Genomic DNA, 72089 nt, shown 5'->3' with positions numbered 1-72089 from the left:
TCTGATGATACCGGCATTGTTTTCCTCTGTTAAGCTCATTTATTAATGAGGGTGAACAAGTAAAGGAAAAAGGACAAAGAGGAAGAAGAGGAGGGATTGTTCAATAAACTTATTGCGATTTACTACATGGCCTCACATTTTACTAAGCACTTTATGTGCATTAGTATATTTAATCCTATTCAGTTGTCTGTTCTTTACCAGTAAAACAGTTCGTGATTGTAAAAAAATCAAGCATATTAACTAGAGATCGTCAGGCCCTGGGATTTTCAGGCTCAATTCTGCTAGTAGTAGTGAACTGGGGAAGGAACCCTAGTATGAAAGAAGTGTCAGAGGTTTTCCCATCAAGCGCCTTAAAGATTGAGAACATGTCAGACAAACTTCAAGCATTCACAGAGAGTCAATTCAGCAAGGTGAGCATCCTGCAGAGGGCTTTCTTGCTTTGTTCATGAATGAAAGAGGTGACCTCTGTAATGCGTAAGGAGTTTGGAAATATCTCATTTTGTAAGAAAAAGATTCATGACTTCTATATGATAGACTGCTACTACATAAAGCAGGAGCCTAGTCATTCATAGTGATAGATTCTACTGTGAAGGAATCAGAATTTCACTGCAATTTTTGACATGTGCAGCTTTGCCTGCATTGCACACAATTCTGCCAGAAGCTTGCCTCTTCCTGGGCACAGGTGGTTGAAATATTTTCAAGAGTATTAGTACTAGAGAACAGAATTTCCAAGATCAGCATTTTTCTAAAGTATGCCAGAAAGAAAAACATCAATATAGTATACTAACACATATATATGGAATTTAGAAAGATGGTAATGATAACCCTGTATGCAAGACAGCAAAAGAGACACAGATGTATAGAATGGACTTTGGGACTCTGGGGGAGAGGGAGAGAGTGGGATGATGTGGGAGAATGACATTGAACATGTATACTATCATGTGAGAAACGAATCACCAGTCTATGTTTGATACAGGATACAGGATGCTTGGGGCTGGTGCACAGGGATGATCCAAAGAGATGATATGGGGTGGGAGGTGGGAGGGGGGTTCAGGATTGGGAACTCATGTACACCCGTGGCGGATTCATGTCAATGTATGGCAAAACCAATACAGTATTGTAAAGTAAAGTAAAGTAAAAATTTAAAAAAAATTGAAAAAAAAAATACAGTATCCCAGAACATCTGCTATTGAAGTTCCACTTGTCTTCTTTCTCTGTTCTCCTCAAACCAATGGATGAGAGTAGGAAGGAAGAAAAGAGAATGTTAAAATTAAACTTGTGTTATGTTTCTACTTTTTAGATTTCTAATAGTTTTCTCATAGGCTGGTTCCAAAATCCATATCTAGAGAGATTTATATTCATATGTCTTCCCCAAATCTTAATTTGATAATCTGAAGAAAAAAAAGCAAATACTAATAAAACGCATAAGAAGTCATTATCATTTGGGTATTCAGATTATTGTTCCAGTCTTGCAGACGATATAGGAGGCTCGCATTACCTGGTCAGGACTCCCATCCCTGACATCCAGCGATGAAGATAGGCGTGATTCTGAATTTTATAACCTGTTCCACTGCCTGAGCAGGAATTCATGTAAAGTTGACATGTACATCAAGATCCTAGTGTGCCAAACCGCAAAATGTGCCAAATTCACATCCATCCCATCCAGCTCTGAGATGGTCATAATGATCTATAGCAAGCTATTTTGAAATTTACAGCTTTTTAATGCATGCTCTGTAATGGGTCTTTTCTTAAAAAAATAAACACAGACGCTTTAGAGATGTCAAAATCTGAGAGGGCATTTTGTTAACATTTCTTATCTTAATTTAAGAGAAAATCAAAAGAAAATCCACTCTTACATTGAGAGAATGAAGCGCCTATTAAAATTAATCACAAATAGCAGAACCTGGCATTACAAAGAAGACCACTAAGAGATTATGTAAGAATCACAGCCAATTATTCTGGGTCAAGTTATTAGAATCAAAGATTTAGACAATTGTTCATGGTTCTGGTCATGCCACCAAGAAGACTGAATTCTCAGCATTCTTTATGAAAGCCAGCCACGAACTGTCAGCCAACTATCACAGTGTAAAACCAGACAAGATAAGTGCTTTGCACTTTTGTGTAAATAGTATGAGGTTTATTAAACTGTCTAAAAATTGTTAGGATGCTGTCTTAGTCCTTCTGGGTTGCTATAACAATATATCACAGACTTAAAAACAAAGAAAATGAATTTCCACAGCGTGGTCATGCAGGGTCCTTTTTGGTCATACACTTCTTCCTGTATCCTCGCACAGGGGATGGCTCGGGAGCTCTGTGTGTCTCTTATATATAAAAGTGCTCATATCTCATTGAGGAGGCGCCATACTTGTAACTCCATCACCTCACAAAGACCCCACCTATGGATACCATAACCATGGGAATCAGGGTTTCATCATATGAAATTTCTGGGGGACACAAAGGTTGAGACCATAGCAGATACAAAGGTGAACTGGCTCATCCTCCTCCAGGGGCTGTTGTCACCCACACTGCATCCTCATTTCCTGCATCACCTTGCAGCCATTCCACACATTCCATCAGCCTGGGTTTCCCAAGTCCAGGTCAGTCAAGTGTCAGCTCCTTCTCATATTCAGCCTATTCAATGTTTCCCTCTCCCCTGCTGAGGCCCAGGGGACCTACCAGGAAGTGCAGATGTGTCCATTTCTGCAAGGTTCCTTCTCTCTCCCTCTCTGGATCTTCATTCCTTGGGCCATGTTGGAACAGGGTAGATGGTAACAAGAGGGAAAGTTCTGACATCACTGACTTACATGGTGCTGTTGTAGCCTTCTCTTGGTCCAGATGGACTGATCTGAAATTCCCCGTGACTGACAAGTGTTCCCTTGAGGGGTATCCTGGAGATTTACCAGGACATTCACAAGTTGGGGATCCCCAAGTTCATAGTTTCCTTTTTAATCAAGGGAAATGTTCTCGAACCCATAGCTCCCCACCTGCAGTAGGCACCAGAGCCTCTCTGTTTCCCTTACTCTGCAAGCACCATCTGGAGAAAATTAAGCAGCCCACTGTGAGCTGTCTACTAGCTGACCCACAGGATACCCATGTATCATAAACACTCTAAACAATTGAATGGCAGAAATACCAGTGTGCATCTGTCCCTGCCTGAGGCCTCTGGATGATTGTCCAATTGGTCATGTAGACACTGAGTAGATCAGAAAGCTGAATTCAAAAACACATTTATCTGAAAAGTGAGATACCATTCTCTCTTCCTTTTAGAGTAACTATCCTTTTCATTAATTATTTGGCCTTACAAACATGCCCTAGTAGGTCCCTGAATTATAAAATTCTCCTAATAGTCTGAGACTGGAGCAATGTGACTGGATTAGGGATGCTCAGCTTGTTAAACAGCCTCCAAACAATCTGGGATGAGGGCCAATCTCGTGACTGGTTCTGCTAAGAAGTCAGTGATATTGCTGGGCTGGTTTTGCAGCACCTTTAGGGCTTTAGCAGTAATTCCTGGTAAAGAAAATGGGAAATCAAAAGGTATATGGGAAAGGGGGATGCATAAGAGAGAAGCAGAGAAAGACAGAAGGAAGGAAAACCAGCAAAAAGAAAGTGAGCCTAGGGCATGGGTAGTGAAGGATGAAATGCTGTTAGAACACTTTATTTTTAAGGACCCAAATATATAGGCTTTTTTTTTAATATCCTAAGAGCAAATGTTTCATATTACCTTTCCATGAAAAAAACCTTGCAAGCACTTTCTAAGTCAATTACTGCCCTAAATATCTAATTCTGTTACTTGCTTAACTTTCTTTCCTTCAATGTCTCTATATTTCCAGCAGAGAGGATGGCATTTATTAGAGGGATAATTTGGCAATTAGGGGGACAATACAATTGGAGGAAATATACACACAGCAATAGACCACACACATCTTCATGTATTTGTCTCATAAAATTTATTTCAAGCATAAATTTATGTGTTTAGATCAACAACAATAGTGGTGACATTCAGAGGTCTCTCCTTGCTTGACTGTGACATAAAAAGTGAATACTGTAGATTTCAGACAATATTGAACAGAGCCATGGATATACTATAGAGTCAGTCAGGAATAGCCAAAGCGGGGATACTTGGACAGCATTTAACAATCGCTCCCTTGACATCCACAAAGTGTTGATTTTCCCCTCTTTTACACACTTGCATGTAATATTACATTTGAAGAAATGGCCCTATTATATCAAGAATAGTAGTAGTGGTTACTGAAAAGAAACAAACAAATGAAGAACCTTTGAAGTTCAGTGACCTTATAGATTAATAAATCACATGTCATGGATACAATGAGGACTTAAACTGAGGTTTAATAAAATCTCTGTTTTCCAGAAGCAGGCCCGCAGTTTGTGGAGAAGGAAAGGGTGATATAAACACACAAAGTGCTATATTGCATGGTAGTGTGAAGAAGAAATGATGCCACCACGGGGCTACAGTGGATTGAAGTACAGCTAGGAGCCGTCTGAGTGTGTCATAGGAGTGATGCTGATGGGATAGCTTTCTGATGGAGTTTTGAAAAGTTGATGGGACCTTGATGTGCAAAAATAGGAAAACAGTATATCTGTCAATTCATTTAGGATCATCCTATGAAGTAAGGATTTCTGACATCCCAGATCAAGGCAACTGAGATATTAACACATATAGCATTATAAGGTATCATTGGAAAATCATGTCTGACAAAAACACGAGATATGTTCATTTTTTTACCATTCATGTTCATCTCTCATGATTATGCTCCCATGATATACTGTATATATTATTGTAGGGTTAGAATGGAGAAATACTTGTATGGATTCTTATGCATTAGGGAGAATCATATATTGCAAAATGGACGGTTTCTCTTTATTCTTCAACCCAACAGGAATCCAAGAACATTCAGTCCAAGACAGCAGTATGTCCAGAATTAGAAAAGAGAAACTTTAATGTGGATTGAGGAGTTGTGGCTGTTGGATTTGGTAGAGAAAAAGAAAGAGACCAGAAAGAGCTGGGAATATTATGGCAATAAAAATCAAAATGGGTTCATGTTGATGTATGGCAAAACCAATAAAATATTGAAAAGTAATTAACCTCCAATTAAAATAAATTTAATTTTAAAAAATCAAAGAGGGCCCTGCCAAGTAAACTGATGCAAAGCATGTGAGAGATACAGGAAATGAAATAGACCTTGACCACATGCAAGGAATGAGTCAGACATAACAGTCAAAAAAGGTATCCAACAATATGGGACTAGTTCAGTCAATAAATGACTGAAAAGTGAGAGAGAAGGAGGGGAGATAAATTACAATTCTATCCAAAATCACCTGAGTTCTATTATCCTGTATTTCATCAACTTAGTACCAGAAATCACCAAAAAATGTTAAGGTTCTGCAACAAATGATAGAAATATGTACCTTAAGGTGCCTCTGCTAGACCCTATGGAATACCAGAACCAAAGCACGACTGCCCAGTGATACAAGCAGTAAGTCACTAGTCACTCTCAACACTTAAATAAGACATACATTGTGAAGCATAGAGGATGAATGGAAATCAAATGGAAACAACCCATACCTTTACAGAGCCAGCCTAGACAAAACCTAAAACGCAAACAAACTAGAGGTAATGGTCTCCTTAATCATTTGCCCACTTTCTCCAAGAGGTTCTCATTCCTTTTGCCTGAATCCTCCCTTGTTTGCTAACCCTTCATTGCCCTACTCTCAGCAGACTGTCACCTAATCACTAATCAAATAAATAATTAAACAGTGTTCACTCCTGAGACATATTTGTATTGATGAATTCTTCAAACTGAAAAGCTTTCTAATCCCCTGAAAGTAAAATGCTAATACTGGAAGGACTCCGTCCCAGCCTCTTTCCAAAATGCCCAGTGGGCAGCAATTGCGAGTCTAGCTACTTAGATGTCTTCTGCCATAATTATAACATCTTTTGATAGTGAAGACAGGAGATGGATGAAGCACTGAAAGATGTCGAGAAAGAAATGGATGGACAAGTGGAAAATATACCATAAGCCTTAAACACTGATCTATGCCTGCATACCATACTATGTGTGATGGGAGCCAGGTGGGCCTAATGAGGGATGGATTTTTCAAGAAAGTTCTCTATGAGTTGGCACTGAGAAGTTTGATTCAATTCAACTGTTTCAACATGATTCTTTGATTCTAAGACTCAGAGCCACTTGTCTCATTTAACTGCACTAAGTCAGAAAGGGAATATACTTATGGCCTATTTGAACACTGCCAAGAGATCGTAAAAGTTTTCATCACAAGGAGAAAATTGTAACTATTTCTAACGAGGGATGGTCACTAGAATTATTGTGGTGATCATTTCACATATATATATCAAGTAATTATGTTGTACACCTGAAAACAAAATAACAGTATATCTCAATATTATCTACGTATAATGATACATGAAACTGAAATAGCATATTTGTCAATGCGACTTATATAATAACTTATATAATGATCATATAATCATTATGTTATGGACATAACACATATGCATACCTTAATTAACTTCAGTCTCTCAGTCATATCCAATTGTTTGAGACCACACTGACTGCAGCACATCAGGCTCCCCTGTCCTCCACCATCTCCTGGAGCTTCCTCAAACTCGTGTCCATCGACTCGGTGAAGCCATCCAACCATCTCATCCTCTGCCATCACCTTCTCTTCCTGCCATCAATATTTCCCAGCACCAGGGTCTTTTCCAGTGAGTCAATTCTTCACACAATTGGTCAAAATATTGGAGCTTCAACATCTGTATCAGTACTTCAACGAATATTCAGGGCTGATTTCCTTTAGTATGGACTGGTTTGATCTCTTTGCAGTCCAAGGGACTCTCAAGAGTCTTCTCCAACACTGCAGTTCAAAAGCATCAGTTCCCTGGTACTCAGTTTCCTTATAGTCCAGCTCTCACATCCATACTGACTACTGGGAAAACAATAGCTTTGACTAGATGGAATTTTATTTATATATATAAACATATATGTACACACACCTATGTAAGGAAAAGTTTTTGAAAAGCAATATAATTATATTTTGGATAAAGAAAACAAATAAACTAGTATAATTTTCAAATATGCATTTTGGCTATCATGTTTGGTCTAAAACCTTATCTTTAAATGTAGTTTATTTTTATGCTGATAATAGATACAGAAACATGTCTTAACCTTGTAATATTAACTGCAGAACAGCTTATTTACAACAGCTAATCAAAGTCACAAAATTTTGAAACCTATAGGCTTGTCCAGTACTCTGCTGTTGGTCATTTAACTAACTGATCATTGACTTAATTCCTCCTTGACTCAGAAACTCTTTATAGGTGCTTTATTTACATCAATAAACAAAGCAGGCAGACTCTTATCCTCAGGGAACTGATATTCTAGCTGGGAGAAGACAGATAATCTGCAATGAGCATGAATCCAAGTACATTATGTGGTATGTTAACAGGTGATCTGTACTAGGGGAAAAGAACTAGTAAAGCCGAGGATGGGGTTTAGGGAATAAAGGTGAAGAAATGCAGGTGATTTAAAGAAAAACAACTTAGACCACACTGAGGGGAGCAAACATGCTCTCTTGCATTCAAGATTCAAGTTTTCCCCTGTCCAGTCAGGTCTCTTGGTCTTCTTCCCAACTTCAAAAATGTTTCCGTCTCTGAGGCTCTATGCAAACTTATGCAAACATGGACGTTCTGAACATTCTGCCTCTCTTCAGTTGAATTGGTTTCTTAAAAAATTTTTGGTAAACTCCCCCAAATTAAGTAACATTTTATACAGCAAATTTTGATAATTTTCTGACTCCTGAAGAAGTAATCTCCTAAGTATTTTCCATTTTTCAACACACTGTCAGTGACCTAATTATGTAAAAGTATCATATATGCATTGCTATTCTAATATATTATGATATTTAAAAAATATACACAAAATATAAACTAAATGACACTGAGATAAATATAAATGGAAATGGTGATAGAAATAGTAGTATTTTCTTCACCAGGGCATGAGGACACTCATTTTTATGGCCACTGGACTGATGGATTCAGAATGTACACACATAATTATAACAGTTATTTAACTATCATGATAAAGTAATTTCTTTTACATATAGTTTCAATCAAAGTTCTCAGAATATCACAAGTGGCCAAGAATACAATTATATGTGAATAACTCTCTTCATATACATATGTAAAATTTTGCGAGCTCAATTAAGTAATCATCTTTAGTTCTCTTGTTATTCCATCAATTCATCTACTGGGAAATAATCCAGACTCTACAAGAGGTATCTTTTATTCAGGGTTTAAATCTCAAGTCATAATAAAAGCGAAGCAATGGCCTAGAAGAATGAATAAATTGTCATATGGATATCATCATATATATGCATTTGTAAAGAAAATTAATGAAAAAATATAGATTTACAGTTTGCTGAAACAGAAAGTGTACTCACTCAGAGCTGAATATACATATCACCTAGAAAAAATACTTTCTCCGCTTCTGATGACTTCTAAAGAAAGGGACTCCACGACTTTCATCACCAGCTTGCTGTGGACTCTTTTCCACTTTCCTCCTCAACTTCCCTCCATGAAATTTCTTCCCTAGGTTATAAAACACACCTTGGGCTTCTGGTTCTGACAAGATGACATTAATCTCTTGTGCCCAGTCCTCTGTTTGTTCTGAAAAAAAGAAGAGACCACTAAAGGAGACCTTGTATATTTAGCAAGAAGAAGGTGAACTAGTTTAGGGCCTTAAGAATGGAAGAGCAACACAGCAGCACCTAAGAGAAGACAAGCCAGGCCCAGCGTTCCTGACCTCCAGCCTAGCATCAGAAGGCAGCCTGAGTAGGGCTGTCCCTCCCAAGGAGCAAATGTGAACGAACACCAGGTGGTGGTTTAGTTGCCAGGCTGTGCCTGACTCTTTAGGACCCTATTGACTATAGCCCACAAGGTTCCTCTATCCATGGAATTCTCCAGGCAAGAATACAGATTCCCATGCCCTCCCCCAGGGGATCTTCCCAACCCAGGGGTTGAATCCAGGTCTTCATGAGGCACGTGGATTCTTTACTGTCTGAGCCACCTGGAAAGCCCAAAAACTGAATAATGGCATGAATACCTAGAAAATGAAAGGATAAAAGCATATGTTAATATTAGATAAAATAGAGTTGAGAGCAAAGAAAATTTCCAACGACAAAGGAATACAAGGACATTACATAAAGAATAAAGAGTTGAATCCCTGGGTCAGGAAGATCCCCTGGAGGAGGGCATAGCAACCCATCTTAACATTCTTCCCTGGAGACTCCCCATGGACAGAGGAGCCTGGCAGACTATATAGTCCATGGGTCACAAAGAGTTGGACATGACTGAAATCACTTAGCACACATGTAAGGCAGTAAAACTTAAAAGTCCTCACCAAAAAGATCTTGAAAGGTAAATATGTGAGGTGATATTAATAAATATGTTAATTAAATCAATCAGGGAATCCATTCATAATGTATACTTATTTAAATTGTAAGGTATTCTTTAAATATCTTGCCATTTTATCTGGAAAATATAGTTTTAAAGTAACTAGCCTCCAATTAAAATAAATAATTTTAAATTTAATTTTTAAAAAAAAAACCTGAAAAAATAGCAAGAATTTCAATGCTTTTTATATAATTTATTTCAGACATTACACTTGGTATGTAAAGGGTTTTTTTTTTTTTTAATTCCAGTTAATAACCAGTGGGATTCATTCATCAGATTTTCAGAAAAGTCAGACACCTTGGAAATTATCTAGGCAATCCTCCCATATTAAGGATATATAAGTAAATCCAACAATGATTATGTCACTTATCTAAACTTATAAAACTTGATGCAAAAGTAGCAATAGAAACCAGGTTTTCTAGGTTTAGGTGAATCTTTACCGAATTACCCGGCAAAAGGAAATATCTCCTATGCTCTGCATAACTTGATTCTTATCACTTTCACAGAACTGATCATATTCCACCGTGTATTCATTGTCCAGTTAGCATAAGTTTTACCAAGTAAATTGAATTCCTTGAAGGTTCAATCCTGGCATGTCTGTTCTCACTCTATATTCTCACATATGGCTAAAGCTCTATAAATGCTTTCTTCTCCCTGGAACACCCTTTCTCTCTTACATGATTACCTCCTTGACATCTTTCAGATCTCTGTAAAAACAATCACCTCCAAACACCGTTTCCTGACTCTGACACAGCTCAGGTCTCCTTGTTATGTGGACATATGGCATTCTGTGCTTGTCCCTCTCAACAGGTATCCCAATTATGGCGCAACATTTAACTTTGAAATTCAACTCATTTCTGATTTTCTATTAAAATTTAAGTCCTAATTCACAATGTCCACATGTGTACTCTTCACTGCTGTCCATTCTTTGCATCCAGCAGGCCTTGCTTAGGTGTTTGTTCAATGAAACACTTTTATTCGTGCAGAATAAAATTTCAATGAATTTTTGAGCTGCTCTCACAGCATACAGTGAACTAAAACCTGTTTGGTCTTTTATTCCACCTACACTAGCCCTCACAGTTTCACGTCCTAAGATAATGTGATAATCGATCACTGACAAAAAGGCTGAATAGGACAGAATCTTAACTGCTATTCCAGATAAAAGTTCCTTTGTGTTTTTTTTTTTCCTTTCAGAAAGAACTTGCATTCTAGATTGCTTTCAGGTGAATCGAAACTGGACTGACATGTTAACTGGAAAAAACAAACAAACACTGTTGCAGTAAACAAAAGTAGACAAATCACACATCTGTATACGTCAAGAATCATTTTATCAGGAGCTGTTGGCTCAGACAGTAGAGTCCCCCCGCAGTACAGGAGACCTGGATTCCATCCCTAGTCAGGAAGATCCCTGGAAGAGGGCATGTCAAACCACTCTAGTATTCTTGCCTAGAGAATCCCCATGGGCTGAGGAGCCTGGTGGGTCGTCAGACCATGTAGTTGTAAAGTGTTGGACTCGACTGAGCAACTACACATAGAAAAATTCCTCAAGGTGACATACTGACATTTAGAAACAGTTTCTCTCACTAGTGTGCCTAACTACAACTTCTGCTTTTCAATGAAAGACCAAAGATAGAAGTAGTATTCCATAATAATCAAGTAATTATTTCTATCAAGGAATTTTTCTTAAAGCTAAGCTAGAGAAATACACAGTGAGATAGAGCAGAAAATGCGAAGTAGAAGAGATCCAAACAAGGAGGTTTCATGACCGATAATTTCCTTTTCAGGAAAAAGAATAAAACCTCAGTTTGGGATCATGTTTTATACAGAAATTTGCATACTCTTTGGAAATGTAAAAATTTTCTACTCTAATTTCCTTGTTTAGTTGAGAAAACCAAGGCCTAGAGAATTGAAGATAAGTTTTCTAAGTCAAAGAGCAATTATGTTAGGATCTGATGAGAACCCAGTGACAGGCCTTAGGGTCCAGTTGCTTCACCTTTAGGCTGACAGGCTGGAGACTGGGGTAGCAGTAATGGTGCCGTCTTCAGGCTGAATTGCTTTTACTTTGGGAAACCTCTATCTTTGCTCTTAACACCCTAAACTGATTGCATAAAATCCATAATCTATTGGTTTAAATGTTAATTACATCTAGGAAAATATGTTCCCAGGTGAGCATGTCAAAGAACTACAATTTGGAGGAAATGTACAATTCTATGGAGTATGTTACCACGTGCCACTAGAATTGAATATGCTACCTGTTTCACATTCATGACCTAGGAAGGGAAAACAAGATTGACAATTTTTTTTTTTTTTTTTTTTTTTAGCACTTAACCATATCCAGTGTTTTAGTGCATGCAGACTGCTATTACAAAATGCCAAAAGCTGGGTGGTTTATAAACCATGTTTTTTTGTTTGTTTGTTTGTTTTTTTATCACAGTTCTGGAGGCTAGAAGTCCAAGATCAGGGTACCAGCATGGTTGAGTGAGTGAGAGCCTCTTCCTGGATATATCCCTAAATAAAAGGGATGAGCAAGTATTTCAGGCCTCTTTCACAAGAGCCATAATCCCATTTATGTGGCCTCTGCCTTCATGTGGGTTCTGAACTCATGACCTAATTATTTACAAATGGTCCCACCATCTAAAATCGTCACTTTGGGGATTAGGTTTTCAACATACGAATTTTGGGAGAACACAGTATGAGACCATGGCACCCAATGAGGAGACTGTCTTGGCTAAGGTAACTCAAAGCTTCATCCATACTAAATGCTCTGTGGTGTTGATACGAAGCCAAGGACTAAGGAATTATAGATTACTCCTGGTATATACCCAGGGAATTGCAGGGTTTTGATAGGTACAGATAAAAAACTGCCCAGATTAAAAATTTTTTTATTGGGGGGAAAATTGTCTATTCTGTAAAAAATAGCATGCATTTTGTATACTGTATTTGAATGTATAAAACTCAGTTATCTATCCATACACCAAAACACATTATAGAAATACAAATAATCCCATTTATAATTGCATCAAAAAATAAAATACTTAGAAATACATTTAAGCAAGGTGTTGAAAGATCTATGTATGAAAACATTCAAGACACTCATGAAAGAAATGTTTAAAACACACAAAAGGAACATATTTCATATTTATTGACTGGAAGAATTAATATTGTTAATACATCCATTCTATCCACAGCTATCTACGTATTCACTGCAATCTCTTTCAAAATCCAAAGGCATTTTTCACAAAACAAACAAAAAAATTCTACAACTTGTATAAAACTGTTGTTGTTGTTCAGTTGCCAGGTCATGTCTGACTCTTACTGACTGCATAGACTGCAACACGCCAGACTTTTCTGTCCCTTACCGTCTCCTAGAATTTGCTGAAGTTCATGCTCTTTGAATTGGTGATGCCATCCGATCATCTCATCCTCTGTCACCCTCTTTTTCTTCTGCCTCAATCTTTCCCAGCATCAGGGTCTTTTTCAATGAGTCAGCTGTTCACATTAGGTGGCCAAAGTATTGGAGCTTGAGCTTGAGCTTCAGCATTAGTCCTTCTGAAGAGTATATGAGGTTGATTTCCTTTAAGGTTGACTGGTTTTGAACTTCTTGGTGCCCACGGACTCTCAAGAGTCTTCTAAAGCACCACAGTTCAAAAACATCAATTCTTCAGCACTCTGCCTTCTTTATTTTCTGTCCAGCTCTTACATGTGCACATGACTATTGGAAAAAGCCTAGCCTTGACTATACAGACCTCTGTGACAAAGTGATGTTTTTGCTTTTAACACACTGTCTAGGTTTGTCATAGCTTTCCTGCCAAGAACCAATCGCCTTCTAATTTCATGGCTGCAGTCACCATCCACAGTGATTTTAGAGCCCAAGAAGAGGAAGTCTGTCACTGCTTCCACCTTTTCCCCTTCTATTTGCATGTAAGTGATGGCACCAGATGCCATGATTTTAGCTTTCTTGACATTCAGTTTTAAGCCGGCTTTTTCACTCTCCTCTTTCACCTCCATCAGAGGCTCTTTAGTTCTTCTTCGCTTTCTGCCATTAGAACGGTATCATTCACATATCTGAGGTTGTTGATATTTCTCCCAGTAATCTTGATTCCAGCCTTTAGGACTCATCCAGTTCAACATTTTGCATGACATGCTCTGCATATAAGTTAAATCAGCAGGGTGACAATATTCAGCCTTGATGGACTCCTTCACCAATTTTGAACCAGTTTATTGTTCCTTGTCTGCTTCTAACTGTTGCATTTTGAACTGCATGCAGGTTTCTCCGAAGATAGCTAAGGTTCGTCTGGTATTCCCATTTCCTTAAGAATTTTCCACTTTGTTATGATCCACACAGTTTGGTGAAATCAATGAAGCAGATGATTTTCTGGAATTCCTTTGCTATATCTATGTTTTAGCAAATGTTGCCAATTTGATCTCAGGTTCCTCTGCCTTTTCTAAACCCAGCTTGAACATCTGGAAGTTCAAGGTTCACATAATTCTGAAGCCTAGCCTGGAAGATTTTGATCATAACCTTACTAGCATTGGAGATGACTGCATCTGTTCAGTGGCTTTAACATTCTTTAACACTGTCCTTCTTAGGAATTGGGATGAAGATTGACATTTTCCAGTCCTCTGGTCACTGCTGGCTTTTCCAAATTTTCTGACATATTGAGTGGAGCACTTTAATAGCATCATCTTTCAGGATTTTAAATAGCTTTGATGGAATTCTATCACCTCCACTAGCTTTGTTGACAGCAGTGCTTTTTCAGACTCACTGGAGTTCACATTCAGAATTTCTGGCTCTGAGTGAGAAACTATACCATTGTGATTATCTGGGTCATTAAGATATGTTTTTGTATAGTTTTCTTTGTATTTTTTCCATCTCTTCTTGGTCTATTCTGCTGTATTAAATCACAAAACACCAAAGATAAAAGTGATCTTGAGAAAGAAGAATAAAGTTTCGACTAGGGTTGCTGATTTCAAATTGTATTAGAAAGCTATAGTAATCAAAACAGAATGATTTGCTTCTGGCACAAAAACAGACACATAGATCAACAGAGCAGAATAGCAAGCCAGAAAGACACACACACCCATATATTGTCGATTAGCTTATGAAAAAGGAGCCAAGACTGTCCAGAGGAGAAAGGACAAGCTTGTCAAAAATGGCACTGGGAAAACTGGAGAGTCCTATGAAAAAATGAAACTGTACCCCTGTCTTTGCCATGACGAAAAATCAGCTAAAAAGAGATTAAAAAGTTGAACATAAGACTTTAAGCTATTAAACACTTAGAAGAAGACATTGAGGTAATCTTCTTGCCATCGGTCTTTGCAATTGTTTTTTGGGTTTCACACCAAAAACAAAGGCAACAATTGCAAAAACAAACTAGTGGGACCACATCAAACTCCAAACAAAGGAACATCAGCAAAATCAAATGGCAACTTACAGATTGACAGAAGATATTTCCAAATCATATATTTGATAAGGGCTTAACATCCAAAAATACATGAGACATACAACTCAAGGGGTAAAAAACCCAAATAATCCAAAAATTTAATGGAGCATAATAAAAGTAAGAGTTTCAATAAATCTGAAGATTAGAATGTAGATGAGAGACCCAGCAAGGGTTTTCTTCTAGAACAACAAATGCCTGTGCATTCCTGGCATTACCTTCTTAATCTCCGCTCACTTGTTTAATAATTACAGTTCAATGTGTACATTCTTCAATCAATAGCAATCACCCCACAGTGAGCTGTAATGTGTACTAAGAACAGCCCCACTGTGGAAAAAAACCTAATATTTGCATCCTTACTAATGAGGCATATCAAAAGGAAAGTAATTTCCAGAGTTTACCACTCCATTGTTTTCTATATTTCATTTCAAAATTGAGCCAGCTAGGAAGGAAAATGAGTTGAGACCTCAATAATATATAGATAGAAAACCAGTTTTAAGTGGGAGCATTAATGGATTATAATTTGGGGTAATTTCTTATTATTGCTGTAACTCTATTCCTTTTGATTCTCTACTGCATCAGGTTAATAATTTATCATAACTATTAATACCAAAGGGACACCTACTGGTAAATTTACAGTGAGTAGAGAAAGAAAGAATATATTAGGCAAGAAGTCAAAGTATGGGAAGCCAACATTGGCAGTAAAGTAAAGGTCAGTATGGCCTTGAGAGGAAGGAAGGTTCTGAGAGTTTCTTGAAACACCAAGAAAGAGTCGGATGTGAGGAATTAGCTTAATTTGTAAATCAGAAACTCTACCAGAAGAAATTTAAGTTCATAAAATAGTATGATGGTAAAACTCAAAATTTAGACAGAGAATAGGGTAGGGTCGGGTATATAGACATTCAAAATTCTCCATTGCTTAGTGCATTGCTCAGGCACTCAAGGACCACCCTCACTGAAGTCTTTCTCTATTGCTCACCCTACAGGTACCAGCATGGAGAAAGAGATAGCTCTACTCCACAGGCAGCTGAACTCTCTTTTATGGCCTCCTGGCTTCCCTTAAGAAGCATCCCATGCAGCAGGTTTCCTAAACCCATCCCATCAGGCTGACTCCCCACAGTCAACAGGAGTCCTCTCCCTGGGATCATTCCACAATCCCCATGGTTCCAGCTCCCAGCTTCCGTGGACACCAGTGGACTTACAATCCTGTCTGAGGTATGAAAGGCTGCAGCATGGCTTGTCTATGTGGTTCTCACTCTGTTCAGACTGTCACAGAGTAGTGAGTTCACTCCCCAACTGCTCAAATGCCTCCATCATCCCAGTGAACAGCCATGGACGTGGGAATCTCTCCCCTGCACTTCAGGTCCCTCTTCCACTGATGCAGGCTGGTCCCCTTGCTCTCCTCCTTCTTCCCCTCCACCTTGTCCCTTCTTTCCTTTGTCCTACCAAGTTCTGTATGGATCCAGATAATCCTTCTCAGTAGTCAGGAAGTCCCTCCAGTATTCACCTGGTCTTCGGTGAGAACTGCGGCATCTTTAGATGTTCTTGATGCATCCGCGGAGAGAGGTGTACCCCACTTCCACCTACCCCTTTGGCATTTTGTGTACCCCCATTTGTGCATGTATTTTTGGAACGAGTTTCCCTATCTATTAAGTAACATTGCCATCACCACACATGTTTAACTTTTGCTTTTTGAAGAGAACACAGGTAAGTTCCACTGTCTTCAGCTGAGTCAGTCATCCAGTTGTGGCCGACTAATTGAGACCCCATGGACTGCAGCATGCCAGGCTTCCCTGTACATCCCAGAACTCCCAGAGCTTAGTCAAACTCAAGTCCATCGAGTCGGTGATGCCGCTTGATGATGTCCACTCTCAGAATATTTCAAAAATACAACGCAATCTTACTAGTTAAGGTAACCATTCTCTACATCAGATCCTCAGTCCAGTTCAGTTGCTCATTCATTTCCAACTCTTTGTGACCCCGTGGACTGCAGCAACACAGGCTTCCCTATCCATAAACAACTCCCAGAGCCTGCTCAAACTCATGATTAGGTCTCATGATTAGATCATGAAGCTAAAATTTAGATCTTCATACCTTATTAATTTTTTATATATGAAAGTGTGTAACCTTTAAAAATCTCTTTCTATTTCCCCCTACCCTCCAGTCTTTGGCAATCATTTTTCTACTCTGAGTTCCATCTGTTTTTTTTTTTTTTTTGAGATTGCTTATAATTGAGATCATATGATATTTGTCTTTCTATGACTTAGTCCACTTAGTGTAATGCCCTCCAGTTACATCCATGTAGCCACAAATGGGAGGGTTTCTTTTTCTAACGGCTCAGTGATGTTTATCTCTATATGTCGCATCACATTGTTTTCATCCATTCCCCTGTTGAAGGATTCTTGTTTCTATACCAAGGCTACTGTGAATAATGCTGCAATGAACATGGGAATACAGATCTCTCTTTGAGACAATGATTTCATTTCCTTTGACTATATATCCAAAAGTGACATAACAGTTCTCTTAAATTTCTTGAGGGACCTCCACACTATGATTCCATGGGAGTTGCACCTGTATACATTCCTACCAATAGTGCATAAGCACTCCTTTTTCTCCTCATCCTCAATAACATTTGTCATTTCTTACATTTTGGTACTAGCCATTCAAAGAGGTATGAGGTGATATCTGTTGTGCTTTTGATCTGCATTTCCTTTGATTATTAATGATGCTAAGAATCTTGTCATATACTTCTTGATCTTATTTGTGGGAAAATGTCTTATTTGTGGGAAAATCTCTATTCTTTAAAGATGTAGCATACATTATGTTTATCATATTCCAATATACGAATCTCAGTTACCGACCTAGATATCAACAATGAACTATCAGAAAGTGGAATAAAGAAAACAATCCCATTTGCTATTGCATCAGAAAATGATAAAACACTTAGAAATCAACGTAAGCAAGGTGTTGAAAGATTTTATGCAAAACCTTTAAGACATTGATAAAAGAAATTTAAAGAGTTAAAGATACGTGAAGTTAGGTTGTCAATTCAACGTGATTCTTGAGGTAGAATTTGTATTTCTAAAAACTTCCCTCTTAGAACTGCTTTTGTTCCTTCCTCTAGGTTTTAGATCATCACGTTTTCACTGTTCCTTGTTTCTAGAAATGTTTTGATTTCCCTTATTTCTTCAGTAACGTATTCATGATTTAGAAATGTGTTGCTTAATCTCCATGTGTTTGTGTTCTTTACAGATTTTTCCCCCATATAATTGGTATCTACTCTCATACTGTTGTGGTCAGAGAAAATACTTGATATGATTTTAATTTCCTTAAATTTACTGAGGTTTGATTTGTGACCCAAGATGAGGAAAATGTTCCATGTGCACTTGAGAAGACAGTATATTCTTCTGCATTAGGATGGAATGTATGAGATATCAATTAGGTCTGTTTGCTCTAATATTTCCCTTTAGGCTTATGTTTTCTTATTAATTTTCTGTTTTGATAATCTGCCCACTGGTATAGCTACAGTGAAAATGTGCCCTACTGTCAATTTCCCCTTTTATGTCAGTTAGTGTTTACATTATGTGTTGAGGTGCTCTATTGTGGGTAAATAATATTTAAAATTGCTATGTCTTTTCTTGGACTGGTCCCTTAATCATTTGTTAGTGTCCTTCTTTATCTCTTATAATAGTTTTCTTTTTAAGGTCTATTTTTTCTGATATGAGAATTGCCAATCGGGCTTTCTTTTGATTTCTATTTGCATGGAATATCTTTTTCATCCTCTCACTTTCAGTCTGTATGTGTCTCAAGGACTGAAGTGGGTCTCTTATAGAAAACATATATGTGGGTCTTATTTTTGTATCCATTCAGCCAGTCTGAGTCTTTTGGTAAGAATGGGAGAAGATAACAGCAAATAAAACAACTGATAAAGGATTGCTTTCCAAAATATAAGCAACTCAAACAACTCAGTCATCAAAAGCAAAGGCAAGAGCTGCAAGAATAAACTAGTGGGACTGCATCAAACTCAATACCTTGTGCATAGTAGAAGAAGCCATCATTAAAATGAAAAGACAACCTGTGGAATGAAAAAAAAGTATTTGCAAATCACATGTTTGGTAAGGGCTTCATATCCAGTATACATAAGAGATTCATGAAACTCAGCAGGAAAAAAAAATCAAACAACCAAAATTATTAAATGAGCAAAGGAGAGTAAGTGTTTTGAAAAATCTGAAGAGTGGACTATAGATGACAGACACTGTAATGTTTTCCTTCCAGAACAAAAGCCTGTGTCTTCTTGACATTGCTTTCTTTGTTTTCAATCACCTTTTTGGTGATTGCAGTTCATAGATGCATCCTTCATTCACTAGCAATCACCCTACACCGAGCTATATGCGCTAAGAATAGCCACACTAATTATAAAAAAAATAATAATTGCATACTTAATCTTGAGACATCTAAAATCCAAGGTGATTTTCAGAATGTTCACTTAATCATTTTCAAGATTCTATTTCAAAATTGGAACTTCTAGTAAGGAAAAACGAGTAGGGGACCTCAACAATACATGGATAGAAAGTCATTTAAAACTGGGAGCATTACTGGTTTATAATTTGGGGGAATGTATTATTCCTAATACTATTATAATTTTATTCCCTTTAATTCTCTGCTATACTAGGTTGATATTGATTTAAAATAGTAATACCAACATAGAGGCACATGGTACTCAAGTTACAGTAGATTGAGAAAGACAAAGCTTATGTGTCAGGAAGTGAAATCACAGAAAATTAGCAATGGTATCAAAACAAGGGGAAGTACTGCCTAGAAAGAAAGCAGAGTTCTCTAATTTTTTGGAGACAACACAAACAAGCCAGATGTGAGCCAACCAGCTTAAACTGTGTATCAGAAACTGCATCAGAAGGAAAATGAAGTTCATAAAAATATGCTGATGCTAAACGCCCAAATCCAGACAGTAACAGAATAGGATAGGGTTTATGTAGATGCTGAAAACTACTCAGAGAGGTAGACATGGAAGCAAGTACACTAATGAGACTCAGAAAGATCAAAGCACAAAAGGGTCAGAAAAATAAATCGTAAAGGGACTTGAAGTCTGATCAAAAAAATAAGAGAATCATATAAGAAAACCAAAATATTAAAATTTGTGCACATGATAGAACCAGAGAATGGTCAGCAGAGAAAATTTCGGCCTTAGTGACCAGCGAACAGAAGCCTCCAGCATCAGGAACAAACATCCTGGGCAGGACTCACGACTGTGCGCTTCTGGGAACAGGCTCAGTTTCAAAGTATGGGCACTATACCACCTAAAAGCGAATGCTGATAAGGATTATAGCTTGCTGTGGCACTGAATCACAGACAGTAGTGTTTGTTAGTTTACTTTTCTCATTCAACTATAAAGTTAATGAATCACTAATCAATGATAATTGACACCATCAGTTTTTGTCAGACCCTCTTTAGTCATACAATGGATATCTGAACCTGTTATATGATCCCCAATAACAGTTTTAATAATTGAATTTATTGATGTTTAATTGAAGGGGAATTGCTTTACAATGCTGCACTGTAAATTCATCAACATGAATCAGCCATAGGTATATCTATGTCCCCTTGCTCTTGCACCTCCTTCCCACCATCCTTCCAGTACCACCCCTTGAAGTTGTTAGAGAAAAATATGGAAGACTTCACAAATTTGTGCATCATCCTTGGGCAGGGGCCACGCTAATCTTCTTAGTATTATTCCCATTTTTTAATATATGTGCTACCACAGCAAACACACGAATAACATTTTAAGAAAAAAAAATTCGTATAGTTAGTCATCTACCAATAAATGATCAATTACATTAGGAATTAAGGTGTTCTGCTATATTTTCCACCTCTAATAAAATCGAATTTTGTAAGGTCCATGTTCCATGAATGAATTAAGAATATATTTATGCATAACACATCTATACATGCACAGAAATATATGCATACAAATACGTCTATGTTATACAAGCTATTATTCTACTTTACTGTCACAATAAGCTATTTAGTTGATGAGAGAAATAGTCCCAAATATCTCCAATTATATGTCTTCCTCTTGAGAACCTCTTCTTTTATTTTCCTTTTTTTTTCAATTTTATTTTAGTTTTTTGCAATCTTTTCTCTCCACACTTTGAACTTATTATGTTGTATTGGGGAACAGCTAATTAACAATATTGTAATAGTTCAGGTGAATGGTGAAGGGACTCAGCTAAACATATCTATGTATCCATTGTCCCATAAATTCCCCTCCCATCCAGGCTGCCACATAATTGAACAGAGTTCCATATGCTATACAATACGTCCATGTTGTTATCCACTTTAAATGTAGCAGTGTGACATGACCATTCCAAACTCCCTAACTATCCCTTCCCCCCAGCAACCATAAGTTCATTTCTTCAGTCTGTGAGTCTCCTTCTGCTTTGCAAGTAAGTTCATTTGTATCGATCGTTTCTTTTTAGATACCACCTGTAAGGAATATTGTATGATATTTCTCCTTCTCTGTCTGACTTAATCTACTCAGCATCACTCTCTAGGTCCATCTATGGACCTAGCATATACAGCAATCTATGTTGCTGCAAATGGCATTATTTCATTCTTTTCAATGACAGTAATATTCTGCTGTGTATATGTACCACATCTTCTTTTTTTGTTGTTTATATGATCTATTTATTAATACTTACCACTTAATAGAGTCATCATTTCCTTCCTGCGCCTTTTTTTTTTTTTTTGGCTGTATCAATTTATTTTTTAAAATTTTTAAATATAAATTTATGTATTTTAATTGGAGGCTAATTCTTTTACAATATTGTATTGGTTTTGCCATGTATCAACATGAATCTGCCACGGGTGTACATGTGTTCCCTATCTTGAACACTCCTCTCACCTCCCTCCCCGTACCATCCCTCTGGGTCATCCCAGTGCACCAGCCCCGAGCATCTTACATTGAACCTGGACTGGCAATTCGTTTCACATATGATATTGTACATGTTTCAGTGGCATTCTTCCAAATCATCCCACCTTCTCCCTCTCCCACAGAGTCCAAAAGTCCATTCTATACATCTGTGTCTCTGTTGCTGTCTCGCATACAGGGTTATTGTTACCATCTTTCTAAAGTTCATATATATACGTTAGTATACTGTGTTGGAGTTTTTCTTTCTGGCTTACTTCACTCTGTATAATAGGCTCCAGTTTCATTCACCTTATTAGAACTGATTCCCATGTACTCTTTTTAATGGCTGAGTAATACTGTATTGTGTATATGTACCACAGCTTTCTTATCCATTTGTTTGCTGATGGACATCTAGATTGCTTCCATGTCCTGCCTATTATAAACAGTGCTGTGATGAACATTGGGGTACACGTGTCTCTTTCAGTTCTGGTTTGCTCAGTGTGTATGCCCAGCAGTGGGATTGCTGGGTCGTATGGCAGTTCTATTTCCAGTTTTTAAGGAATCTCTACACTGTTCTCCATAGTGACTGTACTAGTTTCCATTCTCACCAGCAGTGTAAGAGGGTTCCCTTTTCTCCAGCATTGCTCTCCAGCATTTACTGCTTGTAGACTTTTGGATAGCAGCCATTCTGACTGGAGTGAAAAGGTACTTAATTGTGGTTTTGATTTGCATTTCTCTGATAATGAGTAATGTTGAGCATCTTTTCATGTGTTTGTTAGCCATTTGTATGTCTTCTTTGGAGAAATGTCAGTTTAGTTCTTTGGCCCATTTTTTGATTGGGTCATTCATTTTTCTGGAATTGAGCTTCAGGAGATGCTTGTATATTTTTGAGATTAATTCTTTGTCAATTTCTTCATTTGCTATTATTTTCTCCCATTCTGAAGGCTGTCTATTCACTTTGCTTATAGTTTCCTTTGTTGTGCAGAAGCTTTTAATTTTGATTAGGTCCCATCAGTTTATTTTTGCTTTTATTTCCAATATTCTGGGAGGTGGGTCATAGAGGATCCTGCTGTGATGTATGTCGGAGAGTGTTTTGCCTATGTTCTCCTCTAGGAGTTTTATAGTTTCTGGTCTTATGTTTAGATCTTTAATCCATTTTGAGTTTATTTCTGTGTATGGTGTTAGAAATCATATTTTAATCACCTAATTTTAAATAACAATTTTATTCTTAAATGCCATTACCTGTTAAACTAACTAAGAGCAGAGAAAACCAAGTAAATGCTGATATCTTATCCTTAATTAAATTACCACTCTTCTGGTAAATAGGAAGAAGAACATGTTCAGACCTCCTTCAGGAGGATAAAATTTCTATTTTATCAGTTCTTTTGTCCAAATACAATTCTTGTTCTCTTCAGTCTTAAATTCTGCTTGCTTACAAAGGATAGACAGGAAAAGTAATATTAAAATCATGCTTGCAAGAGACAATGATTTTATGCTTCTATTGGCCAAAGTAGGGCCAGGAATAATTTCTGAAATATTATAATACATCATGGAAGCCTGAAGGTCTAGTTCTACTATCAAAGAGGAGATGTTTGGAGATGGTTCAAAAACTAAGCTCCATGGGTTGTCAGGATGTACTCTACCGGACAGGTAAATTTGGTCCCTAAAATGTCAAAGTCAGGAAAAGGCAGGCCTTGTTTGCAGAGCAATAACTTTGTGTTAGTGCTGACCAGGTAATATTCTTGTATTACCATTTGGAGATTTATTTTTCATTTTCTAAAAGAAACAAATGTAATGAGAGGATTAAAGATGCACAAAAGTAGAAGAGCTGTCATGGTGCCTAGAAGAAAGGCTAGCCAGGAAAACCAGGCCCCCACACCGATAGTCAAAGAATGTAACAGTGAGTGTTTTATAGATAGAGCAGAAAAAGTGGATAAAACCAATGTTCTAGGGTCGCTTTGTTTTGCAGTCAAAGACAAAATATTTTTCTCTTTAAGCAGAGTCATCACAGCTCCTGCTGTGGTCCTGGTTACACATATGCAGACCAAGGGCCAACTGGCATGTGTGATGTGACATCAGGAAGTGAACAGATGAGTGTATTGGTGCCCAGTCACCAGCATCTGCTAATAATGGGACCTGGGGAAAATTACTTGCCCTCTCCAAGTCATTGCATCTTCATTAACATAACTTGATGATCATAGTGAAGATTAAGGCTATCTCACAGGGTTACTGTGAAGCACAAATTTTAAAATGTTTTAAAGCTTTTGGGAAAGTATCAAAGACATGCATGCGGCTACGAAGGTGAGTTAGCAGATCCAAGGTACAGTACCATTTTCTCTTAGTATTCGTTTTGAACGCAATAGTAGCAGTCAGTCAGTCATGTATTTACTCTTACCCCAGCGTGATGGTAAACCACACAGGTCAACTGGATTTTTCTTGTTATTTCAGTGTCTAAAATTCAGGCATTAATCAATTTAGAGTGAAAAAATTACAAACTCCTTGAGGGCCTCCCTGTCAGAGTCTTCTGCAGAATCCCAAACTGTCTTAAACTGTCTTAAAAAAAAAAAAAAAGGCCTAAACACTCTGGCTCAGAATTAAGTTCCAGTGTTTGCAGAGCACAGTAGTTCTGGGAGCAATTCAAAAATGCAGGGAGTAACTTACTTCTCCACATTCTGTGCAAATATCATCATTCATCTAAATTTACATAGAAGGCGCTCTTTCTTGCCCACCCAAGCTACTATAGCACTAACTCCTCCTCAGAGCAACAGGGAAAGAAATGCTCCCCTCCACAGGATGGATTTGATAACCTCAAGTGACTAGATCATCTCAGAATGGCTCATGTTTTTATTTAAACGGGTCCTGCCTGCTCCTGTTGCTGGTCATGTCAAATCTGCTCCTGTGCCAAGGCGACTCATGCCCGTCCTGCTTTCCTGACATGTTTGACATCCCCCTGGAATCCCTTACAGACCTGTTTCTCAATGCCACCATGCTGTCCCGTGACATTTCTGGTCTTTCCTGGATAATGTTCACTGAGTTTGTAAGTACTATGGTGGTTGTGGTTTAGTTGCTAAATCATGTCTTGCTGTTGCAACCCCATGGACTGTAGCCTGCCAGGCTCCCAGATGGAACCTTCGCATAAGTGACTGAGCTATACTGCGCTTGCAACAAGAAGGCTTCATCAGCCAAACTTCAAATAACACAGTCTCTAGGTCAAAGAAGCCGTCAGCTCATAAGATGTGGAAATCAAAGAAAGGGTCAGTTTTGTGAAATCTCAAAGATTCCTAAGAAGTGCAATAACTTTTTCAATTTCCTTTCATTCATGTTCTTTGTAAATTTCCAAAATAAATGAGTTTGTATTTGTCAGCTAAGAATGCCATGAAAGAATACAATAAACAGAGTGGAATAAACAACAGAAATTTATTTCCTCACAGTTCTGGGGGCTAGAAGTCTCAGATCAGGGTGCCAGCAAGGTTAGGTTCTGGTAAGAATTCTTTCTTCCCAGGCTGGCTTCTCCATGCGTCCTCACACAGGGAGGGGCTGGGGAAGAGAGATAGAATAAAAGACACAGAGACACAGAGAAAATCCTCTGATGTTTCGCTTCACGAAGACAATAAACCTATTGGATGAGTGTTCCACCCTAAAAGCTCATTTAACCTTAATGGGCTTCACTGGTGGCTCAGATGGTAAAGAATCTGCCTGCAGTGTGAGAGACCTGGGTTCTATCCCTGAGTCTGGAAGATTCCCTGCAGAAGGGAATGGCAAGCCACTCCAGTATTCTTGGCTGAGAAATCCCATTGACAGATTAGTCTGGTGGGCTATAGTCCATGGGGTCCCAAAATTCAGAACCCTTTTCAAAACAAGGTACTTTGGCAGTTAGGGCTCAAATACATGAATTTGAAGAAAACACATTCAGTCCATAATATTGCCTGACATAAAGAACTAAAGTGAAAGAGGAGAGGTAAAAATTTGCTTAAAGCTCAACATTTAGAAAACTAAGATCATGGCATTTGGTCCCATCACTTCATAGGAAATAGATGGGGAACAGTGGAAGCAGTGTCAGACTTTATTTTTGGGGCCTCCAAAATCACTGCAGATGGTGATTGCAGCCATGAAATTAAAAGACGTTTACTCCTTGGAAGGATAGTTATGACCAACCTAGATAGCATATTGAAAAGCCAGAGACATTACTTTACCAACAAAGGTCCATCTAGTAGTCATGACTGGATATGAGAGTTGGACTGTGAAGAAAGCTGAGTGCCGAAGAATTGATGCTTTTGAACTGTGGTGTTGGAGAAGACTCTTGAGAGTCCCTTGGATTGCAAGGAGATCCAAGGAGTCCATTCTAAATTAGATCAACCCTGGGATTTCTTTGGAAGGACTGATGCTAAAGCTGAAACTCCAATACTTTGGCCACCTCATGTGAAGGGTTGACTCATTGGAAAAGATTCTGATGCTGGGAGGGATTGGCGGCAGTAGTAGATAGGGATGACAGAGGATGAGATGGCTGGTTGGCATCACCGACTTGATGGATGTGAGTGTGAGTGAACTCCGGGAGTTGGTGATGGACAGGGAGTCCTGGGGTGCTGCGATTCATGGGGCTGTAAAGAGTCAGACACAAGTGAGCGATGAACTGAACTGAGCTGAACTGAGGAAACGGAAGCATGTTGATTTCCTGGTCCTTCAGTGTCTCTCTGGGCTTTCTTCTCCAGGCTCAGAATAAAAAGTCAATAAATGAGAACTGCTCTGCAGTGAACTGAGAGAATGGAACATGTCAAACAAAGCTGAATCCTGGTCACAAAAATGAATACTGGTGGTTTTTTTTAATGCTACGTTATTGTTTTAAGATTTGCAGTGAATAGCTTTAGAGATACAGTAGAATGGGAGTTTACAATTGGAAACAATTATTCTCTTTCTGATGAAGGTATTTGGAAGTTGTATGTTAATTCTTTTATGTCAATCAATGAGCACACAGTAGAGCAGACAGCTAATAAAATGCAGTGATAAATGTTTCTATTAAATTGATGTATTTTTTTAACTCACTAGTTTTTGTTTCATCTTCCATTTTTGACTACCCATTTTTTTCTAAATCTTCCATGTAATCTCTTTAAATGTTCATAACTTTCACTAAAGATTAGTTTTTCTCTATTAACATGTTATCTAGATTTTTCTACTCTTATTATTCTCAGTCCATTGCTTAGTATTTCCTATAACTCTATGCAAGTTTTTCTGCCATACCATTTTGTCTCCATAAATAACATTGCATTCTGCACTTGGGATGAACACTAAGCTTTTTTGTGTATGGATTCAAAGATAAGTGAAAGTCATAACTCTATAACTCCTTATAAGGGAATATATTGGCTCAAATTCACAGTAAACAAGAGATTAAATGGTTAAATATGGGTGCATGCATGCATTCTAAGTCACTTCAGTTGTGTCCAACTCTTTGCAATCCTTCTGACTGTAGCCCAACAGGCTCCTCTGTCCAGTGGATTGACCAGGCAAGAATTCTGGAGTATGCTGCTGTACCCTCTTGCCAGTGATGCTCCTCACTTAGGGATCAAACCTGAGTCTTCTTATATTTCCTGCATTGGCAGGAATGCTCTTTACCACTACCATCACCTGGGAAGCATCAAATATTGGTACATATGTACTATATTTGGTTCAAACACAAAAAAATAAAATATATATGCATATATAAAATAATATAACAGAGAACGGAAAAGTTTAAACTTAGAAAAGTTAGATGTTAAGTCAATTTTATAGAGACAATGTATAGAAAAAAATAGGAAGGGAATACTTTCAAATATTGTGATACCCCCCCAATAAAAAATTATACATCTATCAACATGTACTGAATGCCCAACAACTGTAACTGTCTGATCACTTTCAAGATGAATAGTATGCTCAGGGTAAACTGTACCATATCAATGCCTCCAACAACTGCCACACCAATTCCCTCCATACCCCTGAAGATAAAGAACACATCCAATGCGTGCACATGAGTCTTTTACCTGGGTTTTTTTTTTTTTTTTTTACCAGATCATATGAGACAGTATGTAGGTTACCAGGCTTCAGATTATTAGAGGTAATGGTAAGTGTACATGCAGGAAAAGATGGAGGTCTATAAGCAATTGCAGAGAAATTATATTATGCAGTTGCTGAAGCATTGGTGAAATCAAGGGATGACTAAAGATCTTTGAAGCAACATAAATAACAGATCTATAAATTGTCCATGCAGACAAGTTTAGTTCAACCAACACGTTAGACACAGGATTGCAGCTATTATACTGTATGAAAATAGGAAATGAATGGGGACGTCCATCTGTGAAATAAAAGATGCAAAATTCATGAATATGTAAGAAACACACCCCAGTTTTTGTTATTCCCTTTTACTAGTGACTCCTACGTGGAAGTCCTCTACTGCACCACTTGAGCCATTTTGTCTGCCTGATTCTGGTTCTAGAGGAGCTAAAAAGCCTCTTGATGAAAGTGAAAGAGGAGAGTGAAAAAGTTGGCTTAAAGCTCAACATTCAGAAAACTAAGATCATGGCATCTGGTCCCATCATTTCATGATGGGGAAACAGTAGAAACAGTGTCAGACTTTATTTTTGGGGGCTCCAAAATCACTGCAGATGGTGACTGCAGCCATGAAATTAAAAGACACTTACTCTTTGGAAGGAAAGATATGACCAATCTGATAGCATATTCAAAAGCAGAGACATTACTTTGCCAACCAAGGTCCAGGTAGTCAAGGCTATGGTTTTTCCAGTGGTCATGTATGCATGTGAGATTTGGACTGCGAAGAAAGCTGAGCACAGAAGAATTGATGCTTTTGAACTGCAAGGAGATCCAACCGGTCCATTCTAAAGGAGATCAGTCCTGGGTGTTCATTGGAAGGACTGATGCTAAAGCTGAAATTCCAATATTTTGGGCACCTCATGTGAAGAGTTGACTCATTGGAAAAGCCTCTGATGGTGAGAGGTATTGGGGGCAGGAGGAGAAGGGGACAACATAGGATAAAATGGCTGGATGGCATCACTGACTTGATGGATAGTTTGAGTAAACTGTGAGAATTGGTGATAATTAGGGAGGCCTGGCATGCTGCGATTCATGGGGTCATAAAGAGTCTGACATGACTGAGCAAATGAACTGAACTGAACTGAAGAGATCGTAAAAGTTCTCATTGCAAGAAGAGAATTGTAAATATTTTTAGTGAAGATGTTCACCAGACTTAATGTGGTGATCATTTTGCAATATTTTTCAGATAATTACTTTGTACACCTGAAACCAAAATAACATTATATGTTAATATTATCTATGTATAATGATACTTGAAACTGAAATAGCATATTTGTCAATGTGACTTATGTATGATGTCATATAATGATTATGTTATATACATGACATATATGCATACCTTCAGGTAAGTTCAGTCACTCAGTCATATCCACTCTTTGAGACCTCATGGACTACAGCACATCAGGCTCCCATGTCCTCCACCATCTCCTGAGCTTGCTCAAACTCATGCCCAATGAGTCAGTAATGCCATCCACCATCTCATCCTCTGCCATCTCCTTCTCCTCCTGCCTTCAATCTTTCGCAGCATCAGGGTCTTTTCCAATGTGTCAATTCTTTGCATCAGGTGGCCAAAGTATCGGAGCTTCAGCTTCAGTATCGGTCCTTTCAATGAATATTCAGGGCTGATTTCCTTTAATACTGACCAGTTACTTAGTATTGGGCTTCTGTTTCAGACAAGATGGCCTTGATCTCTTTGTGTCCACTACTTTGTTTGTTCTGGAAATAAGAAGAGACCATTAAAAGAGACCTTGTATATTTGACAAGAAGAAGGTGAACTAGATGAGGGCCTGAAGAATGGAATAGCAACACAGCAGCACCTAAGAGAAGACAAGCCAGGCCCAGCATTCCTGACCTCCAACCTAGCATCAGAAGGCAGCCTGAGTAGGGCCGTTCCTCCCAAGGAATAAATGTGAAGGAACACCAGGTGGTGCTTTAGTTGCAAAGCTGTGCCTGACTCTTTAGGATCCTATGGACTGTAGCCCACCAGGTTCCTCTGTCCATTGAATTCTCCAGGCAAGAATACAGATTCCCATGTCCTCCTCCAGAGGATCTTCCCAACTCAGGGATTGATCCGGGTCTTTACAAGGCAAGTGGATTCCTTACTGTCTGAGGCATCAGGAAAGCCCAAGAAACTCAATAATCACATGGATATTTGGAAAATAAAAGGATAAAAACAGATGTTAATATTAGATAAAGTAGACTTTAGAGCAAAGAAAATATCTAGGAACAAAGGAATACAAGGACTTTACATAAGTGAAAAAGAGTCAATTCAGCAGGAATCCATAATAATCCTAAATATGTATACACCAAACAACATAACCTCAAAATACTTGAAGCAAAAATAGATACATCATCTGAATACTCCTATAAACTTTAATGAGATTGAAATTGTGACATAAAACTTCGAAAAAGAAATCATCAATTCAGGATAGTTTGACCAGAGAATTCTAATAAATATTTAAAAAATTAAGATCATTTTGATATACTTTTTTTTAGAAAATGAAAGAGGGAGAAACCATTCCCAACTAATGAGATGGGGCCAATATTGATCTATATCAAAATCAGACAAAGGCAGTACAAAAGAAATTTCAGACTAACGTCTCTCACAAATTTGGAATTAAAAGTTTTCACTCTCACACATACAAATCAACCAAATGAATTCAAAAATGCATAAAAATATCTCTTGATAGTTTCTGGTCCCTTCCTAAGTCTGGTCACATTACCTATCTCTTCAAAGGGTTTAAGTGAATCAAGGATACAGTCAGTTCAGTTCAGTTCAGTTCAATTCAGTCATTCAGTCGTGTCCGACTCTTTGCGACCCCATGAATTGCAGCATGCCAGGCCTCCCTGTTTATCACCACCTCCCGGAGTTCACTCAGACTCACTTCCATCAAGTCCGTGATGTCATCCAGCCATCTCATCCTCAGTTGTCCCCTTCTCCTCCTGTCCCCAATCCCTCCCACCATCAGATTTTTTTCCAATGAGTCAACTCTTCTCATGAGGTGGCCAAAGTACTGGAGTTTCAGCATTAGCATCATTCCTTCCAAAGAAATTCCAGGGTTGGTCTTCTTCAGAATGGACTGGTTGGGTCTCCTTGCAGTCCAAGCGACTCTCAACAGTCTTCTCCAACACCACAGTTCAAAAGCATCAATTCTTCGGCGCTCAGCCTTCTTCACAGTCCAACTCTCACATCCATACATGACCACAGGAAAAACCATAGCCTTGACTAGATGGATGTTTGTTGGCAAAGTAATGTCCCTGCTTTTGAATATACTATCTAGGTTGGTCATAACTTTTTTTCCAAAGAGTAAGTGTCTTTTAATTTCATGGCTGCAGTCACCATCTGAAGTGATTCTGGAGCCCAAAAATATAAAGTCTGACACTGTTTCCACTGTTTCCCCATCTATTTCCCATGAAGTGATGGGACTGGATGCCATGATCTTCGTTTTCTGAATGTTGAACATTAAGCCAACTTTTTCACTCTCCTCTTTCACTTTCATCAAGAGGCCATTTAGTTCCTCTTCACTTTCTGCCATAAGGGTGGTGTCATCTGCATATCTGAGGTGATTGATATTTCTCCCGGCAATCTTGATTCCAGCTTGTGTTTCTTCCAGTCCAGCATTTCTCATGATGTACTATGCATAGAAGTTAAATAAGCAGGGTGACAATATACAGCCTTGACCTACTCCTTTTCCTATTTGGAACCAGTCTGTTGTTCCATGTGCAGTTCTAACTGTTGCTTCTGACCTGCATACAGATTTCTCAAGAGGCAGGTCAGGTCCGCTGGTATTCCCATCTCTTTCAGAATTTTCCACAGTTTATTGTGATCCACACAGTCAAAGGCTTTGGCATAGTCAATAAAGCAGAAATAGATGTTTGTCTAGAACTCTCTTGCTTTTTCCATGATCCAGTGGATGTTGGCGATTTGGTCTCTGGTTCCTCTGCCTTTTCTAAAACCAGCTTGAACGTCAGGGAGTTCACGGTTCACGTATTGCTGAAGCCTGGCTTGGAGAATTTTGAGCATTACTTTACTAGCCTGTGCAATGAGGCCAACTGTGCGGTAGTTCGAGCATTCTTTGGCATTGCCTTCCTTTGGAATTGGAATGAAAACTGACCCCAGTAATAATATTTTGATACCAGAAATGCAGTGACAAATACTCAAGTCTAGGTCAAATCAGAAACTGACTTCTCCCATTAAAGTTAATCCTACCCAGGCAACCTAAATGTCTAGCAAAATTAACCACAACTAGAATCATAAGAGAAAGAAAACATAGCTCCTATATAGAAATGGTGGGTGTGTTTGATATTCTTTATATGCCCCTCAGGAACCATGTTGATCATTTTCTATTATGTTATGAACCTTTGGAGGCTGAGAAGACCAGGCTTTATCCCTCTAGCTCTCCTTGAAACTGACTTCTGCTTGAGTTTGGCAAGGGGTGGACAAAAGAGATTGGTGAGTCAGTGGAGAAAGAGATCAGTGGATTGATTCTTTCCTCTGACTCCTTTCTTGCTGGGAAGTGGCCAGGTTTCTCCACTGAAGCCCAGAGCTCTGGTCAGAGGCCCTCGCTTTTAGCTGCCGCTTGTACAAGGTTCTTTAGAGGCTGCAATATCCATTCTCTTTCTTTGCCCTGTTGGCCTATAAGTGTTCGTGCATCCATGTTCTTGCCTGTCTTAAAGAGTTTCTCTTTTCCTTTTAAGCTATCCTTAGCTCTGATATGGCTTCCAAATCTTTAAAGTTCATTGTATGTTAGTCGCTCAGGCATGTCTGACATTTTGTGATCCCCAGGGACTGTAGCTTACAAGGCTTCACTGTCGAAAGGATTCTTTAGACAAGATTGCTAGAGTGGGTAACCATTCCCTTCTGCATGGATCTTCCCTACCCCAGGGGTGCAACCCAGGTCTCCCACATTGCAGGCAGATTCTCTACCATCTGAGCCACCAGGGAAGCCTGTTTCCTTTATTTTCCTTACCTGTGTAAATCATCTTAATTTCTGACAATGATAGGGATGGCTATGGAGCTGCTAGATAAAGATGGTCCCTCAAAGATCTAATGCTAAACTGCTTACAACCGGAGGGAGGCATCTTTTCTCCTGACTCCAAAATCATAAATATAAGAACATGTCAGAGGTCATAAATAAAATAAATGCTGAGAAATCAATGATTTAAGAATGAATTTAGTTAGAGTCCACATACTTTAAGCTGTAAGGTGATGAATAAGTTCTGAGGATCTAATGTGTAACATGATGACTATGGTTTGTAATCTGTTATTGACATTTGTGGGGATTCCCAGGTGGTGTTAGTGGTAAAGACCCCTTCTACTAGTGCAGGATGCATAACAGACATGTGTTGAATCCTTGGGTCAGGAAGATCCCCTGGAGGAAGGCATGGCAACCCACTCTAGTATTCTTTCCTGGAGAATCCCCATGGACAGAGGAGCCTGGCAGGCTATATAGTCCATGGGGTCTCAAAGAGTTGGACATGATTGAAGTCAGTTAGCATACATGTAAGAGAGTTAAACTTAAAAGTTCTCACCAAAAAGATCTTGAATGGTAAATATGTGTGGTGATATTAATAGATATGTTAATTAAACCAATGAAGAAATCCATTAATCATGTATACCTATTTATATTATAATGTATACTTTAAATATCTTCCCATTTTACCTGGAAATCATAGATGAAAAAACTGAAAAAAGAAAAAAAACTAGAATTTCAATACTTTTTATATCATATTATAGATATTTCAGCCATTACTCTTGGTATGTAAAAGGATTTTTTTAATTCAAGATAATAACCAATGGGATTCCCTTGATATTCAGAAAAGGAGGAAACCTTGGAAATTATCTAGAAAATCCTCTCATATTAAGGATATATAAGGAAATCCAAGAATGATTAAGTCACTTATCAAAACTTATAAAACTTGATGCAAAAGTAGCAATAGAAACCAGGTTTCCTAGGTTTAAGTGAATCTTTACCAAATTACCTGGCAAATGGAAATATCTCCTATGCTCTACAAAACTTGATTCTTATCTCTTTCACAACTGATCATGAAAGTGAAAGTGAAAGTGAAGTCACTCAGTCATGTCCAACTCTTTGCGACCCCATGGACTGTAGCTTACCAAGCTCCTCTGTCCATGGGATTTTCCAGGCAATAGTACTGGAGTGGATTGCCATTTCCTTCTCAGAGGATCTTCCCAACCCAGGGATCGAACCCGGCTCTCCCACATTGTAGACAGACGCTTTACTGTCTGAGCCAGGAGGGATCATATACCACCTTGTATTGATTGTCCAGTTAGCCTAAGATTTACCAAGTAAATTGAATTCCTTGAAGGTTCAATCCTGGCGTGTCTGTTCTTCTCACTCTATATTCTCATGTATGGCTAACTCTTTATAAATGCCATTCTTTCTCCCTGGAGGACCCTTCATCTTTTACCTCATGACTTCTCTGACATTTTCAGACCTCAGAAAGAAACCACTTCCCCAAAGCAACCATTCCTGACTCTGACACAGCTCAGGGCTCCTTGTCATGTGGACATATGGCATTCTGTGATTTTCCCTCTTGACACATGCCCCAATTGTGGTGCAACATTTAACTTTGATATTTACCTCTTTCTGTTTTTCTATTAAAATTTAAGTCCTAATTCACAAAGTCCACATGTGTGCTCTTCACTGCTGTCCATTATTTGTATCCAACAGGCCTTCGTTATGTTTGTTCAATGAAACACTTTCATTCGTGCAGAGTAAAATTCCAATGAATTATTGATGCTGCTCTAACAGCATACAGTGAGCTAAAACCATGGAGGACTTCTCTCCCTACTCAAACCCTCATACCTGATTATTTGGACATAATTACAGAACTAGAACTGTGGGGCCTTCCCTTGTGGCTCAGCTGGTGAAATATCTGCCTGCAATGTGGGAGGCCTGGGTTTGATCCCTGGGTTGGGAAGAGTCCCTGGAGAAGGGAAGGGCTGCCCACTCCAGTTTTCTGGCCTGGAAAATTCCATGGACTGTATAGTCCATGGGGTCACAGAGATTTGGACATGTCAGCAACTTTTACTTTCACAAAACTGTGGATGCATTTGTTTTAATCATCACCTTATTAGATAGAAACCACTAGATTTGCAGTCTGTTATTCCATATACACTAGCCCTGGCCGTTCATGTCCTAAGATAATGTGATAATCCAGTTATGGACTAAAAGGCTGAATAGGTCAGAACTAGAGATAGTGCTCTGAACCTGCCACTTGAGTCTACTATTTACCATAGGATTCTCAACTTCACTAGAGGAGTTCAGTTTCTTAACTGTGCTCTCTGATGATGACAGATAAAAATACTTTAAGGTGAGCCTACAAATCAAATATTGTTACATTGTACTCAAGCACCTAATTTCTCTTGGAAGGTACAAAAGAAATTTACCTCCTTGATGCATTGTTACCTACTTTTCCCAGATGAAGGTACCATCTTCTTCCTATGGCTTCCTAATTTCATTCTCACAATTTTTATCTCACTGACCACATTCTGACCTATATTATAGTTAATTATCTGAACAACACCAATTCCCACTCCTTTAATTTAGTTCCATTGGGTCCACACGGTTACGCCAACTGCCCTGAAGTTACTATTTATTAAGTATCAAACATGGCTGAAACGGGCCAGCCATTTGTTCTTTCTGAAGTAAATATTATAATAAAAGCAAATATCCAGCCTCTGGTATTTTGGATAAACTGACAACTGAGCAAAATCTTAACTGCTATTCCAGATAAAAGTTCCTTTTGTGTGGATATTTTCTTTTAGAGAGAACTTGCATTCTAGATAGCATTCAGGTAAATGGAAACTGGACTGATATGTTAGCTGGAAAAAACCCACTGTTGCAGGAAAAAAAACGTAGACAAATTGCGAATCTTCTGTATACTTCAAGACCTATTTTATTAGGAGCTGGCAGCTCAGACTGTAAGGAGAGTCCCCCTGCATACAAGAGACCTGGGTTCCATCCCTGGTCAGGAAGATCCCTGGAAGAGGGCATGTCAAACCACTCCAGTATTCTTGCTGAGAGAATCCCCATGGACAGAGGAGCCTGGCGGGCTGCAGTCCAAGGGGTCCATCAGTCCAAGGGGGACATAAAGTGTTTGACATGACTGAGTAACTATGCATAGCAAACTTCCTACAGTGACATCCTGACATTTAGAAACAGTTTCTCTCACTAGTGTGCTTAACTACAACTCCTGCTTTTCAGTGGAAGATCAAAGATAAAGGTAATATTCCATAACAGTCAAGTAATTATTTCTATCAAGGTATTTTCTGAAATCTAAGCTAGAGAAATACGCTGTGGGATAGAGCAGATAATGAGAAGTGTAAGAGATCCAAACAGGGAAGCTGCACAACCAAGCGATAATTTATTTTTTGGGAAAAAGAATAAAACCTCAGTTTGGAATCATGTTTCATACAGAGATTTGCATACTCTTTGGAAATGTAAAGGATTGTCTACTCTAATTTTCCTTTTCTAGTTGAGAAAACCAAGCCCTAGACAATTGAAGTTAAGTTTTCCAAGTCAAAGAGCATTTAAGTTAGGTTTCTGATGAGAGTGCAGTGACGGGCTTTAGGGTCCAGTTGATACATCTTTAGGCTGACGGGCTGGTGATTGGGGTACCAGTAATGATGCTGAATTGCTTTTATTTTGGGAAACCTCTTTCTTTGCTCTTAACACCCTCAACTGATCACATAAAATCCACAGTCTATTGGTTTAAATGTTAATTACATCTAAGAAAATACGTACCCAGATGAGCATGTCAAAGCATGTACAATTTGAAAGAAATGTACAGTTCTATGGAATATCTCACCATGTGCCTCAGAAATTGAATATCTATGCTACCTGTCCCACATTTATGACATTGGAAGGGAAAACAAGATTGAGAGTTTGTTTCTTTCCCCCATTTAATCACAGTCAGTGTTTTAGTGCATGCAGGCTGCTGTTACAGAATGCCAGAGGCTGGGTGGTTTATAAACCATATTATTAATAAAGTTCTGGAGGCTAGAAGTCCAAGATCAGGGTGCCAGCATGGTTGCATGAGTGAGGGCCTCTTTCAGGACATATCGCTAAATAGAAGGGATGAGCAAGTATTTCAGGCCTCTTTCACAAGAGCCCTAATCCCATTCATGTGGGCTCTGCCTCTTGACCTAATCATTTTCCAATGGTCCCACTTCCTAAAATCAATACTGTGGGGATTAGGTTTTCAACATATGACTTTTGGGAGACCACAAGCATTTAGACCATGGCACCCAATGAGGAGACTGACTTGTCTAAGCTAACCCAATTCCTCATCCATACTGAATGCTCTGTGATGCTGATAGGAAGCCAAGGACTAAGGAAGCTGAATCAGGACGAGCAGCCCCAGGTGGAGGGTCTCAGATGGCAAACTCCTTGATGGATTTCAACAATATAAGAGTGTTTCCAAGGTCTTCCTTGGTTATCAGTCATTGAGCAATCCCCCCACCCCTCTTATACATGTTCCTATTTCAAATATGAATTTATTACTGAGATCTTAGACAAAGTACCTGTTGACCAACATGGAAACATCATGCCTATGCATATGAAGAAAAGGGCCTTTGACAGATACAAATTTCAGTGTGGAAAGTCCTTAAGACTTTATTCACTTCAGATAGCAGTTACAAGTTTGGTGATCTCCCAAGGCCATTTTGGGGTTCCATAATCAGCTAGGACTCCAAGAGCTCTCTGAAAGCTGTTATACATGTGGTTATGGTTTATTCCAGATCTTTGATTTATTTTTAATTCATTTTTTATTTTTAGTTCAGTATAATTTATTTGCAATGCTATAAATGGCAGTTTTTGTTGAACAGTGAATAAGTTATACATATACGTATATATACTCTTATTTAGATTCTTTTCTCATGGAGCACATACGGGTTCCAAATAGGAAAAGGAGTACGTCAAGGCTGTATATTGTCACTCTGCTTATTTAACTCATATGCAGAGTACATCATGAGAAACACTGGGCTGGATGAAGCACAAGCTGGAATCAGGATAGCTGGGAGAAATATCAATAACCACATATATGCAGATGACACTACCCATATGGCAGAAAGTAAAGAAGAATTAAAGAGCCTCTTGATGAAAGTGAAAGAGGAGAGGGAAAAGTTGGCTTAAAGCTCAACATTCAAAAAACTAAGATCATGGCATCCAGTCCCATCACTTCATGGCAAATAGATGGTGAAACTGGAAACAGTGTTTGACTTTACTTTGGGGGGCTCCAAAATCACTGCAGATGGTGATTGCAGCCATGAAATTAAAAGACACTTACTCCTTGGAAGGAAAGTTATGACCAACAGAGACAGCATATGAAAAAGCAGAGACATTACTTTGTCAACAAAGGTGTGTCTAGCCAAGGCTAAGGTTTTTTCAGTAGTCAGGTGTGGATGTGAGAGTTAGACTATAAGGAAAGCTGAGCACTGAAAAATTGATGCTTTTGAACTATGGTGTTGGAGAAGACTCTTGAGAGTCCCTTGGACTGCTAGAGTATCCAACCAGTCCATTCTAAAGGAGATCAGCCCTAGGTGTTCTTTGGAAGAACTGATGCTAAAGCTGAAACTCCAATACTTTGCCCACCTCATGTGAAGAGTTGACCCATTGGAAAAGACTCTGATACTGGGAGGGATTAGGGTCAGGAGGAGAAGGGTACAACAGAGGATGAGATGGCTGGATGGCATCACTGACTTGATGGACGTTAGTCTGAGTGAACTCTGGGAGTTGGTGATGGACATGGAGGCCTGGCATGTGGCAATTCATGGGCCACAAAGAGTCAGACACAACTGAGTGGCTGAACCTAACTGAACTGATGGGACTAGATGACATGATCTTAGCTTTTTTGATATTGAGTTTTATGCCTGCTTTTTCATTCTCCTCTTCCACCCTCATTGGAGGCTCTTCAGTTCCTCTATCTTTCTACCATTAGAGTTGTATCACTCACATATCTGAGGTTGCTGATATTTCTCCCAGAAATCTTGATTGCACCTTTAATGACTCCTCCCATCCTGCAATTCACATGGCATGCTCTGCATATATGTTAAATCAGCAGGGTGACAATATTTAGCCTTGAAGGACTCCTTCGCTAATTTTGAACCAGTTTATTGTTCCTTCTCTGCTTCTAACTGTTGCTTTTGGAACTGCATACAGGGTCTCATAAGATGTGTAAGGCTGGTATGCCCATCTCCTTAAGAATTTTCCACTTTGTTGTGATCCACACATTTTGCTGAGGTCAATGAAGCAGATGTTTTTTCTGGAATTGCCTTGCTTTCTCTGTGTTCCAGCAAATGTTGCCAATTTGATCTCTGGTTCATCTACTTTTTCTAAACTCAGGTTGAACATCTGGAAGTTCTAGGTTTACATAAGGCTGTAGCCTAGACTGGAGGATTTTGAGCATAACCTTACTAGCACTGGAGATGATTGCAACTGTTCAGTGGCTTGAACATTCTTTAGTACTGCCTTTCTTGGGAATTGGGAGAAGGTTGACCTCTTCCTGTCCTCTGGCCACTGCTGGCTTTTCCAAATTTTCTGACACTTTGAGTGGAGCCCTATTAGCATCATCTTTTAAGGTTTTAAATAGCTTTGCTGGATTCCTTCACCTCCAATAGCTTTCTGGCAGCAGTGCTTCTTAAGACCCACTTGACTTCACATTCTAGATGTCTGGCTCAGAGTGAAAAAACTACACCATTGTGATTATCTGGGTCATTAAGATTTTTTTTTTTTGGTATAGTTCTTCTGTGTACTTTTCCTGTCTCTATTGATCTGTTCTGCTTTATTAAATCTCAAAATACCAAAGAGTCAAAGTGATCTTGAGAAAGAATAACAAAGTTTGAGACCAATGTTGCTGACTTCAAATATATTAGAAAGCTATAGTAATCAAAACAGAATGATTTGCTTCTGGCTCAAAAATAGATACATAGATCAACAGAGCAGAACAACAAAGCCAGAAAGAAATGCACACCATATATTGTTGGTTAGCTTATGAAAAAGGAGTCAAGAATATCCAGTGGGGAAAGGACAAACTTTTCAAAATGGCACTGGGAAAATTGGAGAGTTCTATGAAAAAATGAAACTAAATGAAACTGTACCTGTACAGTTTCAAAATTGATACAAAAATATCAATTAAAAAGGGATTAAAAAGTTGAACATAAAGACTAGAGTGATTAAACCCCTAGAAGAAGACATTGAGGTAATCTTCTTGCCATCAGTCTTTGCAACAAGGTTTTGGGTTTCACACCAAAAGCAAAGGCAACAACTGCCAAAACAACAAGTGGAACCACATCAAACTCCAAAGAAAGGAACACCAACAAAATCAAATGGCAATTTATAGATTGACAGAAGATATTTCCAAATCATATATTTGATAAAGGCTCAATATCCAAAAATACATGAGACATACAACTTAAGATCAAAACCCCCCAAATAATCCAAATTTTTAATGGAGTGTAAGAAAAGTAAGAGTCTCAATATATGTGAATATTAGACTGTAGATGAGAGACACAGCAAGGTTTTCCTTCTAGAACAGTAAAAGCTTGTGCCTTCCTGGCATTACTTTCTTCATCTTCACTCACTTATTTGACAATTACAGTTCAACGTGTACATTCTTCAGTCAATAGCAATCACCCCACAGTGAGCTATAGTATGTACTAAGAACAGCTCCACCGGGGCAGAAAATATCCTAAAATTTGCATCCTTACTAATGAAGCATATTAGGGAAGGTAACTTCCGGAGCTTACTACTCCATTGTTTTCTATATTTCATTTCAAAATAGAGCCACCTAGGAAGGAAAATGAGTTAAGAGACCTCAATAATATATAGATAGAAAATCAGTTTTAAATGGGAGAATTAATGGATTATAATTTGGGGGTAATTTGTTACTACTTTTGTAACTGTAGTCCTTTTGGATTTCTATTGCTTGCATTAATAATTTGTTATAAATATTAATATCAACACAAGGACCCATACTACTAAAGTTATAGTGAATAGAGAGATATAGAATATATTACAGAAGAGGTGAAAGTATGGGGAGTCAGCAATGGTAGTAAAGCAAAGGGCAGTATTGCCTTGAGAGGAAGGAAGGTTCTCAAAGTTTCTTGAAACACCAAGATTGAGCCAGATGTGAAAATTAGCTTAATTTGTAATCCAGAAACTCTACCAGAAGAAATTTAAGTTCATAAAAACATTACGATGCTAAAACCCAAAATGTAGACAGAGAATAGGGTAGGGTCGGGTATATAGACATTCAAAATTCTCCGTTGCTTAGTGCATCAGGCTCTCAAAGACCACCCTCACTGAAGTCTTTCCCTATTGCTCAACTTGCAGGTACCAGCATGGAGAAAGAGATAGCACTACTTCACAGGCAGTAGAACCCTACTTTTATGGCCTCATGGCTTTCCTTAAGAAGCATCCCATGCAGCAGATTTCCTCCATCCCATCCCATCAGGCTGACTCCCCACAGTCAACAGGAGTCCTCACCCTGGGATCATTCCACAATCCCCATGGCTCCAGCTCCCAGCTTCCGGGGACACCAGTGGACTTACAACTCTGTCCGAGGTATGAAAGGCTGCAGCATAGCTTGCCTATGTGGTTCTCAATCTGTTCAGACTGTCACAGATTAGTTAGTTCAATCCTCAACTGCTTCAAATGCGTCCCTCATCCCAGTGGACGGCCATGGACGTGGGGATCTCTCCCCTGTGCTTCAGCTCCCTCACCCCCTGGTGCAGGCTGGTCCCACTTGCTCTCCTGCTTCTTTCCCCTTCCTCCTTGTCCCTTCTTTCCTTCGTCCTACCGAGTTCTGTATGGATCCGGATATTCCTTCTCAGTACTTAGGGACTCCTTCTAGTGCTCACCTGGTCTTCTGTGGGAACTGCTGCATCTCTAGACATTCTTGACACACCGTGGAGACAGGTGAACCCCACTTCCACCTATCGCTCCGCCATCTTGTCCACTCCCATTTGTGCATGTATTAGGAATGAGTTTCCCTTTCTATTAAGTAAGATTGCCATCACCACACATGTTTAACTTTTGCTTTTTGAGGAGAACACAGGTAAGTTCCACTCTCTTCAGTTCAATCAGTCATTCAGTCGTGTCCCACTCTGTGTGACCCCAGGATTTCAGCACACCAGGCTTCCCTGTACATCCCCGACTCCCAGAGCTTGTTCAATCTCATGATTAGATCATGAAGCTCAAACTTAAATCCTCACCTTATTAATATTTTATACATATAAATATGTAATCCTTAAAAATCTATCCCTATTTGTCCTACCCTCCAGTCTTTGGCAATCATTTTTCTACTCTGAGTTCCATATTTTGTTTTTCTTTTTTTGAAACTCCTTATAGTTGACATCATATAGCATTTGTCTTTCTCTGACTAAGTTTACTTACTGTAATGCCCTCCAGTTTCATCCATGTTGCCACAAATGGAAGGATTTCTTTCTTTTTCTAATGGCTAAATAATATTTACCTATATATGTCATGTCACATTGTTTTAATTCATTCACCTGTTGAAAGATTGTTGTTTCTATACCAAGGCTACTGTGAATAATGCTGCAATGAACATGGGAATACAGGTCTCTCTTTGAGACAATGATTTCATTTCCTTTGATTATATATCCAGAAGTGGGATAATGGATCACATAAACGTTCTCTTTTAAATTTCTTGAATAACCTCCACAGTGTGTTTCCATGGGAGTTGCACTGGTATACATCCCTACCAACAGTGCATAAGCACTCATTTTTCTCCTCATCCTTAATAACATTTGTCATTTCTTATCTTTTGGTACTAGCCATTCAAACAGGTATGAGGTGATACCTGTTGTGCTTTTGATCTGCATATCATTTGATTACTAGTGATGCTGAGCATCTTGTCATATACCTGTTGATCATCTATGTGTCTTTTTTGTGGGAAAATGTCTATTCTTTAAAGATGTGGTGTGCATTATGTTTACTATATTCCAATATTTGAAACTCAGGTGTCTACCTACATATCAACAACAAGCTATCAGAAAGTGGAATAAAGAAAACAATCCCATTTACTATTGCATAAAAAAAGATAAAACACTTAGAAATAAACGAGCAAGGTGTTGAAAAATTTTATGCAAAACCTTTAGGGAGGGGGGTTCAGGATGGGGAACACGTGTATACTTGTGGTGGATTCATGTTGATGTATGGCAAAACCAGTACAAGATTGTAAAGTAATTAACCTCCAATTAAAATAAATAAATTTATATTAAAAAAAGACATTGATAAGAGAAATTTAAAAAGAGTTAAAGATAGATATATAAAGTTAGGTTGTCTATTCAATGTGTTTCCTGAGGTAGCATTTGTATTTCTATAAACTTCTCCCTTAGAACTGTTTTTGTTGCATCCTATAGGTTTTTGATCACCATGCTTTCATTGTTCTTTGTTTCTAGGAATGTTTTGATTTCGCTTATTTCTTTAGCAAATTGTTCATTATTTAAAAATGTGTTGTTTAATCACCATGTGTTTGTGTTCTTTATAGTTTTTTTTTTTTTTTCCTATAATTGATATCTAGTACCATAGTACTCTTGCCTGGAAAATCCCATGGATGTAGGAGGCTGGTAGGCTGCCGCCTATGGGGTTGCACAGTGTTGGACACGACTGAGCTACTTCAATTTCACTTTACACTTTCACGCATTGGAGAAGGAACCCACTCATGCACTGGAGTGGCAACCCACTCCAGTGGTCTTGCCTGGAGAATCCCAGGGACAGAGGAGCCTGGTGAGCTGCCGCCTATGGGGTCACATGGAGTCGGAGATGACTGAAGTGACTTAGCAGCAGTAGCAGTAGCAGTTTCATAGTGTTGTGGTCAGAGAAAATTCTTGGTATAATTACGATTTCCTTAAATTTACTGAGGTTTGATTTGTGACCCAAGATGAGGAGAATGTTCCATGTGCACTTGAGAAGAAAGTGTATTCTTCTGCATTTGGATGGAATGTGTTGAAGATATTGTTAGGTCTGTTTGCTCTAATATTTACTTTAAAGCTTATGTTTCCTTATTATTTTTCAGTTTTGTTGATCCATCCATTGGTATAGGTGTGGTGTTAACATGCCCTACTATTATTGTGTTACGGTCAATTTCTCCTTTTTTTGTCAGTTGGTGTTTACCTTATGTATTGAGATGTTCTTATGTAGGGTACATAAATTGTTAAAATTGTTATGTCTTTTTCTGGAACTTATCCCTTGATCATTTGGTACTGTCCTTCTTAATCTCTTATAATAGTTTTGATTCTAAGGTCTGTTTTTTCTGATAAGAGAGTTGCATATCTGGCTTTCTTTTGATTTCCATTTGCATGGAATATCTTTTTCTCTCCTCTCACTTTCAGTCTGTATGTGTCTCTAGAACTGAAGTGGGTCTCTTGCAGTCAGCATATCTATGGGTCTTCTTTTGTATCCATTCAGCCAGTCCGTGTCTTTTGGTAAGAATGGAAGAAGATAATAGCTAATAAAGCAATTGATAAAGGATTGCTTTCCAAAATACAAGCATCTCAAACGACTCAGTCATCAAAAGCAAAAGCAAGAACTGCAAAAATAAACTAGTGGGACCACATCAAACTCAAAACCTTCTGCATAGTAAAAGAAGCCATCCATAAAATGAAATGAAAATCTATGGAATGAAAAAAAAATTGCAAATCACATATTTGGTAAGGGCTTCATACCCAAGTATATATAAGAGACTCATGCAACTCAGTATTGAAAGAAATCAAACAACCCAAATTATTAAATGAGCAGAGGAAGAGCAAGTGATTTGAAAAATCTGAAGAGTAGACTGTAGATGAGAGACACTGTAAGTTTTTCCTTCCAGAACAGAAGCCTGTGTTTTCCTGGCATTGCATTCTTTATCTCCAATCACCTGTTTGGTGATGCAGTTCAGAGTATACATCCTTCATTCAATAGCTATCACCCTACACTGAGCTATATGTGCTCAGAATAGCCTTATTAACTATAACAAACTAATAATTACATACTTAACCTTGAGGCATCTAAAATCCAAGGTGATTTTCAGAATTTTCCACTCCATTGTTTTCTACATCCTATTTCAAAATGGAAACACCTAGAAAGGAAAAATGAGTAGGGGTCTTCAAGAATGCATGCATAGAAAGTCATTTAAAACTGGGAGCATTACTGGATTATAATTTGGGGGAATGTATTACTACTAATACTACTGTAATTTTATTTCCTTTAATTCTCTGCTATACTAGTGGATATTTATTTAAAATAGTAATACCAACCTAGAGCACATAGTACTCAAATTACAGTAGATTGAGAAAGACAAATTTTATGAGGCAGGAAGTGAAATCATAAAAAATTAGCAATGGTATCAAAACAAGGGGCAGCATTGCCTAGAAAGAAATCAGAGTTCTCTAATTGTTTGGAGACGACACGAACAAGCAAGAGGTGAGCCAACCAGCTTAAACTGTGTACCAGAAACCACACCAGAAGGAAAATGATGTTCATAAAAATATGCTGATGCTAAATGCCAAAATCTAGACAGTAAGAGAATAGGGTAGGGTTTATGTAGATGCTGAAAATTACTTAGAGAGGTAGACATGGAAGCAAATACACTAATGAGCATCAGAAACATCAAAGCACAAAAGGGTTTGAAAAATAAATCGTAAGGGGACTTGGTAGTCTGGTCAAAAGAATAAGACAATCAAATTAGAAAACCAAAATATAAAGACTTGTGCACATGACAGAACCAGAGAATGGTCAGCAGAGAAAATTTCGGCGTTAGTGACCAGCGAGCAGAAGCCTCCAGCATCAGGAACAAACACCCTGGGCAGGACTCATGACTGTGCGCTTCTGGGAACAGGCTCAGTTTCAAAGTTTGGGCACTATACCACCTAAAAGCGAACACAGACAAGGATTATAGCTTGCTATGGCACTGAATCAAGACAGTAGTGTTTGTTAGTTTACTTTTCTCATTCAACTATAAAGTTAATGAATCACTAACCAATGATAATTTACACCATCAGTTTCTTAGAACTCTTTAGTCATACAATGGATATGTGAACCTGTTATATGATCTCCAATAACAGTTTTTATAATTGAATTTATTGATGTTTAATTGAAGGGGACTTGCTTTACAATACTGTACTGCTTTCAGCCAAACATCAGCATGAATCAGCCATAGGTATACCTATGTCCCCTGCTCTTGAACCTCCTTGCCACCTTCCTTCCCATCCCAACCCTCGAAGCTGTTACAGAAAAATATGGAAGGCTTCACAAATTTGTGTGTCATCCTTGGGCAGGGGCCATGCTAATCTTCTCAGTATTATTCCAAATTTTAAATATATGTGCTACTAAAGGAAACACATGAATAAGTATTGGGGGAATGTCACGGAAACATGTATAATATCATATAAGTAAAGAGTCACCATTCCAGGTTCGATACAGGATCCTTAGGCTGGTGCACTGGGATAACCTGGAGGGATGGTACAGGGAGGGAGAAGGGAGGGGGGTTCAGGATGGGGAATATGTGTACACGGTGGTGGATTCATGCTGATGTGTTGCAGAAGCAATACAATATTGTAAAGTAATTAGCCTCCAATTAAAATAAATAAATTTAAATTAAAAAATAAATATTTGAGATAAAACATTTTAAAAAAAAAGAGTTTAACAGGAAAAAAAATATAGTTAGTCATCTACCAATAAATGATCAATTACATAAGGAATTAGGGTTCAGTTCAGTTCCGTTCAGTCACTCATTTTGTCCAACTCTTTGCAACCCCATGAATCACAGCACGCCAGGCCTCCCTGTCCATCACCAACTCCCGGAGTTCACTCAGATTCACTTTCATCGAGTCCGTGATGCCATCTAGCCATCCCATCCTTTGTCGTACCCTTCTCCTCCCGCCCCCAATGCCTCTCAGCATCAAAGATTTTTCCAATGAGTCAACTCTTCACATGAGGTGGCCAAAGTACTGGAGTTTCAGCTTTAGCATCATTCCTTCCAAAGAAATCCCAGGGCTGATCTCCTTCAGAATGGACTGGTTGGATCTCCTTGCAGTCCAAGGGACTCTCAAGAGTCTTCTCCAACACCACAGTTCAAAAGCATCAATTCTTCGGCGCTAAGCTTTCTTCTCAGTCCAACTCTCACATCCATACATGACCACAGGAAAAATCATAGCCTAGACTAGACAGACCTTAGTCAGCAAAGTAATATCTCTGCTTTTGAATATACTATCTAGGTTGGTCATAACTTTTCTTCCAAGGAGTAAGCATCTTCTGCTATATATATCGCCTCTTATAAAATAGAATTTGTAAGGTCCAAAGTTTCATGAAGGAATTAAGCATATATTTATGCATAGCACATGTATACATGCACAGAAATATAGGCACACAAATACATTTATGTTATATAAGCTATTATCCTCTTGCCTATCACAATAAGCTCTTTAGTTGATGAGAGAGATAGTCCCAAGCTTCTCCAACTGATATGTCTCCTTTCTGAGAACCACTTCTTTTATTTTCATCAACTAATTTTAAATAACCATTTTATTCTTACACACCATGCCCCTTTAAAATAACTAAAAGCAGAGAAAACCTAGTAAATGCTGATATCTTATTCTTAATTAAATTGTCACTCTTCTGGTAAATTGGAAAAGAATGATGTTCAGATCTCATGCAGGAGGATAAAATCTCTATTTTATCAGTTCTCTTGTCCAAACTCAATTCTTGCTCACTTCAGTCTTAAATTCTGCTTACTTACGAAGGGCACACAGGAAAAGTAATATTAAAATCATGCTTGCAAGAGTCTATGATTTTATGCTTCTTTTGGCCAAAGGTAGGGCCAGGAATAATTTCTGAAATATTGCAATACATCACGGAAGCATGAAGGTCTGGTTCTACTGTCAAAGAGGAGATGCTTGGAGACGGTTCAAAACCTAAGCTCCATGGGTGTCAGGATGTACTCCCGACCAGACAGGTAAATTTTGTCCCTATAAAGTCAAAGTCAGGAAGAGACAGGCCTTGTTTGCAGAGCCAATGACGTTGTCTTGGGTGTTGACCAGGTAATATTCTTGTATTACCATTTGGAGATTTATTTGCAATTTTCTCAAAGAAACAAACGTAACGAGAGTATTAAAGATGCATAAAAGTAGAAAAGCTGTCAAGGTGCCTAGAAGAAAGGCTAGCCAGGAGAACCAGGCCCCCACACTGATAATTGTTAGAGACTGTAACAGGGAGTGTTTTATAGACAGAGCAGAACAAGTGGATAAAACCAATGTTCTAGGGTCGCTTTGTTTTGCAGTCAAAGATAAAATATTTTTCTCTTTAAGCAGAGTCATCACAGCTCCTGCTGTGGTCCTGGTTACACATATGCAGATCGAGGGCCCACAGGCATGTGTGATGTGACATCAGGAAGTGAACAGATGAGTGTATTGGTGCCCAGTCACCTGTATCTGCTAATAATGGGAACTGGGGAAAATCACTTGCCCTCTCCAAGTCATCACATCTTCATTAACATAACTTGATGATCATAGTGAAGATTAAGGCTATCTCAGAAGGTTCCTGTGAAACACAAATTTTAAGATGTTTGAAAGCTTTTGGGAAAGTATTAAAGACATGCATGAGGTTACAAAGGTGAGTTAGAAGATCCAAGGTACAGTATCCTTTTTCTCTTAGTATTCTCTCTGTACTCAATAGTAGTGATCTCTTAACCAGTGTGATGGTATACCACACAGATAAATTGTACTTTTCTTGTCATTTCAGTGTCTAAAATTCAATTAGTCGATGTAGAGTAAAAAAATTACAAACTCCTAGAGGGCCTTGCTGCTCAGAGTCTGCAGAGTCCCAACATTAAACTGTCTTAAAAGAATGGCCTAAACACTCTGGCTCAGAATTAAGTTCCAAATGTTTGCAGAGCACAGAAGTACTTCTGGGAGCAATTCAAAAACACAGGGAGTAACCTGCTTCTCCAACTATCTATCTGTGCAAATATCATCATCCATCTAAATTTACACAGAAGTCACTCCTTCTTCCCCACCCCAGCTTCTACAGCAGCAACTCCTGCTCACAGCAACAGGGAAAGAGAAGGCTTTCTTCCACAGGATGGATTTTACAACCTCAGGTGACTAGGTCATCTCAGAATGGCTCACGTTTTATTTAAACAGGGTCCTGCCTGCTCCTGCTGCTGGTCATGTCAAATCTGCTCCTGTGCCAAGGCAACCCATGCCTGTCCTGCAGTCCTGACGAGTTTGACACCTTCCTGCAAAACCTTACAGACTTGTTTATCAATGCCACCTGGCTGTCTCACGATTTCCATAACCGTTCCACAATAATGTTCAAGGAGTTTGTAAGTACTATGTTGGTGGTGGTTTAGTTGCTAAATCGTGTCCGACTCTTGCGACCCCATGGACTGTAGCACACCAGGTTCCCAGAAGGAAACTTCCCCTAAGTGATGGGGCTATACTATCCTTTAAACAAGAAGGCTGCAGAAGCACACTCTCTCGGTCAAAGAAGCCGTCAGTTCATAAGATGTGGAAATCGAAGAAAGAATCAGTTTTGTGAAATCTCAAAGTTTCCTAAGAAGTGCAATAAATTGTTCAATTTCCTTTCATTCATTTTCTTTTTAAATAAGCAAAACAAATGATTTTGTATTTGTCAGCTAGGAATGCCATAGAAGACTCTGAGGAATAAACAACAGAAATTTATTTCCTCACAGTCTGGGGGCTAGAAGTCCAAGATCAGGATGCCAGCAAGGTGAGGTTCTGGTAAGGACTCTTTCTCCCCAGGCTGGCTTCTCCGTGAGTCCTCACAAAGGGTGGGGGGTAGGGAAGAGAGATAGAGGAAAAGACACAGAGACACAGAGAGAATTCTCTGGTGTTTCGCTTCATGAAGACACTAAACCTATTGGATGAGTGTTCCACCCTAAGAGCTCATTTACCATTAATGGGCTTCACTGGTGGCTCAGATGGCAAAGAATCTGCCTGCAATGTGAGAGACTTGGGTTCTATCCCTGGGTCTGGAAGATTCCCTGGAGAAGGGAATGGCAAGCCACTCCAGTATTCTTGCCTGAAATCCCATGGACAGAGGAATCTGGTGGCCTATAAACCATGGGATTTCAAAAGGTCAGAATCCTTTTCAAAACACAGTATTTTGGCAGTTAGGTCTCTAACACATGAATCTGAAGAACACACATTCAGTCCAGAATACTACCTGACACAAAGCACTTTTAGGTGGGACTAAGGAAAGGAATCATATGGATTTTCTGGTCCTTCAAGGTCTCCGTGGGCTTTCTTCTCCAGGCTCAGAGTAAATAGCCAGTAAATGAGAACTGCTCTGCAGTGTGAAGGCAATGGCAACCCACTCCAGTACTCTTGCCTGGAAAATCCCATGGATTGAGGAGCCTGGTAGGCTGCAGTTTATGGAGTCACTAAGAGTCGGACACGACTGAGCGACTTCATTTTCACTTTTATGCATTGGAGAAGAAAATGGCAACCCACTCTAGTGTTCTTGCCCAGAGAAAGCAGGGACGGGGGAGCCTGGTGGGCTGCCGTCTATGGGGTTGTACAGAGTCGAACATGAACGAAGCAACTCAACAGCAGCAGCAGCAGCAGCTCAGCTGTGAACTTGGCGGATGGAACATGTTAAACAAAGCTGAATCCGTTCAAAAACGAATACTTGTAGTTTTTTAAAGCTACAAATTATTGTTTTAAGAAGGGATGTTTATAATTGGAAACAATTATTCTTTTTCTGCAAAGGTATTTGAAAGTTGTATGTTAATTCTTTTAGGTAAATCAAAGAGCCTTCAGCAGAACAGACAGCTAATAAAAGGCGGTGCTAAAGGTTTCTATTAAATTCAGGCAGTTCTTTTTACTCACTAGATTTTCTTTCATCCTCCATTTTGACTGTCCTTTTTTTTTTTCCCAACTTTTCCAGGTAAACAAGAGATTAAATGGTTAAATATAGGTGCATGCATGCATTCTAAGTCACTTCAGTTGTGTCGAACTCTTTGCAACCCTACTGACTGTAGCCCAACAGGCTCCTCTGTCCATAGGATTGGCCAGGCACGAATACTGGAGTATGCTGCTGTACCCTCTTGCAAGGGATGCTCCTCACCTAGGGATCAAACCTGAGTCTTGTTACATCTCCTGCATTGGCAGGAATATTCTTTACCACTACTGTCCCATGGGAAGCACCAAATATTGGTACATACGTACTATATTTAATTCAAATAGCAAAAAAAAAAAAAAAAAAAAAAGATAATAATAAAACAGAAGGGAAAAGGTTAAATTTAGAAAAGTTATATGTAAAATCATTTTTATAGAAACAATGTATAGAAAAAAATAAAAAGAATGACTTTCAAATTTTGTGATGACCCCCCGTTAAAAAAAATTCATGTCTATCAAACATGTTAATGTTCTGTTAATAGGTTCATCTACTGAATGTCCAACAACACTAACTAATTACCTGATCACTTTCAGGATGAAAAATACGCCCAGGGCAAACTGTACCATATCAATGCGACCGACAGCTGCCACACCAATTCCTTCCATTCTCCCGAAGAAAGAGATAAAGCCCACCAGATGAACGTGAGTCTTTCACCTGGGTTTTTCACCGTTTCAGATGAGACAGTATGTAGGTTACCAGACGTCAGATCATTAGAGGTTATGGTAACTGTAAGCAATTGAAGAGAAATTATATTATGCAGTTCATGAAGCATGAGCAAAATAAAGGGATGACTAAAGATTTGTAGTAGCAAGATAAATAACAGATCTATAAATTGTCCATGCAGACAACTTTAGTTCAACCAATGCATTAGACACAGGATTGCTGCTATTATTCCTTATGAAAACAGGACATGAATAGGAATTTCCATGTGTAAAATATAAGATTGCAAAATTCATGAATATGAAAGAAACACACGCCAGTTTTCAGTCCTCCCTGTTACTAGTGACTCCTACTTCGGAATCCTATACTGCACCACCCAAGCCCTCACATCTGCCTTTCAAGGCTCTCCTGATTCTGCTTGTACTACTCTGATATGTCCTTCATTTGTCATTCTCAATGACTCCTCTGTCACCTTTTATTCTTAATTTGTAAGTCTCCCCCACAATGGCCTATAAAACATTGCTTTGCTTCTCATGGCCGCAAAACTTGCTGCTGTTCTGAGGAAAACACAGTTAACGTATCAAGCCTCAATCATTTATTGCAGCTCCAAATTTTCACAGTTATAATCTCTCCTTTCTGATTTCCTGCATTATTGTTCCTCCTAACATTATTTAAAATATTTTCACATGCATCCCCCCTTAAAATTCAATCTTCTCTTTCTACAACCTTCTTAATGATACCAGCATTCTTTTCCTCTGTAAAGCTCACTAATAATGAGGGTGAACAAGTAAAGGAAAAAGGACAAAGAGGAAGAAGAGGAGGGATTTGTCAATAAGCTTAAATTTAAAGTTTATTGAGAGTTACTACGTGGCCTCACATTTTACTAAGCACTTTATGTGCATTACTATATTTAATCCTATTCAGTTTTCTGTTCTTTACCAGTAAAACAGTTCATGGCTGTAAAGAAATCAAGCATATTAACTAGAGATCGTCAGCCCTGGGATTTTCAGGCTCAATTCTGCTAGTAGTAGTGAACTAGGGGGCAAAACCCTCCATTGTGAATCCCACTGATGCTGTTACTAAAGACAATGCTGTGCCATTTTCTGCCTGGAGACATGTCAACAAAACAGACTCTTCTGAGTCAGCAGGGGGCTGGTGTCGGGATCAGCTGAGGAGAGAAGCCTGTTTAGGAATGCCATGTCTTCTTTCTTGTCTCTTTGTTGTAATATCATAAAACAATTACCAATCAAAAATCAATGCGAAGGACTCATCTGATTCTTTAATACGAATGAATCACTGGGTGACAATGACGTGGGCACAGGTGGAATCCCTCGTTCCTGGGTCAGGCACTGCAGGCACGTACTGACTTGCTGTAAATACTTAGATTCTCTCATGCAAATATACAAACACAAAAGAACTCACTGAGTGGTGGTAGAATTTCAGAGGAAAAAGGAAAATTCTTCATGTTATATATTAGAACGCATCAGAAGAGTCAGTTCCTAAAATAATCTAGATTTTTAATAATTCAGCAAAGTGTGAACTAACAGCTTACCTTTTATACTTTTGCAACTTTTACTACCTTCAAAAATCTTTGCATGCACATAGTAAAGTCGCTCAGTCGTGTCCAACTCTTTGTGACCCCATGGACTGTATGTAGCCTACCAGGCTTCTCTGTCCATGGGATTCTCCAGGCAAGAATACTAGAGGGGGTTACCATTTCCTTCTCCAAAGATCTTCTCGACCCAGGGATCGAACCCAGGTCTCCCGCATTGGAGGCAGACACTTTAACCTCTGAGCCAAGAGGGAAGCCCCATGCACATAGGAATAACCAAAAGTTTTTTAGGTCAACTGCTCTGAACAAAGATCACATGTTACCAAAACCACTGAATTATGATTATTTTCATGAGACTGTTTCTTATGGTGGCTTAGAATGAAGACCTTAGTAAGTGGACACTCGTGTTACTGTACTCCTGGAAAAATCCTCTGTATCATCTAGTCACGGAGCTGAAGAGTATGAAAGAATTGTCAGAGGCTTTCCTATCAAGCACCATAGAGATTGAGAACATGTCAGAGAAACTTCAAGCATTCATAGGGAGTCAATTCAGGAAGGTGAGCATCCTGCAGAGGGCTTTCTTGCTTTGTTCTTGAATGAAAGAGGTGACCTCTGTAATGCGTCAGGATTTGGAAATATCTCATTTTGTAAGAAAAAGATTCATGACTTCTATATGCTAGACTGCTACTACATAAAGCAGGAGCCTAGTCATTCATAGTGATAGATTCTACTGTAAAGGAATCAGAATTTCACTGCAATTTTTGACATGTGCAGGCTTCCCTGCATTGCACACAATTCCACCAAAGGCTTGCCTCTTCCTGGGCACAGGTGGTTGAAATATTTTCAAGAGTAATAGTACTAAAGAATTGAATTTCCAAGATCAGCATTTTTCTTTAAAGTAACCCAGGATGTATGCTATTGAAGTCCCACTTTTCTTCTTTCTCTGTTCTCCTCAAATCAAAGGATGAGAGGGGGAAGGAAGAAAAGAGAAATTTAAAACTAAACTGGAGTTACATCTCTACTTTTTAGATTTCTAATATTTTCTCATAAGCTGGCTCCAAAATTCATATATAGAGAGTTTTATATTCATATGTCTTCTCCAAATCTTTATTTGATAATTAGAAGAAAAAAGATAAGCAGATACAAATAAAATGCATAAGAAGTCATTATCATTTGGATATTTAGATTGTTGTTCCAGTCCTGAATATGATGCACAATGCTTCCAGTACCTGGTCAGGACTCCCATCCCTGAAGTCCAGCGATGAAGATAGGCGTCATTCTGAATTGTATAACCTGTTCCACTGCCTGCGCAGGGATTCACGTAAAGTTGACATGTACATCAAGATCCTGGCGTGCCGAGCCCGCAAAACGTGCTATACCCACAGACATCCCATCCAGCTCTGAGGTGGTCGTAATGATCTATCCCATAGCAAGCTTCTTTGAAATTTACAGCTTTTTAATGCATGCTCTGTCATGGGTCCCCTCTTAAAAAATAAACACAGACTCTTTAGAGTGTCAAAACCTAAGAGGGCAATTTCTTAACATTTCGTATCTTCCTTTAAGAGTAAATCAAAAGAAAATCCACCCCTACAACTGAGAGAATGAAGCGCCTATTACAAGTAGTCACAAATAGCAGAACCTGGCATTACAAAGAAGACCATTAAGAGATTATGTAAAAGTCACAGGCAATTATTCTGGGTCAAGTTATTAGAATCAAAGAATTAGACAATTCCTCATGGTTCTGGTCATGCTACCAAGAAGACTGAATTCTCAGGATTCTTAATGAAAGCCAGCCACAAACTGTCAGTCAACTATCTCAGTGTTACACCAGACAAGATAAGTGCTTTGCACTTTTGTGTAAATAGCATGAAGTTTACTGAACTGTCTAAACATTGTTAGGATGCTGTCTTAGTCCTTCTGGGTTGCTATAAAACAGGCTTAAAACCAATGGAAATGGATTTCCACAGCGTGGTCATGCAGGGTCCTTTCTGGTCACACACTTCTTACTGTGTTGTCACACAGAGGATGGCTCAGGAGCTCTGAGTGACTCTTATATATAAAAGCAATTATCTCATTGAAGAGGTTCCATCCTTATAACTCCATCACCTCACAAAGGCCCCACCTATAGATGCCATAACCATGAGAATCAGGGTTTCATCATATGAAATTTCTGGGGAAACACAAAGGCTGAGACCATAGCAGATACAAAGGTGACCTGGCTCATCCTCCTCCAGGGGCTGTCGTCACCCACACTCCACTGCATCCTCATCTCCTGCATCACCTTGCAGCCATTCCACACATTCCATCACTCTGGGTTTCCCAAGTCCAGGTCAGTCATGTGTCAATTCCATCTCATATTCAGCCTATTCAGTGTTTCCCTCTCCCCTGCTGAGGCCCAGGGGACCTACCAGGAAGTGCAGACATCTCCATTTCTGCAAGGTTTCTTCTCTCTCCCTCTCTGGATCTTCATTCCTTGGGCCATGTTGGAACAGGGTAGATGGTAACGAGATGGGAAAGTTCTGACATCACTGATTTACATGGTGCTGTTGTAGCCTTCTCTTGGTCCAGATGGACTGATCTGAAATTCCCCCTGGCTGACAAACGTTTCTCTTGAGGGCTTATCCTGGTGATTTTCCAGGACATTCACAAGTTGGGGATCCCCAAATTCATAGTTTCCTTTTTAATCAGGGGGAATGTTCTGGAACCCATAGCTCCCCACCTGCAGTAGTCACCAGAGCCTCTCTGTTCCCCTCACTCTGCAAGCACCATCTGGAGAATATTAAGCAGCCCACAGTGAGCTGCCTACTAGCTTACCCACAGGAAACCCATGTATCATAAACACTCTGAATGATTGAATGTCAGAAATACTGGTGTGCATCAGTCCATCACTGTGGATTCTGGACAATTGTCCAAGTGGTCACATAGGAACTGAGTAGATCAGAAAGCTGGATTGAAAACCACATTACATGAGAAGTGAGATGCCATTCTCTCTTCCTTTTAGATTAACTATCCTTGTCATTAATTATTTGGCCTTACAAATATGCCCTAGTAGGTCACTGAATTATAAAATCCCCCAAATAGACTGAGCCTCTACTGAGATTGGAGCAATGTGACTCGATTAGAGATACTCAGCTTGTTTAACAGCCTCCAAACAACCTAGGATGAGGGCCAATCTCTTGACTGGCTCTCCTAAGGAGTCAGTGATGTGGCTGGGCTGGTTTTATAGCATCTTTGGGCTTTAGTAGCAATTCCTGACAAAGAAAATGGGAAATCAAAAGGTAGAAATGAAAGGGGGATGAATAAGAGAGAAGGAAGAGAAAGACAGAAGGAAGGAAAAATAGCAAAAGGAAAGTGAGTCTAGGATGTTGGTAGTGAAGGATGAAAGGCTGTTAGAACACTTTATTTTTAAGGACCCAAATATATATGCTTTTTTTAATATCCTAAGAGCAAACATCTCAGCATTTAACAATCACTCCCTTGCCATCCAGAAAGTGTTGATATCCTCCTCTTTTATAGATTTCCATGTGAGATTACATATAAAGAAATGGCCCAATTGTATCGAGACTAGTAACAATGGTTCCCAAAAGGAAACAAACAAATGAAGAACCTTTGAAGTTCACTGACATTATAGATTAGTAAATCACATGTCATGGGTAAAATGAGGATTTAAACTGAGGTTTAAAAAATCTCTATTTTCCAGAAGCAGGCCTGCAAATTGTAAAGAAGGAGAGGGTGATATAAACACACCAACTGTTATGTTGCATGGTAGCGTCAAGAAGAATAAGATGTGATGCCACCATGGGGCCACAGTGGATTGAAGTACAGCTAGGAGCCATCTGAGTGTGTCATAGGGGTGATGCAAATGGGGTAGCTTTATGATGGAGTTTTGAAACGTTGATGGGACCTTGATGTGCAAAAATAGAAAGACAGTATATCTGTCAATTCATTTAGGATCATCCTATGAAGTAAGGATCTCTGACATCCCAGATCAAGGAAACTGAGATATTAACACATATAGCATTATAAGGTATCAGTGGAAAATCAAGTCTGACAAAAACATGAGATATGTTCATTTTTTACCATTCATCTTGTATCTCTCATGATTATGCTCCCATGATATACTGCATATATTATTGTAGGGTTAGAATGGAGAAATACTTGTATGGATTTTTATGCATTAGGGAGAATCATTTATGGCAAAATGGAGAGTTTGTCTTTATTCTTCAATACAATAGAAAACCAAGAATATTCAGTCCAAGAGAGCAGAATGTCCAGAATTAGAAAAGAGAAACTTTAATATGGATTGAGGAGTTGTGGCTGTTGGGGCTGATAGAGAAAAAGAAAGGGACGAGAAAGAGCTGGGAATATTATGACACTGAAAATCAAAGAGAGCTCTTCCAAGTGAAAAGAAGCAAAGCATGTGAGATTTACAGGAAATGAAATAGACCTTGACCACATGCAAGGAATGAGGCAAACGTAAGAGTCAAAAAAGGCATGGAACAATATGAGACTAGCTGAGTCAAGAAATGACTGAAAAGTCAGAGAGAAGGGGGGAGATAAATTACAGTTTTATGCAAAAGCACCTGAGCTCTAGTTTCCTGTATTTCATCATCTTAGTAGCGGAAATCACCAAAAAATGTTAAGGGTCTGCAGCAAATGATACAAATAAGTACTCTAAGGTATTTCTGTTAGACGCTATGGAATAACAGAACCAAAGCGGTGCTACCCAGTGATAACAAGCAGTAAGTCACTAGTCACTTTCAACACTTAAATAAGACATACATTGTAAAGCACAGAGGATGAATGGAAATCAAATGGAAACAACCCATACCTTTACAGAGCCAGCCTAGACAAAACCTAAAACCTAAACCAAATAGAGGTCATGGTCTCCTTAATCATGTGCCCACTTTCTCCAAGAGGTTCTCATCCTTTTTCCTGAATTCTCCCTTGTTTACTCACCCTTCTTTGCCTTACTGTCAGCAGACGGTCATCTAATCACTAATAAAATAAATAATTAAACAGTTTTCACTCGTGAGACATATTTGCATTGATTGACTCTTCAAACTGCAAAGCATTGTAATCCCCTGAAAGTAAAACACTAATACTGGAAGGACTCCTTCCCAGCCTCTTTCCAAATTGCCCAGTGGGCAGCAACTGTGAGTCTAGCTACCTAGACATCTTCTGCCATAATTATAACCTGTTTGGATAGTGAAGACAGGAGACAGATGAAGCACTGAATGATGTTGAGAAAGACATGCATGGACACGTGGAAAAGATACCATAGCCTTAAACACCGATCTAGGCCTGCACAGTATACTATGTGTGATGGGAGCCAGGTGGGCCTAATGAGGGATGGATTTTTCAAGAAAGCTCTCTCTGAGTTGGCACTGAGAAGTTTGATTCAACTCAACTGTTTCAACATGATTCTTTGATTCTAAGACTCAGAGCCACTTGTCTCATTTAACTGCACTAAGTCAAAAAGGGAATATACTTATGGCCTATTTGCATACTGCTAAGAGATCGTAAAAGTGTTCGTCACAAGGAGAAAATTGTAACTATTTCTAATGAGGGATGTTCACCAGACTTATTGTGGTGATCATTTTGCAATATATATCAAATAATTATGTTGTACACCTGAAATCAAAATAACAGCATATCTCATTATCTACGTATAATGATACCTGAAACTGAAATAGCATATTTGTCAATGTGACTTATGTAGAATAATTATATAATCATTATGTTATGGACATAACACATATGCATACCTTCAATTGACTTCAGTCACTCTGTCATTTCCAATTGTTTGAGACCCCACCAACTGTAGCACATCAGGCTCCCCTGTCCTCCACCATCTCCTGGTACTTGCTCAAACTCATGTCCATTGACTCGGCGATGCCATCCAACCATCTCATCCTCTGCCTTCTCCTTCTCCTCCTGCCATCAATCTTTCCCAGCATCAGGTTCTTTTCCAGTGAGTCAATTCTTTGCATCAGGTGGCCAAAGTATTGGAGCTTCAGCTTCAGTATCAGTCCTTTGAATGAATATTCAAGGCTGATTTCCTTTAGTATGGACCAGTTTGATCTCATTCCAGTCCAAGGGACTCTGAAAAGTCTTCTCCAACACCGCAGTTCAAAAGTATCAGTTCCTGGGGTCTCAGTTTCCTTATGTTCCAGCTCTCACATTCATGCTGACTACTGGGAAAACTATAGCTTTGACTAGATGGAATTTTATTTATATATACAAACATATATGAATACACACATATGTAAGGAAAAGTTTTTGAAAAGGAATATAATTATATTTTGGACAAGGAAAACACATAAACTAGTATAATTGTTTTCAAATGTGCATTTGGCTATCATGTTGGGTCTAAAACATTTTCTTCAAATGTAGTTTATGCTTATGCTGATCATAGATACAGAAACGTGTCTTAACCTTGCAACATTAACTGCAGAACAGCTTATTTACAATAGCTAATGAAAATCACAAAATTTTGAAACCTATAGGCCTGCCTAGTACTCTTCTGTTGGTCATTTAACCAATTGATCATTGACTTAATTCCTCCCTGAGTCAGAAAGTCTTATAGGTGCTTAGTTTACATCAACAAACAAAGCAGGCAGACACTTGTCCTCTGGAACTGATGTTCTTGCTGGGGGAAGACAGATAATCTGTAATAAACATGAATCCAAGTACATTATATGGTATGTTAACAGATGATCTGTACTAGGGGAAAAGAACTAGTAAAGCAGAGGATGGGGTTTAGGGAATAAAGGTGAAGAAAGGGAGGTGATTCAAAGAAAAACAACTTAGACCACACAGAGGGGAGCAAACATGTTCTCTTGCATTCAAGATTCAATTTTTCCCCTGTCCAGTCAGGTCTCTTGGTCTTCTATCCAACTTCAAAAATGTTTCTGTCTCTGAGGCTCTATGCAAACTCACGCAAATATGCATGTGCTGAATATTCTCCCTTTCTTCAGTTGAACTGGTTTCATAAAAACATTTTGGTAAACTCCCCCAGCTTCAGCTTCCTCACCCCCAGGTGCAGGCTGGTCCCCTTGCTCTCCTCCTTCTTCCCCCAAACTTGTCCCTTCTATACTTTGTGCTACCGAGTTCTGTATGGATCCGGATATTCCTTCTCAGTGCTCAGGGAGTCCCTCCAGTGCTCACCAGGTCTCTGTGAGAACTGCTGCATCTCTAGACATTCCTGACGCACTGTGGAGAGAGGTGAACCCCACTTTCACCCACCCCTCCGTCATCTTGTCCACCCCCATTGTGCATGTATTAGAAACGAGTTTCCCTTTCTATTAAGTAACATTGCCATCACCACACATGTTTAACTTTTGCTATTTGAAGAGAACACAGGTAAGTTCCACTCTCTTCAGTTGAGTCAGTCATCCATTCATGGCCGACTATTTGAGACCCAATGGACTGCAGCATGCCAAGCTTCCCTGTACATCCCAGACTCCCGGAGCTTAGTCAAACTCATGGCCATCGAGTCGGTGATGCTGCTTGATGATGTTCACTCTCTCAGACAATTTTAAAAGGACAACACAATCTTATTACTTAAGGTAACCATTCTCTACATCAGATCCTCAGTTAGGTTCATTTGCTCATTCATATCTGACTCTTTGTGACCCTGTGGACTGCAGCAACACAGGCTTCCTGATCCATAACCAACTCCAGAGCTTGCTCAAACTCATGATTAGATCTCATGATTAGATCATGAAGCTCAAATTTAGATCTTCAGATCTTATTAATTTTTCATATATGAAAGTGTGTAACCTTTAGAATTCTCTCCCTATTTCTCCTACCCTCCAGTCTTTGGCAATCATTTTCTACTATGAGTTCCATCTTTTTTTTCTTTTTTGGAGATTGCTTATAATTGAGATCATATGGTATTTGTCTTTGACTTAGTCCACTTAGCATAACGTCCTCCAGTTTCATCCATGTTGCCAAAAATGTGAAGATTCCTTCTTTTTCTAATGGCTAAATAATATTTACCTATATATGTCACATGACACTGTTGTAATCCATTCACCTGTTGAAAGATACTGAGGTTGTGCCTATACCAAGTCTACTGGGAATAATGCTGCAATGAACATGGGAATACAGATCTCTCTTTGACACAATGATTTCATTTCCTTTGACTATATATCTAGAGTGGGATAAGGGATCACATAACAGTTCTCTTCTAATGGCTGGATGGCATCACCGACTCGATGGACGTTGAGTTTGAGTGAACTCCAGGAGTTGGTGATGGACAGGGAGGCCTGGCATGCTGCAATTCATGCGGTCGCAAAGAGTCGGACACGACTGAGCGACTGAACTGAACTGAACTGAACTCTGCACATGACCGTCCCAAACTCCCTAACTATCCCTTCCCCCCAGCAACCATAAGTTTGTTTTTTCAGTCTGTGAGCCTCCTTCTGCTTTGTAAGTAATTTCATTTGTATCATTTCTTTTCAGATACCACCTGTAAGGAATATTGTAAGATATTTCTCCTTCTCTGTCTGTAATCTACTCAGCATGACTCTCTAGGTCCATCTATGGACCTACATATGGAACAATCTATGTTGCTGCAAATGGCATTATTTCATTCTTTTCAATGACTGAGTAATATTTTGCTGTATATATGTACCACATCTTCTTTTATTGTTGTTTATATGTATCTATTTATTAATATTTATCACTTAATAGAGTCACCATTTCCTTCCTGCATCCTTTTTTTTTTTGGCTGTATCAATTTATTTTTCATTTTTTTAATATACATTTATTTAAATTGGAGGCTAATTCCTTCACAATATTGTATTGGTTTTGCCATACATCAACATGAATCCACCACAAGTGTACACATACTCCCCATCCTGAACCCTCCTCCCACCCCCTCCCCATCCCGTCGCTCTAGGTCATCCCAGTGCACCAGCCCCAAGCGTCCTGTATCATGCATCAAACCTGGACTAGCAATTCATTTCGCATATGATATTATATATGTTTCAATGCCATTATCCCAAATCATCATACCCTCACCCTCTCCCAGAGTCCAAAAGGCTGTTCTATACATCTGTGTCTCTTTTGCTGTCTCACATACAGGGTTATAGTTACCATCTTTCTAAATTCCATATTTATGCGTTAGTATATTGTATTGGTGTTTTTCTTTCTGGCATACTTCACTTTGTATAATAGGCTCTAGTTTCATTCACCTCATTAGAACTGATTCAAATGTATTCTTTTTAATGGCTGAGTAATACTTCTTAGTGTTATGTACCACAGCTTTCTTATCCATTCATCTGCTGATGGACATCTAGGTTGCTTCCATGTCCTGGCTATTATAAAGAGTGCTGCAACACTTTTACATTGGGGTAATAGTGTCTCTTTCAAGTCTGGTTTCCTTGGTGTGTATGCCCAGCAGTGGGATTGCTGGATTGTATGGCAGTTCTATTTCCAGTTTTTTAAGGAATCTCCAAACTGTTCTCCATAGTGGCTGTACTAGTTTGCATTCCCACCAGCAGTGTAAGAGGGTTCACCTTTCTCCACAGGCTCTCCAGCATTTACTGCTTGTAGACTTTTGGATAGCAGCAGTTCTGACTGGCATGAAATGGTACCTCATTGTGGTTTTCATTTGCATTTCTCTGACAATGAGTAATGTTGAGCTTCTTTTCATGTATTTGTTAGCCATTTGTATGTCTTTTGTGGAGAAATGTCAGTTTAGTTCTTTGGCCCATCTTTTGATTAGGTCATTTATTTTTCTGGAATTGAGCTGCAGGAGATACTTGTATATTTTTGAGATTAATTCTTTGTCAGTTGCTAAATTTGTTATTATTTTCTCCCATTTTGAAGGCTGTCTTTTCACCTGGCATATAGTTTCCTTTGTTGTGTAGAAGCTTTAAATTAGGTTAACCCCCATTTGTTTATTTTTGCTTTTATTTCCAATATTCTGGGATGTGGGTCATAGAGGATCCTGCTGTGATTTATGTCGGAGAGTGTTTTGCCTATGTTCTCCTCTAGGAGTTTTAATCATTTTTGGTCTTATGTTTAGATCTTTAATCCATTTTGAGTTTATTTTTGTGTATGGTGTTAGAAAGAGTATTTCCATCATCTAATTTTAAATAACCATTTTATTCTTAGATACCACGCCCCTTTAAACTAACTAAGAGCAGAGAAAATGTAAATGCTGCAGTAAATCAGTAGTAAATGCCGATATCTTATCCTTAATTAAATTACCGCTCTTCTGGTAAATTGGAAGAAGACTCATGTTCAGGTCTCATTCAGGAGGATGAAATCTATATTTTGTAAGTTCTCTTGTCCAAACTCAATTTTTGCTCACTTCAGACTTAAATTCTGCTTACTTACAAAGAATGGACAGGAAAAGTAATATTAAAATCATGCTTGCAAAAGTCAATGATTTTATGCTTCTGATGGCCAAAGTAGGGCCAGGAATAATTTCTGAAATATTACATCATGGCAGCATGAAGGTCTAGTTCTAATATCAAAGAGGAGATGTTTGGAGATGATTCAACAACTAAGCTCCATGGGTTTTCAGGATGTACTCTGGACCAGACAGGTAAATTTGGTCCCTAAAAAGTCAAAGTCAGGAAAAGAGAGGCCTTGTTCACAGATCCAATGATGTGTTGGTGCTGACCAGGTAATATTCTGATACAATCATTTGGAGATTTATTTGCTATTTTCTCAAAGAAACAAATGTAATGAGAAGATTAAAGATGCATAAAAGTAGAAGAACTGTCAAGGTGCCTAGAAGAAAGGATAGTCAGCAGAACCAGGCCCCCACACTGATAATTGTCAAAGAGTTTAACAGCGAATGTTATAGACAGAGCAGAACAAGTGGATAAAACCAACGTTTTAGGGTCACTTTGTTTTGCAGTCAAAGACAAAATATTTTTCTCTTTAAGCCGAGTCATCACAGCTTCCGCTGTGGTCCTGGTTACACACATGCAGACTGAGGGCCCACTGGCATGTGTGATGTGACATCAGGAAGTGAACAGATGAGTGTATTGGTGCCCAGTCACCTGCATCTGCTAATAATGGGACCTGGGGAAAATTACTTGCCCTCTCCAAGTCATTGCATTTTCATTAACACAACTTGATGATCATAGTGAAGATTAAGGCTATCTCACAGGGTTCTTGTGAAACACAAATTTTAAGATGTTCTGAAGGTTTTGGGAAAGTATCAAAGACATGCATGGGGATATTAAGGTGAGTGAGCAGATCCAAGGTACAGTATCCTTTTTCTGTTTGTAAGTACTTTGGTGGTGGTGGTTTAGTTGCTAAGTCATGTCTGACTCTTGTGACCCCATGGACTGTGTATCCCGCCAGGCTCCCAGATGGAACCTTTGCCTAAGTGACTGAGCTATCCTCTGCTTTCAACAAGAAGGTTTCATCAGCCAAACTTCAAATAACACAGTCTCTAGGTCAAAGAAGCCATCAGCTCATAAGATGTGGAAATCAAAGAAAGGATCCGTTTTGTGAAATCTCAAAGATTCCTAAGAAGTGCAATAACTGTTTCAATTTCCTCCTCATTTATTTTGGTAAATTTCCAAAATAAATGATTTTGTATTTGTCAGCCAAGAATGCCAGCGAAGAATACAATAGACTCAGTGGAATAATCAACAGAAATTTATTTCCTCACAATTCTGGGGGCTAGAAGTCTCAGATCAGGGTGCCAGCAATGTGATGTTCTGGTAAGAATTCTTTCTTCCCAGGCTGGCTTCTCCGTGTTTCCTCACACAGGATGGGGGATGGGAAGAGAGATAGAGAAAAAGACACAGAGACAGAAGAGAGAAGTCTCTGGTGTTTCCCTTCCTGAAGACACTAAACCTATTGGATGAGTGTTCCACCCTAAGAGCTCATTTATCCTTAATGGGCTTCTCTGGTGTGTCAGATGGTAAGGAATTTGCCCACAATGTGAGAGACCAGGGTTCAATCCCTGGGTTTGGAAGGTTCCCTGGAGAAGGGAACAAACAGCAAGCCATTACAGTATTCTTGCCTGAGAAATCCCATGGACAGAGGAGTCTGGTGGGCTAAAGAACATGGGGTCCCAAAAAGTTGAACCCTTTTAAAATCACAGTACTTTGGCAGTTAAAGCTTAACATTCGAATTTGAAGAAAACACATTCAGTCCATAATACTACCTGACATAAATCACTAAAGTAACAGAGGAGAGGGAAAAAGTTGCTTAAAGCTCAACATTCCAAAACTAAGAACATGGCATCTGGTCTCATCACTTCATGAGAAATAGATGCAGAAACAGTGCAAACAGTGTCAGACTTTATTTTTTGGGGCACCACAACCACTGCAGATGGTGACTGCAGCCATGAAATTAACAGGCGCTTACTCCTTGGAAGGAAAGCTGTGACTAACCTAGATAGCATATGGAAAACAAAGACGTTACTTTGCCAACAAGTTCCATCTAGTCAAGGCTATGGTTTCTCCAGTAGTCATGTATGGATGTGAGAGTTGGACTGTGAAGAAAGTTGAGCACCGAAGAACTGATGGTTTTGAACTGTGGTGTTGGAGAAGACTCTTGAGAGTCCCTTGGACTGCAAGGAGATCCAACCCATCCATCTAAAGGAGATCAGTCCTGGGGGTTCATTGGAAGGAATGAGGCTAAAGCTGAAACTTCAAAACTTAGGCCACTTCATGTGAAGACTTGACTCATTGGAAAAGACTCTGATGCTGTGAGAGATTGGGGGCAGGAGGACATGGGGATGACGGAGGATGAGATGGCTGGATGGCATCACCGTCTCGATGGATGTGAGTTTGATTGAACTCCGGGAGTTGGTGATGGACAGGGAGGGCTGGCGTGCTATGATTCATGGGGTCGCAGAGTGTCAGCCAGACTGAGCAACTGAACTGAACTGAACTGGGAAAAGGGAAGCATGTTGATTTTCTGGTCCTTCAGTGTTGCTCTGGGCTTTCTTCTCCAGGCTCAGTATAAATAGGCAATAATTGAGAACTGGTCTGCAGTGAACTGGATGGATGAAATATTTTAAACAAAGCTGAATCCTGGTCACAGAAACAAATACTGGTAGTTTTTTTTCATGCTACAAGTTATTGTTTTAAGATTTGCAGTGAAGAGCTTTAGAAAGGGAGTTTAGAATAGGAGTAGAATGGGAGTTTACAATTGGAAACAATTATTCTCTTTCTGATGAAGGTATTTGGAAGTTGTATGTTAATTCTTTTAGGTCAATCAAGGAGCACACAGTAGAGCAGACAGCTAATAAAAAGTGGTGCTAAAGGTTTCTATTCCATTCACTTTGTTCTTTTTACTCACTAGTTTCTGTTTCATCCTCCATTTTTCACTACCTTTTTTTTTTCCCATATCTTCCAAGTAATCTCTTGAAATGTTCATAACTTTTGCTAAAGACTAGTTTTTCTCTATCAGTGTGTTAGCTAGATTTTTCTATTCTTATTATTCTCAGTCCATTGCTTAGTATTTCCTATAACTCTATGTCAAGTTTTTCTGCCATACCATCTTCCCACCATAAACAACATTGCCTTCTGCACCTGGAACAAACACTAGGCTTTTTGGCGTGCGGATTCAGTGATAAGTGAAAGTCATAACTGTATAACACCTTATAAGGTGTTATATATTGGCTCTATATTGGCTCTAACCCACAGTAAACAAGAGATTAAATAGTTAAATATAGCTGCATGCATGCATTCTAAGTCACTTCATTTGTGTCCAACTCTTTGCAACCCTACTGACTGTAGCCCAACAGGCTCCTGTGTCCAGTGGATTGGCCAGGCAAGAATACTGGAGTATGCTGCTGTACCCTCTTGCCAGTGATGCTCCTCACCTAGGGATCAAACCTGAGTCTTCGTATATGTCCTGCATTGGCAGGAATGTTCTTTACCACTACCATCACCTGGGAAGCACCAAATGTTGATACATATGTCCTATATTTGGTTCAAACACTAAAGAATAATAAAAAATCCATAGTAATATACAGAGAAGGGAAAAGGTTAAATTAGAAAAGTTAGATGTTAAATCCATTTTATAGGACAATGTATAGAAAAGATAGGAAAGGAATGAGTTTCAAATATTGTGATGCCCCCCCAGGGAAAAAGAAAGTGTACATCTATTAACATGTTAATGTTCTGGTAATGGGTTTATCTACTGAATGCCAAACAACTATAACTAATTGTCTGATCACTTTCAGGATGAACAGTATGCCCAGGGCAAACTATACCATATCAATGCCTCTAACAACGGCCACATCAATTCCCTCCATACCCCTGAAGATAAAGAACATGTACAACGCATGCACGTGAGTCTTATCTGTGTTTTTTTTACTGGATCAAATGAGACAGTATGTAGTTTACCAGGCTTCAGATTATTAGAGGTAATGGTAACTGTACATGCAGGCAAAGGTGCAGGACTGTAAGCAATTGCAGAGAAATTATACTATGCAGTTGATGAAGCATGAGCAAAATCAAGGGATGACTAAAGATCTTTGAAGCAATATAAATAACAGATCTATAAGTTGTCCATGGAGACAAATTTAATTCAATCAATGCATTAGACACAGGATTGCAGCTATTATACCGTACAAAAACAGGAAATGAATGGGAACATCCATGTGTAAAATAAAAGATGCAAAATTCATGAATATGTAAGAAACACACCCAGTTGAGTACTCCCTATTACTAGTGTCTCCTGCGTAGAAGTCCTCTACTGCACCACTCAAGCCATTTCGTTTGCCTTTCAAGCCTCTCCTGATTCTGCTTCTAGAGGAATTAAGAGCCTCTTGATGAATGTGAAAGAGGAGGGTAAAAAAGTTGGCTTAAAGCTCAACATTCAGAAAACTAAGATCATGGCATCATATTATCTATGTATAATGACACCTGAAAATGAAATAGCATATTTGTCAATGTGACCTATGTATAATGATCATATAATCATTATGTTATATACATGGCACATATGCATACCTCCAGTTAAGTTCAGTCACTCAGTCATATCCACTCTTTGAGACCTCATGGACTACAACACATCAGGCTTCTGTGTCCTCCACCATCTCCTGAGCTTGCTCAAACTCATGTCCATCGAGTCAATGATGCCATCCAACCATCTCATCCTTTGGCATCTCCTTCTCCTCCTGCCTTCAGTCTTTCCCAGCATCAGGGTCTTTTCCAGTGAGTCAGTTCTTTGCATCAGGTGGCCAAAGTATTGGAGCTTCAGCTTCAGTATCAGTCTTTTCAATGAATATTCCGGGCTGATTTCCTTTAGTATTGACCGGTTTGTTCTCCTTGCAGTCCAAGGGACTCTCAAGAGTCTTCTCCAACAGCACAGTTCAAAAGCAACAGTTCCTTGGGCTTCAGTTTCCTTATGGCCCAGCTCTCACATCCATATATAACTACTGGAAAAACTATAGCTCTGACTAGATGGAATTTTATTTATATATATAAACATATATGTACACACACCTATGTATGTAAAAGTTTTTGAAAAGGAATATAATTATATTTTAGATAAAACAAACTAGTATAACTTGATTTTTCTAATGTGCATTTTGGCTATCATGTTGGGTCTAACCGTTTTCTTCAAATATAGTTTATCTTTATGCTGGTAAAAGAAACAGAAGTATGTCTTAACCTTGTAACATTAACTGCAGAACAGCTTATTTACAATAGCTAATGAAAATCCCTAAACTTTGAAACCTATAGGCCTGCCCAGTACTCTGCTATTGGTCACTTAACCAACTGATCATTGGATTAATTCCTCCTTGACTCAGAAACTCTTATAGGTACTTACTTTACATCACTAAACAAAGCAGGCAGACACTTGTCATCATGGAACTGATCTTCTAGCTGGGGGAAGACAGATACTTTGCAATAAATATGAATGTTTATTGCATTGTATGTTACCAGGTGACCTCTACTACGGGAAAAGAGCTAGTAAAGAAGAGGACATGGATTGGGAATAAAGGTGAAGAAAGGGGTGTGATTTAAAGAAAAACAACTTAGACCACACTGAGGGGAGCAAACATGCTCTCTTGCATTCAAGATTCAAGTTTTCCCCTGTCCAGGCAGGTCTCTTGGTCTTCTACCCAACTTCAAAAATGTTTCTGTCTCTGAGGCTGTATGCAAACTCATGCAAACATGGATGTTCTGAACATTCTACCTCTCTTCAGTTGAACTGGTTTCAAAAAAAGTTTTTGGTAAACTCCCCCAAATTAAGTAACTTTTTATGTAGCAAATTTTTATAATTCTGTTTCCTGAAGAACTAATCTCCACATTATTTTCCATTATCAACACACTGTCAGTGATGTAATTTTATTATGTATAAATATTATATATGCATTGCTATTAAAATATATTATGACATTTAAAATATATAAACAAAATATAAATTAAATGACAGTGAGATAAAAATAAATGGATTTGGTAACATTTTCTTCTGCAGAGGATGAAGACACTCATCTTTATGGCCACTGGACTAATGGATTCTGTATGTACACACATAATTATATCAGTGGTTTACGTATCATGATAAAGTAATTTCTTTTATATATAGCTTCAATCAAAATTCTCAGAATACCACAGGGGCCAATAATACAGTTACATGTGAATAACTCTCTTTGTAAGCATAGATAAGATTTTGTGAGTTCAATTCAGTAATCATTTTTAGTTCTTTTGATATTCCATCAGTTCATCTACTGGGAATAATCCAAACTGTACAATAGATTTCTTTCTTACAGGGTTTAAATCTCAAATCATACTAAAAGGAGAGCAACACTCTTGAAAAAAAATGGCCTAGTGAAAAAGTTGGCTTAAAGCTCAACATTCAGAAAACTAAGATCATGGCATCTGGTCCCATCACTTCATGGGAAATAGATGGAGAAACAGTGGAAACAGTGGATGACTTTATTTGGGGGGCTCCAAAATCACTGCAGATGGTGATTGCAGCCACAGAATTAAAAGACACTTACTCTTGGAAGGAAAGTTATGACCAATGTAGACAGTATATTAAAAAGCAGAGACATTACTTGGCCAACGAAGGTGCGTCTAGCCAAGGCTGTGGTTTTTTCACTAGTCATGTGTGGATGTGAGAGTTGAACTATAAAGAAAGCTAAGCACCTAAGAATTGATGCTTTTGAACTGTGGTGTTTGACAAGACCCTTGAGAGTCCCTTGGACTGCAAGGAGATCCAGCCAGTCCATCCTAAAGGAGATCAGTCCTAGGTGTTCATTGGAAAGACTGATGTTGAAGCTGAAACTTCAATACTTTGGCCACCTGATGTGAAGAGTTGACTCATTTGAAAAGACCCTGATGCTGGAAAAGATTGAGGGCAGGAAAAGGGGATGACAGGGGATGAGATGGTTAAAGACATCACCGAATCAATGGACATGGGTTTGGGTGGACTCCGAGTGTTGGTGATGGACAGGGAGACCTGGTTTAGTGCAGTTCATGGGGTTACAAAGAGTAGGATATAACTGAGAGACTGAACTGAACTGAAATGAAATGGCCTAAAAGAATAAATAAAATGTCATATGGAAATCATTATATATAAATGCATTTGTAAAGTAAATTAATGAAAACATACAGAAGGCTTATAGTTAGCTGAAACAAAAAGTGTACTCCCTCAGAGCTGAATATATATATATAACCTAGAAAATATACTTTCTCAGTTTCTGATGACTTCTAAGAGGGGGACTCCACAACTTTCATCTCCAGCCTGCTGTGAACTCCCTTCCACTTTCCTCCTCAACTTTCCTCCATGAAATCTCTTCCCTAGGTTATAAAACACACCTTGGGCTTCTTCTTCAGACAAGAAGACATTTATCTCTGTGCCCACTCCTTTGTTTGTTCTGGAAATAAGAAGAGACCACCAAAGGGACCTTGTATATTTGGCAAGAAGAAGGTGAGCTACTTTAGGGCCTGAAGAATGGAAGAGCAACACAGCAGCACCTAAGAGAAGACAAGCCAGGCCCAGCATTCCTGACCTCCAGCCTAGATCAGAAGGCAGCCTGAGTAGGGCTGTTCCTCCCAAGGAACAAATGTGAAGGAACACCAGGTGGTGGGTTAGCTGCTAGGCTGTGCTTGACTCTTAAGGACCCTATGGACTGTAACCCACCAAGTTCCTCTGTCTATGGAATTCTCCAGGCAAGAATACAGATTCCCATGCCCTCCTCCAGAGGATCTTCCCAACTCAAGGATTGATCCAGGTCTTCACAAGGCAAGTGGATTCCTTGCTGTCTGAGGCATCAGGAAAGCCCAAGAAACTCAATAATCACATGGATATTTGGAAATAAAAGGATACCAACTGATGTTAATATTTGATAAAGTAGACTTTAGACCAAAGAAAATATCTAAGAACAAAGGAATACAAGGACTTTACATAAGTGAAAAAGAGTCAATTCAGCAGGAATCCATAATAATCCTAAATATGTATACACCAAACAACATAACCTCAATATACATGAAGCAAAAAAGGATGCATCATCTGAATACTCGTATAAACTTTAATGAGATTGAAACTGCAAAATAAAACTTTTGAAAAAGAAGTCATAAATCCAAGATAGTTTGACCAGAGAATTCTAATAAATATTTAAAAAATTAAGATCAATTTGATATAATCTCTTCAAGAAAATGAAAGAGTAGGAAACCATTCCCAACTAATGAGATGGGGCCAATATTGATCTATATCAAAATCAGACAAAGGCAGTGCAAAAAGAAATTTCAGACTAACGTCTCTCACAAATTTGCAATTAAATGTTTTCACTCTCACACATACAAATCAACCAAATGAATTCAACAATGCATAAAAACATCTATTGATAGTTTCTGGTCCCTTCCTAAGTCTGGTCACATTACTTATATCTTCAAAGGGTTTAAGTGAATCAAGGTTACAGTCAGTTCATTTCAGTCCAGTTCAGTTGCTCAGTCGTAACCTACTCTTTGCAACTGTATGAATCGCAGCATGCCAGGCCTCCCTGTCCATCACCATCTCACGTCCATCAAGTCGTGATGTCTTC

The 72089-nt window shown here is 38.8% G+C and overlaps 1 protein-coding gene, 2 non-coding genes and 1 pseudogene across 3 annotated transcripts; 2 read left to right on the top strand and 2 right to left on the bottom strand.

Annotated features, from left to right (window-relative positions):
* Positions 1-1706, top strand: part of LOC138097990 (placental prolactin-related protein 1-like) — a 15126-nt pseudogene extending 13420 nt beyond the window's left edge.
* An 18899-nt stretch (positions 1707-20605) lies between these two features.
* LOC138069866 (U6 spliceosomal RNA) lies at positions 20606-20716 on the bottom strand. Its single transcript, XR_011144132.1, has one exon. It is a non-coding gene; the product is annotated as a U6 spliceosomal RNA (small nuclear RNA).
* Positions 20717-41345: 20629 nt separating this feature from the next.
* Positions 41346-54496, top strand: LOC138097989 (chorionic somatomammotropin hormone 2-like). Its single transcript, XM_068994196.1, has 5 exons — positions 41346-41520; positions 49101-49282; positions 51414-51521; positions 53470-53649; positions 54278-54496. Exons 1-5 carry the CDS (start codon positions 41346-41348, stop codon positions 54494-54496), a joined length of 864 nt encoding a protein of 287 aa, XP_068850297.1.
* LOC138069843 (U6 spliceosomal RNA) lies at positions 46194-46304 on the bottom strand. Its single transcript, XR_011144111.1, has one exon. It is a non-coding gene; the product is annotated as a U6 spliceosomal RNA (small nuclear RNA).
* Positions 54497-72089: the final 17593 nt, after the last annotated feature.

The sequence above is a fragment of the Capricornis sumatraensis genome, chromosome 22 (genome assembly GCF_032405125.1).
Source record: "Capricornis sumatraensis isolate serow.1 chromosome 22, serow.2, whole genome shotgun sequence".
NCBI lineage: Eukaryota > Metazoa > Chordata > Mammalia > Artiodactyla > Bovidae > Capricornis > Capricornis sumatraensis.
This window is presented reverse-complemented; position numbering and strand designations above follow the sequence as displayed.

Coding starts and splice junctions, on each gene's coding strand:
- LOC138097989 (XM_068994196.1), top strand. CDS start 41,346: ATGGCCTCATGGCTTTCCTTAAGAAGCATCCCATGCAGCAGATTTCCT. Junction 49,283..51,413: donor CAATAATGTTCAAGGAGTTT/GTAAGTACTATG, acceptor GATCACTTTCAG/GATGAAAAATACGCCCAGGG. Junction 53,650..54,277: donor TAGGGAGTCAATTCAGGAAG/GTGAGCATCCTG, acceptor TTGGATATTTAG/ATTGTTGTTCCAGTCCTGAA.